This window comes from Apium graveolens, chromosome 4 (assembly GCF_009905375.1).
Source record: "Apium graveolens cultivar Ventura chromosome 4, ASM990537v1, whole genome shotgun sequence".
Classification (NCBI taxonomy): Eukaryota; Viridiplantae; Streptophyta; class Magnoliopsida; order Apiales; family Apiaceae; genus Apium; species Apium graveolens.
In genome coordinates this window covers 173,670,473-173,742,561 of record NC_133650.1, presented here as the reverse complement: position 1 = coordinate 173,742,561, position 72,089 = coordinate 173,670,473, and the positions used below count along the sequence as shown (strand labels likewise).

At 36.6% G+C, this 72,089-nt stretch overlaps 1 protein-coding gene across 8 annotated transcripts; it reads left to right on the top strand.

Moving 5' to 3' along the window:
- Positions 1 to 39,805: 39,805 nt before the first annotated feature.
- On the top strand, positions 39,806 to 53,661 carry LOC141720434 (DNA mismatch repair protein MLH3). 8 transcript variants are annotated; one of them, XM_074522847.1, is made up of 27 exons: positions 39,811 to 40,091; positions 40,382 to 40,513; positions 41,247 to 41,298; positions 41,386 to 41,433; positions 42,311 to 42,468; positions 42,575 to 42,632; positions 43,588 to 43,645; positions 43,779 to 43,871; positions 43,964 to 44,129; positions 44,222 to 44,237; positions 44,362 to 44,582; positions 45,885 to 45,954; positions 46,035 to 46,109; positions 46,283 to 47,986; positions 48,067 to 48,127; positions 48,202 to 48,293; positions 49,672 to 49,808; positions 49,898 to 50,119; positions 50,469 to 50,513; positions 51,001 to 51,054; positions 51,148 to 51,242; positions 51,554 to 51,602; positions 52,252 to 52,311; positions 52,470 to 52,542; positions 52,752 to 52,837; positions 52,939 to 53,224; positions 53,351 to 53,661. In XM_074522847.1, exons 2-26 carry the CDS (start codon positions 40,382 to 40,384, stop codon positions 53,113 to 53,115), a joined length of 4,002 nt encoding a protein of 1,333 aa, XP_074378948.1. In that variant the 5' UTR covers positions 39,811 to 40,091; the 3' UTR covers positions 53,116 to 53,224; positions 53,351 to 53,661. The 8 variants fall into 8 exon arrangements, with proteins under 8 accessions (XP_074378953.1, XP_074378952.1, XP_074378948.1 ...); XM_074522846.1 differs by having other exon boundaries at positions 39,812 to 40,091; positions 42,314 to 42,468; positions 51,148 to 51,254; positions 53,351 to 53,660; XM_074522848.1 differs by having other exon boundaries at positions 39,812 to 40,091; positions 49,687 to 49,808; positions 51,148 to 51,254; positions 53,351 to 53,660.
- Positions 53,662 to 72,089: the final 18,428 nt, after the last annotated feature.

Sequence of the window (72,089 nt, the reverse complement as noted above, 5' to 3'; positions counted from 1 at the left end):
TGAATGAGCTGGTAAAGAAAGAACTGGTAAGAGGCATTCCTCTAGTGGAGTTTTCAAAGGATGGACTGTGTGATGCCTGCCAAAAAGGGAAGCAGATTAAAGCATCATTTAGGAAGAAACTTGATTCAACAATTGAAGAGCCTTTGCAATTGCTTCACATGGATTTGTTTGGACCAGTCAATGTATTGTCCATCTCAAGGAAAAGATTTTGCCTAGTAATTGTAGATGATTTCTCAAAGTTCTCTTGGACATATTTCCTAAAGTCTAAAGATGAGGCTAGTGAAATCATCATCAATCACATAAGGCAAGTCAATAATCATCCTGATTTCAAGGTTAGAAGAATCAGGAGTGACAATGGAACTGAGTTCAAGAATTCTGTCATGAGAGCATTTTATGAGGAAAATGGGATTCTGCATGAGTTTTCAGCAGCAAGGACTCCACAACAGAATGGAGTAGTGGAAAGGAAGAACAGATCACTTATTGAAGCTGCAAGGACAATGCTTGAAGAATCTAAACTGCCAACATATTTCTGGGCTAAAGTTGTAAATACTGCATGCTACACTCAGAATATTTCTCTGGTTAATCAAGCAAGATGCATGACTCCCTATCAATTGTTCAAGAACAAGAAGCCAACTTTAAACTTTCTTCATGTCTTTGGCTGCAAATGCTATATTCTGATAAATCAAACTGATCAAAATGGGAAGTTTGATGCTAAAGCAGATGAAGGAATTTTTTTGGATATGCTGTTGGTAAAGCATATAGAGTCTACAATCTAAGAACCAACATTGTTGTGGAATTAATACATGTTGTGTTTGATGATAAAAAGATTGAAGGACTGAAAGATGGAGATTACCATGAGAGCCTCAAATTTGACAATATGGAGATGGTTAGTGATGACAGTGATGATGAAAGTGATCAAGAGAATGTATCTAAGGATAATGCAGATAAATCTACTGCCAATGAAGAACAAAACTCAACATCTGTCGAGTTGCACAATGCTTCATCCATCGGAAGGCAATCTGCGTTATCCGTCGGGAGACAACCTGCTTCATCCGTCGATACTCAAAATTCATCATTCGTCGGGTTATCAAAAGGAGCAGGAAGTCAAGATAGATCACCTATAAAAAATTCCCCTTTCTCAAATCAAAGATCCACAAACTCAGGGGGAGTTTCAAATAGTCAAAACTCAATCACACATCAAGACAACAATGAGGTTTCTTCATCTAAAGCTTATCTACCTCAACAAAGGAAATGGACAAAAGATCACCCCTTTGAGCTTATCATTGGTGATGTTACTTCTAGAGTTCAAACAAGAAGAGCAACTCAGGAAGAATGTCTCTATAGCAGCTTTCTTTCCAATGAAGAACCAAAGAAGGTAGAAGAAGCTTTGTTGGATCCTGATTGGATCTTAGCTATGCAGGAGGAGCTAAACCAATTTGAAAGGAATAATGTGTGGAAGCTGGTACCCAAGCCTAAAGGAAAGAATCCAATAGACACCAAGTAGGTATTCAGAAACAAGATGGATGAAAATGGTATAGTATTCAGGAACAAAGCTAGATTGGTTGCTAAGGGCTATTGTCAATAAGAAGGAATAGATTTTGATGAAACATTTGCTCATATTGCAAGACTTGAAGCCATCAGAATCTTCTTAGCCTATGCATCACATGCCAATTTCAAGGTCTATCAAATGGATGTCAAAAGTGCCTTTCTGAATGGAGATTTGGAGGAAGAAGTATATGTCAGTCAACCTCCTGGTTTTGAAGATCCAAATTTTCCAGAACATGTCTATTATCTTTTGAAAGCACTTTATGGACTGAAGCAAACACCTAGAGCCTGGTATGACACTTTATCAAAGTTCCTTTTGGAAAATCACTTCACAAGAGGTATTGTAGATAAAACTTTATTTTTCAAGAATGTAAATGGCTCTAGTATACTTGTTCAAATTTATGTAGATGATATTATCTTTGGCTCTACAGATGAGAAACTTTGCAAAAAGTTTGCCAAATTGATGCAAAGTAAGTATGAAATGAGTATGATGGGAGAACTAACTTACTTTCTTGGTTTACAAGTTAAGCAAGTTAGTGATGGAATATTCATTAGTCAAACTAAATATATTTTTGATCTTTTAAGGAAGTTTGATCTAATGGATTGCACATCTGCAAAAACTCCTATGGCCATAACAACTAAGCTTGAATTAAACACTACTGAAAAATCTGTGGATATTTCAAGTTATAGAGGCATGGTTGGCTCACTTCTGTACTTAACAGCTAGTAGGCCAGATATAATGTTTGATACATGTTTATGTGCTAGATTTCAGGCTGATCCTAGAGAATCTCACTTAATAGCTATTAAGAGAATTTTCAGGTATCTCAAGGGAACACCAAACCTTGGCATTTGGTACCCTAGAGATTCTGGTTTTGATCTAACTGGTTATTCAGATGCAGATTATGCAGGTTGTAGAATTGATAGAAAGAGTACTACAGGAACCTGTCAATTTCTAGGAAACAAGCTTGTGACCTGGTTCGGTAAAAAGCAGAACTCAGTTTCTACTTCTACAGCTGAAGCTGAATATATTGCTGCTGGCAGCTGCTGTGCACAGATTTTATGGATAAGAAATCAATTGCTAGACTATGGTTCACAAGTTGATAGGATTCCTATTTTCTGTGATAACACAAGTGCAATTGCCATCACTGAAAATCCAGTGCAACATTCAAGGACAAAGCACATAGATATCAAGTACCACTTCATAAGGGAACATGTAATGAGTAGTACTGTGGAGCTATATTTTGTTCCAAGTGAGAAGCAACTTGCAGGTATCTTTACCAAGCCACTGGATGAATCCCCCTTTTCAAGGTTGGTAAATGAGTTAGGTATGCTTAATTACTCTTAAATCTATCTGAGTTATTTTGCAAGTTGATATGCAGCCAGAAATTTAACTGATTTTTCAGTCTTGGATGAAATTTTGGCTAAGTCAAAATTTACATCTCGACGGATGACTCTTATCCATCGAGTTTGGTCATCCGTAGACATACAATTTGCTAATAAAAATCAATTACTTTTCTGTAATATTTTATGTCTCGACGGATAACTATTTGTCCTCATCCGTCGAATTATCTTAATCTCAGCCGTTAATTCCCTGTACATTATCCATCGAGTATACTTACAGTTTGTAAGCATTACACGACGGATAATGGGTGGAATTTTTACAGTTTATTTTTTAAACGACTATTTTAGACAATTTCTATTGGTTACTCTATTTTACTTTATTATTTTTTTTATCAGTTATTTTTGAGATAGTATAAAAGCTTATTTCATTGCAATTGTTTTCTTTTATCATTCTCAAATTCAACTGCTCTAATTTCATTCTCTCTTAAGCACTTACTCTTCTTCTCTTCAAGCTTTTATTCTCTAACAATGGCACCTGTTGTAAAGATTATGTCTCAAACTGGGTTCATTTATGAGAAGAACAATTTCACTGTATTAGTTAACAAAGGTATTCAACAATCGGATGACTATCACAAGATGATGGACTTTGTGAAGAATTGCAAGCTCAATTATGCCATGCTGGAATCACCCACAATCTTCTGTGAAGTTGTTGAAGAGATGTGGACCACTGCTACCTACAACTATACTGACAAGACCATCACTCTAACCATCAAAGGTAAAGAATTCTGTATCAATAGTGATGTGATAAAAGCATGTTTCAAAATTCCTGATAACAATGTGACTTCACCACACAATGACACTGATATTATAAATATGCTTAATTCCATGCAATATGTGTGGCACCCTCCAAACCCGGGTCAGAAGTTTGGGGTCCACACACACCTTATTAATAACCTGCTTATAACAATAATAAAGATAATAATAATAATAATAATAAGCAGTGACCCTACTTACCAATTATCACGGACCGCAACAGGTTAAAGTATGTACACAAGCCAACCACACTTACTTATATTACAAACGTTCAAATCCCAACTATTCAAACTTAGAACTAAGTAATAAACATTATTACAAACTTTTACAAACTTATATTATCCCAAAAGAAGCCTACTAGCTCAACTCGATCAACCTGAACCCCTAGCTCTCGCGCTGGACTGGGGATCCTCGGTACCAACCGGTTCCTTCTTAACTGGAAAAGAACATAAACAATATCGCATAAATGAGCTAACTAGCTCAGCAAGTCACAACGACAAAACTGAGAACAATGATCATCAAGTGAATATGGTTATGATATCAAGTGAACAATGGATTACAGTTTAGAATTGGATATTATATTTTCATTTTAAAAACTAAGGTTAGGCTGCTGATCAGTCACGCACTAACCCCGAGCAAAGCACACAGCACTGCTCTAACTACTGGATCCAAGGCACACATTGGCCTAACTTGACCATTATATGGTCTGACCACGAATCTGGTCCACAATTTTATAAAAATAATCCAATTCTAACATAATAACAGAATAAACAGTAATAAGCAATAAACAGAATCATTAACAACATTGGACGTTCAATAATGAAAATGGTTTCAATCTGCATAAGGATCATTATGGCATCTTCAAAGCATGGATTCTAGGTAGTGAAAGAATTGGATAACAAAGGAAACAATGTTTCAAGGTTTCAAGGATTTGATTTTTCAAAGCATAGGATACAATGGTTTGAATATGTAAGTAATTCGGGTCAGTGTTTGGTATTTAGTTTGTATGTATTTGTGGAGTAGTATCGTATATTTGTGATTCGTATCTGGGTACTCAACAATCAATGGTCTCGAAAGAATCAGGTTTACGGCTCAAGATCAATAATTGGAATCAGGGTTTAGGGTTCAGTGCTTCAAAGCACTTGCAATATAAAACAAAACTATCAATCACTACAATATCTCGAGAAAGTTCAGAACACTTCCCTAGTACTAACTTACTATACTGCACTCGCTTTCAATCACCACTGTCTTACTCCTCGACTACCTGTTTCCCTTTCCTACGCCTTGCCTCTTCTGCTCACATATCATAAGCATCTATCAATATTTGACTCATACAATTCTATTCGATACATACTTCTATCTACCCTTCGTTTCACCCAAATCCGATTAACGGATTGAAAGTTACGCAATAAACAAGTAAACATCGAATATACAAATAGACGGTTAACCAAAAAGTCATATATAGCACATAACACGTCACATAATTAATGATATAACGTTTATAACGAAGTTTCAGGTCATAAATAGGCTTTGGGATGTTTAAAATGATTTTTAAAACATTTTTCGGAATTAAAACGGGTCGTTGGATTAATATTGGAATAATGAACAGGGTTCGGCTGGCCAATTATGGCTTCAAAACAATTTTATAATAATTATTGAGCCTCGAAAACAATTTAAAATAATATTTTAAAGCTCGAAACTATTTTTCGGAATTTTTAAATCATTTTTAAATAATTAAATCTAATTAAATAATTAATTAAAATCAATTAATAATTAATTAAATCAATTAATCAATTAATTTTCAAATTAATTGACCAATTAATCAATTAAAAATTAACTGAAATTAATTAACTAATTAATTCAGATTTATTTTCGAATTAAAATAATTTTTGGAATTAAAATAATAATTTTTGGAATTTTTAGAAATTAAAATCGAATTTTTATAATAAAAATAAATAGGAAATATGATTTTTGAATATTTTTAAAACAGGAATCCTATTTTTGAAAACTCTGGAAACTTCAGGGACCAAACTTCATCGTCCCCAAAAGTCCAGGTACCAAACTGCAATTTTACACTCCCCGTCGCCGGAAAATACAGGGGTGGCCGGAGAACTCGATTTCGGCACCCTCACCTCACCATCTGCTCCAGATTTACACTACATAACACCAAGAATCTATTCGTGCAATCAAAACACATCAATCATCCCTGTCCTGGCCGGAAATTGGCCAAGAACATCGCCGGTTTCAGGCGAAACATCGAAAACTTAAAAAGACAACTCCCTTCGATTCATTAATCCTCTGTTAAAGAGCTATATACCAATCGATTGCAAATTTCATAAGGAACACAACCCACTACAAATCAACAGCTAATAACCCCTAAATCAAAAGCCCCAAATTTCAATTGAAAACATTCATACGGGTTATAAATCCTAATTTTAAAATTCGAGAATTAAACCCACTTTTGACCATGTTATTGAACTCCAAATCAGACTTATGACATATGAAAATCATTAGAAAAACAAGCTCTACAACATGCAATCATCAAATCATTCAAACAATCATCCGAACAAAAATTCATATTTTTAATAAATATAATTCGAAAATAAATAAATTTTCAGAAAATAAACCTTGATTTCTGCAGTGATATGGAACACAGAATCTGATAGTACTCCTTGAGACCTTCGATTTGGTTACTCCAACTTTTCCAACTGATTTCAATAACACCTTGAAATTGTAGTTTGATTCTCAGAAAGGTTTATGAATTTAGGGTTTTTCTCTGGAAAACTATATAATTAACTGACTGCAAATGATTTTGATACGAAATAAAATACGGTAAAAGGCTATTTATAATTACGGAAAATTAGTATCCCGTTGGATCATTCCGGATATAAAACGGTACGTTTATTTATAAAAACTTATCCAAATGGTATCGGTTTTCGGGTTAATTATCCAAATCAGTACAATTTGTACCGCGGTCTTGGTCTCAGCGCCTGGTTACACGTATTACGAGATGATAATTGTGATAGTTTAATAAAAAGCTCTCGTTTCTCAAAAATACGAGTTTTATTGATTTACCGAAACAAATATTGTATCGAAAATGTTACGCCGGGACCCGCGCAGGATAAACCGTACGCCGGATCGAAAAAGTCGAAACATGGAAAATGCTCGGAATATTACAATTAGGTTAGGAAGGAGTTCTCGGAAGAGTTTCGGGTTCTAAAAATGTAATAACGGATGACGTCGGTTGGTTCCCGTTTTTATAAAATAGATTTTAAATACCCGGAAAAAGATTTTATAAAATCCATATGATTCCTATAAATTCATAAATTAACATAAAAATAATTAGGAAGATATGATAATTATCTATATTTTATTTTGGACATATAAAAATTAAAATACTCAATTAATAATATTTTTAAACATCCAAACATATTTAACACTTAACAAATAATTCACAGAATAGATACGGAACACATATAATAATTATTTATTAGCAAAAATAAGTACACGATATATCCCGGATATTACACTATGCACTTCCTACTTCTAAACTGAGTGATATTAGGAGAATGGGTCTTAAGAAGGAGTGGAGTTTCTTGTGTGATGTAGTTACAAAGGTTTCCTCAGGAAAGATCAGTAATTTTGATTCAGTGAATATTTCCATGCTTAACATGCTATATATGCTAGTTACAGATATATTTTATAATTTCAGTGACCTTGTCTTGTTTGAGTTAGGATTTAAATTAGGTGAGTTAGCTAAAAGAGGTAAGAATGTGTATTATGCTAGTTTTTTATGTTATTGGCTAACCACCTCTGTGAAGAGATTGTGCTTGAGAACCCTAACAACAAACTGGATTGTTGGGTTCAAGAGAGAAGGCTCATTGCAGATTTGAACAGGGCCAATAATCACAAGGATGTGCCAATGTTCTACTTTCCTGTAATGCAGGCACCTCAGGTAAGTGAGGTAAGTTCATCCATCCCTACAACTATTCCAACCTCCATAATTTCTTTGAGCTCAGGAGTAGCTATGGCAACTGTGCCAATGACCAAATAGTTGCCTACCAAAGATGCCAAACCTACTACTATTTCCAAATCCAAATCAAAGAAAACCCCCTCTGGTATCTCTCAAAAGATGCCAGTTGAAAAATCCACAAAAGCCAAGGAGGGGAGTGTGAAGGAGGGAAAGTCAGGTGAGGGAAGGGGTGAACATCAAAGAAACCCCAAGAATAAGGTTGGAGAGTTGAGTGAATCCCAGCCTAGCCACACTGCAGTTTTACAACAAACTGCAGTGCTTACAAAGGATAAAAGCTCACTTCTAGCTGCATCCTCCCAAAAGGATGTAGTTATTGAACAAAGCTCTCAACCAAGAGCACAGGCCAAGAGGGTTAGGGACACAAGCTCACCCAAAACTTATACAAGAAAGAAGAAATCTAAAACCTCTGGGGATTCACAAGATACACACACAGTGCAAACTGGTGCTAAAGACACAGTCACTGCACGTTCTCAAGTTCAGTTTGATGTGGCTCCAATAAATGTCGAGTCACGGCCAAAATCTCTAGTTATAGAAGTACCTCAAACACCATACTCACCAACAAATTCTCTGGATGTGGATATGATAAACACATCAATTCCTGATTCCCCTTCTTTAACTTTGTTGGGGAAGCCAAAATCCAGTGCAAGTGAGCATCATCTTTTAGATGATTTGTTGGCTCACTTGCCAATTCTTTCAGGAACTGTTGTGTCATCTGTGCCTAAAATTTCTTCAATCAACACAGAGTCAACAATAGTTTCTCTTCCCACCTCATTCATTTCTACTCTCTCGACGGATATTGCTCATCCGTCGAGTAGTGATTGTATCCCGACGGATAAGCCTAACAGCAGTTACCCGTCGGTCAGCAAAACCACTCACTCGATGGATATCACTCATCCGTCGAGTATCTCTGCACAACTTCAAACTTCAATTATTTCAAGTGCAGAAGATTTAGTGGTTGTACAGTCACTCTTAGGATTGAGAGAGCAGAGTGTCTTGAGTGAGAGGCTGGGTTGCTCCCAGGCAAAAGGAGAGGAAATGAGTGAAAATCTGCAATCCATTTCTCCAGGATTGGAAAAAGGGAGTGAGAGGAGTCCCACCTTAGTAGGTGATGGTGAGGGTATGAGGGTGGGAAGCCAGGGTGAGACCCTGATACAACAAAAGAGGGAACATGAGAAAAAAGCAGGTACGGTGGGTATAAGGGTGGATCCATCCATTGCTCATGAGTCAATGATTGTGGATGATGCAGAAAAGGAAAGACAATTTTAGCAACATTACAAAGCTGTAATTGATAACATTTCCTTGGATGCTAACACTTTTACTCATCCTGTGTCAGCCTATCAACTGTTGGCTGCTCAGGGCAATGAGGAGGAAGAGAAGACTTTAAATCTAGTACATACTTCAGAATCTCTACAAAGGGATAAAGTTGTTGTTAATTTAATGCCTTCTACAGCTGGTGAGCCATCTGAAGAATTTGGAGTAAATTCTAATGATGATGACTCTATTTCATTTGATGGAAGCATGGACTTAGGGGGGAGATGAAGGCCCAAGTTCTATTCCAGATCTACCTGAATGGGCATTGAAAAAGGAGTCTACACCAGGACAATTCAATGTATCCTTAGTCAAACAAATCATGTCTATCCTAAAGGCCATTCAGAACACCTCAAATGCTGGTACCAAGGCTATTCTTCAAGCCCACCTAGATTCTCTACATCTCATGAAGCTACAACAATTAAGACAGAATCTGAGTGTGGATGAACTCAAAAAGGATATAGCTGACTTGAAGACCTACAATTCTGAGAAGCTGGATTCAATAATGCCCTACGGTACCATGCATGATCTGCTCTTGAGACTGAGAAGAGAATCAGATGCTGAAAAGAAGCTGGCCAAATTAGAGGACAGAGTTCACGTTATTGAAAACTCTGTGGTCACCATTCTTCAAAATCAACAATCTCAGACCATTGTGAGAGGAATTGATGCATACAGAAACCTACCTGAAAGGTTAGTGTTCAAGTACAAAGGAGTAAAGGAGATTCAGTGGCCACTTCATAGGATTCTTCAAGAGAGCCAAGCTGTACTGATTAAAGTTTATTCATCCTTCAAGAAGAACTTTGGGTTCAATATCACTGCAAGAAGACTAGTATTAAAGAAGATTGAAGAACTAAGGAGTGTTAGAGCAAAAGATGCACTCCCAAAGACTCTAATCATCCCATACACAGGGAGAAGAGTGCATCTAAGGCTCTACTGGCTGATGGAGTTCATAGATGACAAAGGTGTGAGAAGATTCTTCAGATTAGAAGACCAATTGAGCATCTCCAGCAATGAGACTCTCTTGGAAATGCAAGGAAAGCTAAATCTCTCAGAATCTGATGAATTGTAATTCCACAGGCAGCTCCAAAATCAGATTGATGAAAACAACCGAAAGCTTGGAAGAAGATCCAGACCTTCAAGAAACTAGAAAAATCTGCTCAGGCTAGAGGAGCATTTTGAAAATGACTGTGAGCTAAACTTTGTACATTTTGTTATTTGAAGCACTTTTCAGTATTATCTACTTTTCTTTAAAGCTGTATGTTTAGAGTGTTTTGTTATCATCAAGTATCTCTTAATTTATGGCTACAATTCCAGTAGACATAAATTGGGGAGATTGTTATGCATATGTTGTGTACTTGATGATTTCATGAACAAAACACCTAGGTAGATTTTACTTAGTGAAATAATGTAGCACTCGACGGATAAGAATTATAGTCCCGACGGATAACTCATTATAGTCCCGACGGATGATGACTTATTATCCATCGAGTGAGTAGCTTATATAATAATAAGTCTGTAGCTCATTTCTGCATACACCTTTGTATAGATTCTGTAGTAGCATATAAGTCATGTTGACTTTAACTAGATATGCAGAATAGGTTGATTAATTGTACATAGATGATGTCTTGTAATTCTGTATAAATGAATTGAAGTCAAGTGCCAAAATAGCTACCGATGGATGATTAACAAAGCCATCGACGGATGATCAAATACCTATCAACGGATGTTTAATATAGCAGTCAACGGATGATCAATGAAGCCATCAACGGATGATCATAAAGTCGACGGATGATCATGTACTCAACGGATAAAGAATTCAAATATCAGTTGACAGTGACAACTGGTCACATGCGTCGAAGTGTATGCAAATGGAATGAGGAAGCCTATTAACTGGGTAATAGAGAACAAAGTAGCAAAGCATTAGACCCGATAGTTTTTATAATGATCATGTCTTTTGACTTTGTAATCTTGGTAATATATGAACCAAGAAGTAGCAAATAGAAAAGAAGAACTGAGATACAAAAAGTGAGAAACATTTGTAAGCAGAATTATTAGTATTTTTCTGTATTCTAAGTAGTTCATATTTGTAAGCAGCTGTGAGTATTCTTGCACACAGAGTTCTCTCGATATAATATATATCTCTGGTGGAATTGTTTAAATCCACCAAAAAGTTTTTAAAGACTCTTGTTTTTAATTACTCGTATTTTGGTTCACTTAAGTTTTTATTCCGTATTGTGCTAATCAATACACTTATATATATATATATATATATTCGAGTTTGAACATTTTTATTTTAAGAAAAATGTTCAAGAATTCCATTCAACCCCCCTTCGGTAATTCTTGTTACGGTTTCCACTCGCGCGGTCTCGGCTCCGACATTTTTATAAAATTGAGAAATCATTAGTTTCACTTGAAATTTTTATGGTAGTTAGGAAACTCAACATGTTAATCTCTGTAAAAATTTCATGATTTATGAACACTTTAAGTCTACCCTTTATATTTTCAAAGTTCGTAATTTGTAGCAGTTTTTGTCGCGTAAATCACTTTTACTAAAACGGTCATAACTTTTGATCCGTAAATCGGAATCAAGAGATTCAAGCGCCTAAACGATCCTTATAACATTGTATATCCTAAAAAAAAGTTATTTTTCAAGAAACTACAGTTTACAACTTCGGTACTTTCTGCAGAAACTTAAAGTTACGATTCGTTGGTTTTAACGGAGTTACGTTTACGATCGGGGTTTCGTTTATGCCCTTACTCTTAACAGAACCACCAAAAATCATCATATCATCATCAACACACAAAATCCTCTCAAGAAAATCATGTTATTGAGGCAACAAAAACCAACCTTAAATCTATTTAACTTAATCATCAAGATTTCACCAATAACACTCATTACACTAGGTTTACTACCACATACTAAATGGATCTTAAAAATGAACCTTAAATAAGGTTGGGCCAAAGATTTTTACCTTTCTTCAAAGCTTGAGATGTGTTCTTGAGGATGGTGGAGGCTTGTAAGTGCTTGGTATGATTTTTAGAACCTAAAACTACTATTGAAATCAAGAAACCAAAGAGAGGTTACTATTCATACTATTCACTAGTGAGTTTCTTAAATTTATTCCACCCATCAAACCTTGATAAAAAGAGATGAAAGAATTTTATTACCTTAGTTTAGTTTCTAGGAGGCTTGAGAATTAATTGGGTGATTTTACAAGAGCTAGAACTTGGATTTTTTGAATTGGATTTCCCATTTTTCTTCAATATTGCCGAATGGAACAAAGTGATGGGGGGTATTTATACTCCTCTTGGTTGCTTCTCTTAGATGCTTTGTTAGGTTCCTTTTAGGAAGATGTGGTGATATCTTTGCAATTGATTGTATTCTCCTAGTATAGCATTCTAGGTTGATTCTTTGTTGCAAATCTTAGGGACAAATCTTAATAGCTTGCTAGGTTACAAGCTAAACTACTTGGTTAGCTTCCTTAGCACACTATTTTGCTAGCTAGCTTGATCATCCTATGGTTAGATCACTATTTGATGAAGTAACCATGGTTACTTCCTTACCATGGTTTAGTTAGTGCATTACATTTATATAATCATTTACGCGTTCGCTTGGTTACTTAAACGTTCTTCGTAATACTCACTCGTAAATGGTTCGCGATGTAATTCCTTTCGTATTTATTCCTTATATTTTTATTTATCCTACTTGAATATAAATCCGTAGGATTTTAATCTCGTAATTAATTTGTGATTCCCAGAATCCTCAATGAGTCGTAAATACGGTCGTTTTTCAAAGTTCGTTTTCTTCGAAAACTAATAGCGTTTACATACACTCATTTGATACGTATACTCGTAATATCAACTCCGAAACTCATTTTCTCATGCACTACATAGTGTGGGCTCAAAAGTTTTTCCCGTCCGTCAGGGTTACTATTCATTAAATGTTTTACAAGGTCTCAAAAATTCGAGTTATTACAGTCTTCCCCTCTAACAAGGATTCCGTCCCGGAATCAATTAGAAAATAAGTGGGGATATCTATTCCTCATTGCGTCTTCCAGTTCCCAATTTGACTCTTCGACATTTTGATTTCTCCATAAGATCCTAGCCAGCTTCACAGTTTTGTTCCTCAGCACTTGTTCTTTCTGGTCCATTATCCTTACTGGCTGCTCGATGTAGGTCAAGTCTGGTTGTAAATCTACCTGCTCGTATTCTATTAAATATCGTGCATCTGCGTGGTACTTCCTTAACATGGACATGTGGAACACGTTGTGTACTTGTTACAAATTAGGAGGTAAGACGAGCTCGTAAGCTAGAGGTCCTATTCTCCTCAAAATTTCAAAGGGTCCTATGAATCTGGGACTCAGCTTTCCTTTCTTTCCAAATCTCATCACTCCTTTCCACGGAGATACCTTCAATAGCACAGAATCTCCTACTTCATATTCCCTATCCTTTCTGGTATGGTCGGCGTACTTCTTTCGTCTGTCCTGGGCTGCTACCAGTCTTTTCCTGATAAGTCCTACCATTTCTCTGGTCTGCTGGACTAACTCTGGTCCTAATATCTTGTGTTCTCCAACTTCGTCCCAACACAGGCGAGAGCGACATCTCCTTCCGTAAAGAGCTTCATACGGGGGCATTCCTCTGCTAGCGTGATAGATATTGTTGTAAGCAGATTCGATCAGGGATAAGTGGTCATCCCAATTTCCTTTGAAATCAATGGCACACATTCATACCATATCTTCTAGGGTCTGAATAGTCCTTTCGCTTTGTCCATCAGTCTGGGGTGGTAAGCGGTACTCATGTTTAGTCTGGTGCCTACGCATTCCTGGAAGCTTCTCCAAAATCGGGAATTAAACCTCGGGTCTCTATCTGATACTATGGCTACCGGAACGCCGTATCTAACTACTATTTCCTTCAAGTAAATATCCACCAACTTGTCTACGATGTATCTTTCATTGATTGGTAGGAAGTGTGCGGACTTGGTCAATCTATCTATGATAACCCATATGGCATCGTGATTGGTCTTTGTCCTTGGTAAGCCTGTCACAAAATCCATGGCTATATGCTTCCATTTCCATTCCGGAATCTCTAGGGTTGTAATAGTCCACTAGGTCGCTAATGTTCAGCCTTCACTCTCTGACATGTCAAGCACTTGCTGACCCACTCTGCTACTTCTCTCTTCATGTTAGGCCACCAATAATATTCCTTAAGGTCATGGTACATTTTCGTACTTCCTGGGTGGACTGAATATCTAGAGCTGTGTCCTTCATACAATAGCTCGTCCTATAACTCTTGCACATTTGGAATCCAAATTCGGGACGCATACCTCATGATCCCTTTCTCATCCTTCTCGCATCTCACTCCTTCACCGGTCAATGTTCCTCTTTCCTCACTCATCTTTTTTTTCTGACATACTCGTATCTTTTCGGTCAGCTCTGGCACTAGCTTAATCTCAAATAATCCTTCCGTTCCTCTACCGGTCATCCTCACGTCAATTTCCATCTTCTCAAATTCCTTAATCAATTCCTCCGATGTCATTATCATCTTGAGTCTTTCCTTCCTACCAAGGGCGTCAGCCACCACATTGACTTTACCCGGGTGATACAAAATTTCACAGTCGTAGTCTTTTATCAACTCTAACCATCTCCTATGTCTCATGTTCAGTTCCTTTTGAGTGAAAATATATTTGAGGCTTTTATGGTCAGTGTAGATCTCGCATTTCTCACCGTATAGGTAGTGTCTCCAAATTTTTAGGGCAAATACTATGGCTGCTAATTCTAGATCATGCGTAGGGTATCTGCTCTCATACTCCTTCAATTATCGAGAGGCATACGCTATAACTTTGTCGTGCTGCATTAGTACACATCCTAATCCTTTAAGCGACGTGTCACTCTATATCACAAACTTTCCCTTTCCATCAAGAAGAGCGAGCACTGGTGCTGACACCAGCCTCCTTTTCAGTTCTTGAAAACTCTCATCACATTTCTCTGTCCATACAAACTTTTCTGCCTTTCGGGTAAGTATAGTCAGTGGACCGACTATCTTAGCAAAGTCTTGCACGAATCTTCGGTAATATCCTGCTAAACCCACAAAGCTCTTAACCTCTGTTGGGGTAGTTGGTCTTTTCCAATTAGATACCGCCTCTATTTTGGTAGGGTCAACTAAAACTCCTTTGATACTCACCACATGTCCTAGAAACTGAACTTCTCTCGACCAAAACTTGCACTTCGAGAACTTGGCATACAATTTCTCATTCCTCAAGATTTCTAAGACTATCCTCAAATGTTCTGCGTGTTCTTGCTCTGTCTTTGAGTAGATCAGAATATCGTCTATAAAAACTATCACACATATATCCAGGTACTTTTTGAACACTCTGTTCATCAAATCCATAAAGGTTGCGGGTGCATTGATTAACCCAAACGACATAACTAAGAACTCATAGTGTCTATACCTAGTGCGAAAAGCAGTCTTCGGTATATCTTCCGGTTTGATTTTCAACTGGTGATATCCTGTTCTCAAATCTATTTTGGAAAAATGTACAGCTCATTTGAGTTGGTCGAATAGGTCATCAAACTTGGGGAGAGGGTACCTATTCTTAATAGTCAGCTTATTCACCTCTCGATAGTCTATGCATAATCTCATACTGCCATCCTTTTTCTTTACGAACAGTACTGGCGCTCCTCATGGTGACACACTGGGTCTTATCATTCCGTTATCTAGTAACTCTTGCAGTTGAGAAGCTAGTTCCTTCATCTCAACTGGGGCTAGCCTATATGGGGCCTTGGATACTGGTGTCGTTCCTGGTGCTAATTCTATAGCGAACTCTATTTCTCGGTCAGGTGGCAATCCTGGTAAGTTTTCTGGAAATACATCCTCGAATTCGTTTACTACAGGTATGTCCTATATATTAGGGACTTCCTTCTTGGTATCCATCACATAATCCAAATAGGCCTCGTTACCTTTCCTTAACAATCTTTTTGCCTGAAGCATGGTTAGAAATTTCTGGTTCTGTCGTTGACCTTTTAGCACTACTTCTTTTTCATTCTGCAATCTTATCTTTACTTTCTTCCGTTCACAATCTATTTGCGCTCCGTTACTGGATAACCAATCCATTCCTAAGATTACATCAAATTCTCCTAACGTGAATGGGATTAGGTCAACCTCGAAGATCTTCCCTTCTAATTTCAACTTGCACTTAAGGTGTATTTGATTTACAGGAATTATTTCTTTGTTTGCTATTTCCACTCGTAATATCTAATGTAAGGGTATGGAATTAAGTTTTAACTTTTTAGCAAAGTGTTGGGATATAAAAGACTTGGTTGCTCCAGAATCAAATAGGACATTTGCATGTTCGGAATTTAACAAAAGGGTACCTGCTATCAAATCAGTGTTTCGAACAGCATCCTGAACAGTCATGTTAAAGGTCCTAGCAGATGGGGGTCGGTTGGATGCAGCTCTGCTCATTCATGAGGCTGGGGGCTTCACTATCGGGCAATCCTTCCTCATGTGTCCTACTTTCCCACACTGGAAACATGTCTTGCTATATTGGGGACAATTTTTGGTAAGGTGTCCGGGTTGGTCGCACCTGTAACATCTCAGAGGGGCTCTAGTCTGGGTACACACTCCAAGGTGTCTTCTCTTACAGGTCAGGCACTCTGGTATTGGGGCACGGGGTTGGCTATGAAATGTTGCCCTAGATTGTCTGTTGCCTTGGCCAACACTCTCGCTCGGGGCCTTTCTGAATTCGGGGCCTCGTGCAGGTTGGGACACCGCTCCCCTGACGAACTTGCTCGGAAGGCTCATGTTCCCGGTTCCTATTCCTTGGCTTCTGATCTTCCTTTTTCTATTTTCCTTTTCCTTGACACTCTGCTCACTGCCAGCTTCAACGATCGAGGCTTTTTGCACCAAGGTGGCATAGTCTGCCAGTTCTAACACCGCCACTCGATTTTATATCCACTGTTTTAGACCAAGCTAAAACCTTCGCGCTTTGTTCTCTTTGGTATTCACAAACTCAGGCACAAATCTCGACAACTCAGTAAACTTGGCCTCATATTCGGCCACAGTCATCTTATCCTGTTTCAACTCCAGAAACTTAATCTTCATCTGGGTCTCCATAAACCTAGGGAAATACTTGTCTAAGAACAATCGGGTAAATCTATCCCATGGAATCACAGCATCAGTTTCTAGGTTTCATTTGGACTCCCAACAGTAGTTAGCTTCTCCTTTCAGCATGTAAGAAGCGAAAATGGTCTTATGTCATTCCTCAACACCTAGTATCTCGAAGGACTTTTTTATCTCTTTGAGTCAGGCCCGTGCTTCAACGGGGTCGGCAGATCCTAGAAACTCTGGGGGTTTGAGAGATTTGAAGACTCTAAAGGCAGTAGTTGCAGTCTGTTGGGCAGCATGTGGCTGTGGTGGAATAGGCTGCTGGTTCATATTTGCTCTTAGCAGCTCCATAAATTCATTCATGTGGTTCCCTCCCTGATGGGTATCCTCAGCCTCTTCTTCTACATATTCTTCCTCATCATATTCATTATAGTCTAGGTCTTCTTCACTTTCCTCATTCACTACAGGGTCAGGTCCACCTCGTTGTTGGTTAACAGATTCTGCGGGCTGTGCCCTGGTTCCTCTTCTACAGGGTGACATTGTTCTGATAATGAAAATTGGTCAACATAGTTGTAATTATAACAGTTGGATTATTTTATTCGTATATAAGCATGTCATTTATTATCTAGCAAGTTTTTATAAAGGGTAATAATATAGACATCATTTTTTAATAACTGCTTAGATATATATTAATAAGATCTCCCACTTATATCTTGGTGATGAAACAACTAGCCGAGTTCATACATGCCTGATTACAATCTATCACTACTAGTTCTGAATACTGAAATGAAAATACATAAGCCGTGTACCCTGAAGGGCTAGAAACACTATCTACTACTAGCTATCCTATCAAAATTGGTGAAAAGTCACCCAGCCTTCTTCAAGGTCCATATCTAGTCACTAGTCTCTCAGTCACTATCACTGCGAGTGAGGTCACGCACCCTCCTCATCACTCCTGCAATCATCAGCTCTACATCAACTACCGGGATGTATCTTCCTACTGTTGTCATCCTCATCTGAACCCTGGTACGGAGCTCGATCCCATCGATCTCTCTGCGGGCTATGGCTGGAGAAGCAGCTCTGAAATATCCTGGGTATCCTAATCGGGTGGCTCTCTCAGCTGTCAGTGCCTGGCGTAACTCCGCAATGCGAGCAGATGCCGCAGTGATCTCAGCATTAAGCTGACCCACTATCCAGTCGTGTATGGCTATATGCATGGTCGCCGGTGGTGGTAGAGGTGAATCTGGGTCGCTAGAGGATATGTCATGAACCTCATGGAACTATGCACGTATCGCCTCCTTATCATCATCATCAGTATAGGGCATAGGGCTCTGGATCCCTGGGGGTGGTGTAGGAGAGCGAATAGCCTGGTGAGGGTACATCTCTACATCCCTCCATATTATGCCATTAGCTATGGGGACATGAAGGTTAGTCTCCTCCTCTAGGACATCCTCAGTAGGGTCATCCTCTGAATCATCAATGGGTGGGCTCTCTGGCTCGGGAATAGGATCATGCTCAGGAATCATGACCATATCAACAGGATCAACCTCCCTCCTAGGCTCCACTAGTACCTGACACAATAGGCAAGGTGTTACTAACTTAGAGTTGGAATTCCCTTGAAGGTAAAACGGTCAAGAATACCCGTATAGCCCAACGACGAACTTGACTTGAGCTCTAATTGATTATTTTATTATTCTTATGTCTACGTATTTTATGTCCTATCGTTTCCAAGATTTGATAACCTAAGGCTCTGATACCATTTCTGTGGCACCCCAAAACCCGGGGTCAGGAGTCTCGGAGGCCACACCATCTAAACTCACACAACTCACACTACAATATATAAATACTCACACTTCACGACCCCACACTTATCACACATGCACACTTACAGGTTATTGTCTTGGAAACGAACCATCATAACTAGAATAATTGTCGACCATCAAGTGATATTTATTACAACCCAAAAGTAATTAATCTTACCGGGGAGTGACCTTTAGGTAAGGCTAGTCCGCCGGCCAAATATATGTTTCTTGTTTATTACCTTACATAAGTCATACTTATAAATAAGCCGAACTATAAACAACTGAAAACTAATCCAGCTTATTCTGACTACCTGTGGTACATCACCAAACAATCTACGGAACAGCTGGCCATTTCCTACCCGTTTCCTGGCTGTGGTTCTCATGGCAGGCATCTTGATTCACTGTTGTGTTGTGTCAATTTAAGAAAATAAGTGTGAGCTATAATGCCCAGCATAATAATGTACAGTATGAAAATGACTGTATGATAACATTATATATGATATTTATGTTTTATTCGAAAATAGTTTTCCTTGGTGATACACACCTTTTTATGAAAACAATTTTTTAAGGGATTTTAATAACCTGCGAATACCTTAATAGTAATCCCAGCACCTAGGCTTGGGTTATGGTATTGCATCATAATTCCAATTGGAAGAGTTGGGACATTCGTTGGAGCCACCGCATACGATGATCAGTCGTACTGCGATAAAAGTAACATTTTCCACTAGTAGAGGGACGACACCTTCACATCTCGGTTATCACCCTTGCCGCATACAAGCTATGTGTCCTCATTTTGGGTATACACACACTTCGCAGGTCCATAGGTACATATTGTACCGTCTCCTATGGTACCAGTAGTCTATCCAATACATGAAGTACTTGGATCATACCCCTCCCTTGTCCTTTAGGAAGTCATATCATATCTCGAGAACTCGAACCACATCGAAGTTCCTCCAAGCGTTTTGCTTGTTGATAGGTATAGCTTTACTGTATATATATATATATATATGTACTTCCGAAAGTTTCGGAGGAAGTACTAAGGATGTGAGTTGACCGTTGTCAACAGATAATTAAATAAGGGGGAAAAGTTTCTCCTTGAAACTATATTCAAAATATTAAATAAGTCGGGATAGTGTTCTCCGATAATATGAAATTATTTGAATGATATTCCGAAATCAGAAAGTATGTTTTAAATCAGGATCTATGATTTTTAAATCAATAGTAAACCCTTTAATAAATAATTAATCGATAGATAATTAAACCTCGAATGAGTTTACTCTTTAAAAGAATATTTAAAATAATATTCCTCAACTAGTTTGTGTCTACATACATAATAATCTAGAATGATTAATCGAGTTTGAAATAAATAAACGTTGGAGTATACTACTCCCATAATAAAGGAATAAGTATATAATATTTATTATTCGAACAATAAAATATAGTTGAGGGAATATGATCGTTGGGAAATCGTTTTAATAAAAGTTCGAGGTGTTTTAATGTTCGTAAGTGAATGTTGAGTCCCTTTAAAACATACTATGGACTTATAATCGTCCTATAATATCACCGGAATGATTTCCGGGTTTTATCTTAAATCCTGACCGACTCTCGGTCTTATATAATATGTCACGCTTAAAGCGGAATAAACATTTCACGATATATACTTATCGTACATCATCTCTATATTATGCGAAAATTCAACAACTACGTATCATGGCAAACATGGTATTTATGCAATGATAGTAAAACAATCCTTTCACAACACAACAGTAAAATGGAGTTGGGTTCGTAAACTTGCCTGGGTATCTCGAGGTGGAGGATGCTCTAGGTTCCGCTCGGAAATCTATAACCATAAACACATTTCATTTCGTTAGTTTCCGTTCTAATTTATGGCAACTCGCACTCATGCGCTACTTATTATGCACCCTATCAACTTATACTACCCTTATCATTCCTTTAAGTCATATTCACATTATGGTCACTTCATTTTCCTAAGTATCTTAGGTTCGTTTTTATTATCGCCGTCGGCTCCGCTTATGGATTCTTACAATTTCTACTAGCGCGGTCTCGGCTCCGATATTTTTATAAAATTGAGAAATCATTATTTTCACTTGAAATTTTTATGGCAGTTAGGAAACTCAACATGTTAATCTCTTTAAAATCTTCATGATTTATGAACACTTTTAAGTCTACCCTTTATATTTTCAAAGTTCGTGATTTGTAGCAGTTTTTGTCGCGTAAATCACTTTTACTAAAATGGTCATAACTTTTGATCCGTAAATCGGAATCAAGAGATTCAAGTGCCTAAACGATCCTTATAACATTATCTATCCTAAAAATATGTTTAATACAGTTTAAAACTTCGGGACTGTTAGGTCACACTTTCACTGTAGAGGGGGTGAATACAGTGTTTATCACAATCAAATCGAACTTCAAGAACTTATGTAACAGAAAACAAACTTTATTTAAACAATAAACTCTGTTACAATCTGAAACTGTTATCTCTCAGTGATGAACAAAATATCACGAGAGCTGCTAGAGTTATACTAAATAATATTCTCGATAATGATAACACATATAGTGTAAACTCTATTTCTGTGTTTATATACTACACAGTTACAAGATATTCGCTAATTGATATGGAATATAATTCTGCTTCCTAAAATATATCAATCAGATATCTTCTATTCCAAGTATTCCATTCTTCACGGAATTCCTTCTTCATGCATATCTCTTCTTATGTTTATCTTGATCTTCTTAACTTTAATCAGCTACTGTCCTTATCTGATCGTCCTTCAGCACTTAAGTTCTGATATCTATCTCCTGATAACATAAGTACTGATATCCCTTAAGTTCTGACTTCCAGTATAAGTACTGATCAGTTAAGTACTGATTTGTTCTGTTCAAATAAGATCTGAAATCTAAACATAAAACATATTAGCCATGACATTATCAAATATATCTAACAATCTCCCCCAACTTGTAAATTAACAAAATATACAAGTTTAACAGATATTTGATGATGTCAAAAACATTAAGTACAAATGCATGAGAAATAGACAAGATAACTACAACTTACAGTCCTTCAAGTTTTTACCAATTCAACTTCTGATAACAACTTCAATCTGTATAAATATCAGAATTTAAGCAGTTGTAGATCTTCGACTTGGCTTCATCATTTTCTGATCTCTCTGATGTCAGGAGTTGTTCTGAGATAATTCTTCAACAAACATTTCTCAGCATATCTGAGTTCATCAATCATTCTCCGTTTGACATCTTTAAGCTCTGCAGTATCTTCACCAGCTTGAAATATTGCAGCTCTGAGATCATTAATCTTTGCTTTTCTCAACTCCCGATCTAGTCTTATGACATAAGCTTTATTAGACTCTAGATTGAATTCAAGCCCCTTAATACCAAGATATGTTCTGATCTGTGCAGTATTAGGCTTCATATCAACAATATCACCATCGTGATTTCTGTACTTTGGAACATATCTGCTGTCAGACTTAACAGAATAAAGTCTTTTCTGTCTCTGAATCTGTTCCTTTAAGTAGTTTGCAGCAGTCTCTGTTATTCTGTCATCCACTTGAAGTAAGAACAATACATGCTCCAATTCTTCAAAATACTTCAACGGAATGGCATTTTGTCTTATATGATAAACCCTACCATCTGTCATGAAATACAACATGATGTATTCTTTCAAGTAGGTATGGTAAACCATCTGTACAGATTCTAGTTGATTCAATCTTTCAGGAGTTGCTCCAATACCTGGTTCACACAAGGAAGTTGGATCATCAGTAGTGTTGTGTACTCTTCTTTCATCAGCACTTCCCAATCCAGTTTTATCTCTAGCTTCCTTTCCAGTAACTACTCTTGCTTCAAAACCACTTGAAGTAGTCTTCAAAGATTGAGTCTGTTTTGCTTTAGTGAATCCTGGTAGGAGTGTTTTAGATTTATTTTCTGATATCAAGTTAACTTGAGCACTGTCAGAGGTTACTTGCTTCTTCTGAATATCAGAACTTACAATTTCTTGACTCTGAACAACTTGAGCCATGTCAGAGGTTGTTTTAAGAACTTTTCTTGAAGTCAGAGCAAGATTATCTTTTCCATCAGTAATTTCTTCTTCCTCAGGAGGTACATAAGGCTTGATAGGTTCACCAACCTTTTCTTTACCCTTGGATCTTGGATCTATCTGTGGTTGTGATCTAGCCAAAGTTTCTTCAGTATGTATCCTTTCTTTGATCACAATGCCTTTAGGTTTTGGAAGTAACTTTTTACCAGAAGCTTCAGATTTAGATGTGACTTTCTCTGATTTAAGTCTGGCTTCTTCTTCCTTTAAACTTTCCAAGTCCATCCCTGGATTTTCTTGAAGAAATAACTGTCTTGACATTTCCTCATCAAGATCTAGAAGTTCATCAGAACTTATCCTTTTACCAGCAGCAGAACTTATTCTTTTCCCAGTATCAGAACTTGTTCTGTGACTAGCTTGTCTTGATGTAAACCTTCTACCTTGACTATGACCACTACCCATTCCAGAGTTTCCTTGGTCATCTTTTCCATCATCCTTTCCTTGCAGTGACGTGTTGGTTTTGCATTTGGACTTAATTACCTTCTCCCCCTTTTTGGCATCAGCAGGTAATAAAAGAGAGATAAGTAGTTCCACTGAGGTCTGGATTTCAGTAAGTTGCGATTGCTGAGAAGCTTGATTTGTCAGAATTTGATCAATCTGAGCTTGTTGCTTCTCTTGAGTTTTCTCAATATAAGCAACCCTGTCAATGGTAGGTTGGAAGAACTTTTTCTTATCAAGTTTCCAAACTTGTTCCTGTTTAATAAAGTTCTCCTGAATCTTGTGTAGCTCTGCATGAGTATTGGAATGAAGACCTTGTAGATGTTTAGTACTCAATGCAGTGACTCTAAGCTGGGTTTTAAAATCATCAGAATTTAACATTTCATCAGCTTTAGTCAAGTGCTCAGCAAGATGTAAAGCATTTGGAACACATGAAACTGAGTTCCATTCCTTAGTCCACTCCTGACCTGCAGGAGTTTCACTCCAAGGTACTGGTGCATCCCTGATAACAAACTCCTTTAGCAGTTCAGACTTAGGAAGAGTCAATGGAGGAGTATGTCCTGAAGGACCTGCTGCATCAGCATCTACAGTTGTAGCAGCTTCACCAGTATCTCCAACATTTGCAGCATCAGAACTTAAAGAATCAGTATCTTCTGATAAGACAACTGTGTGAGTAGCAATGGAGGCTTCAACATCCTCTAATTGCTGATCGGATACTAGGTTCTGATCAACAGCCATATCCTGATGCTCACCTAAAATCTGATCATCATCTTGATGCAGAGAAGGTGATAGTGATAACTCTGGAGTTTGAACAGCATCAGTAACAGGTGTTGTGGAAGGATTATTTGTTGTTGGAGCTTCTAACAAAAGTATTTCAGGCACAACCAAGTTCTGAATATCAATTTCAGCACTTGTGCCTGGATCAACAAGAGATATAGAAGGTGAATTAGCCTTGTCAGATTCAGGTTCCTGAGATTGAGTTGACGGAGAAGAAGTGACTGGAGCAAATTCCTTGTCTTGCGAGATCAGAGATTCCTGATCCCCTTCCTTAGCTGCTTCCTCCTCATCATCTGAAACTGGCCTCTGTGCCCTCTGTTTCTTGTACTTCCTTGTTGATGTGGATTCCTTGGGAGTTGCAGGAACCGTCATACGTCTAAGCCTCTTGAGAAGCCTAGAACCCCCAATTGCAGAATCCTTCTGAGAAGTTGCCTTCTCAGCTTCATAAATCATAGGTTCTGAAGATGGAATCTGATCCTCAGAATCTGATTCATCTCTCAAAGTAATCCTCCGCTTCTTCTGAGATGTTTGAGGAACAGTCTTTGTTCTCTTTGGCTTAGAGGATGTAGGCTTCACAGTAGGTGCTGAAGAAGAAGGTTGAGCATTCTGTGAAGTGGAGAGATAGGATTTGAGATAAGTTCTGAGGGTAGGTTGAGTAGAATGAGAGGTAGGGACTGAGGTTGATGGATTTTGGTTATGGTGAGTTGGTTGAACATTTGAGTAAACAGATTTGTAAGTAGCTGGATCAGCATTTACCAGAATCTGTTTCACAGACTGAGGAATCTGTAATTGTCTCACCATTGATTTCTTTGTGTCAGCATTTATCAGGTCGTTAAAGTACCTTTTTGCAACCTTAAAAGGTGGGGTTTGAGTGCTGACTAACTGGGGTTCAGCAGTACAATACGTATAGATAAGTTGACAGAATCTAGCAAAATAAACAACATCTCGATCCTCTGTCATCCTATCCCCAATAAAACCAATTATTCCAGTTGCAAAATCAAAATGAGTTTGATGGATAATAGCATACCCGATGTGCTGACTTAGAATTGGGATGGCATCAAAATTTGAGCACTTGTTGCCAAAGGCCTTGGTGATGCAATCGAAGAAGAAACTCCATTCTCTTCTGATATTAGCCCGTTTCAATTGTCCAAGTTTTGTCAGACTCTTTTCATATCCCAATTCAGCCATTAACTCCCGAAGGGCTGAGTCCTCTGGAACTGAGAAAGTACAATCCTCTGGAAGATGTAAAGCCCTGCGTACTGTACCAGGAGTGACTACAAAAGATGAATCACCCACTTGGAAAATAATACTGGGAGTTCCACGGTTACCACCATCATCAAAAACGCCAGTCCTCCAGAACCTCAGAACTTGTTGACTTGAAAAGAATTCAGGCTGAGTTAAGGCGTACCCAACCTCACTATGTGCAAGAAGATCTTGCACAAAATGCAATTCAGATGGAGCTTCAGTATGATCAAGAATTGCAGCATAGTTGTTTGGAACGAACTTTGCTCCATCAATGATTAAATCCTTTGGTGCCATGTGAAAAAAAAATATTGAAATTCAAGTATGCCTGTTAGGTGTTTGAGATAATATCTGTATGAAAACAACGGAAATAGTAAAGTGAAAGAGAGTAAAAGTAAGAAGAGAGATAGAAGATGAAGAAATTAAAAAGATTAAAGAAATCTTCTCTCTGCTGTACTTATACAAAAAAAATGTTACCGTTGGACACCTGTCAGACATGCAGTAATAACGGATAGTTACTGGGCTCGAGAAAACAGTAATCATGACTTACCCATTTGCCGAGTTTCAAGAAAAAAAACTGTTCCTTTTATCAAGGGAAACAATTCAAATTTTAACCCGTTATCACTGATTGGATTGTTTTTCACTGCAACATTAATATTCTGAAAATGAATCATGTTAAAAATGACCGAGATAATTTCTATGAATAAGTGCTGACGGAGAATCAGAACTTAAATAAAAACAAAATTTAAATGGTCATCAGAATATCAATCAGGATTTATCAACACAAGATAAAATAACTCAGAGACAAAATCTTGAAGTAAAGACAGTTTTCATTAATATATCAAGTCAATACATATATGAAATAGAAATTACATCAATACAAGATTTTCCCTAAGCTTCTAATCCTAACATCAACAGTTTTAGTCCTAGCTAAGAAGCCTGACAAAGCTGAGGATGAAGAAGAACAGGAAGAAGACGAGATTAAGTCATCTTCCTCTTCCTATCTTCGACAAACAAGATAGCGAGTCGAATGATTCGCTCTTGCTGACGGATAGCTTCCCGCCTTTCCTCCTCCAGGCGCTCCAGATGGCGATGATAATCCATCTCGAAGAATAGAAGGTGAGCCAGCACCTCCTGTGGGACAGAGTCCCAGATCTCCTCAGGAATGGCTGTTATATGCCACTCCTGCCGCCACTCAGCACAACTGAGTTCCATTGTGAAGGTTTGTGTGTTCAAAAACATGTTGAATCGAACCATTTTGTTTTTGACAGAAGAAGGAGGATAAGTGTGTGAGAAGAATGTGATGGAAAGACTGATGTGAAGTGGGTGTATATATAGGCAAGAGAATGCCAAGAGACGCAAAGAAATTGAATGCTGACAGGTAGAAGTAATTCTACCTCGTCTCCCTAGACTTTGAAAAAGAATAACAGTCATTGAAAAAGGAATGTGCACATGTAACAAGAGTGATCTGTTCAAGGACGAGTGCCAATATGTTTTAACCATAGACTATTAATCTTCCACTTCAACATTTCGAAATTAATCTGAGACTGTTACCAAATTTTATTCACAGATAAGTCAAGTAAAGGGTTAGACTGAAAAATCAGAACTTAGACCTATACCAGAACTTAACAGTCATCAGAACATAATGTCTTAACTCGAACAAGGGATATCTATCTTAGTAAATACTCATACAAGTTCTTAGTTATGAACGTCAGAACTTAATCATCAGAACGTGGAACTAGAACTTGTCCTCAGAATTTGTGCAGAAGTGACACAATGACTGTTTATCTAAAATAACATAGACCACCACAGAAATTTCATCATTCATATGGAGTGATGTGTGTGTGCATTAAGCTAAATAACAGACAAAGAGTAAAGTCTGATCTACTTCAGTACATCTTAGAAATAAGTCATAATTAAAATTTTGCTAAAGAGCTGTCATTATCCTGAAACCTACTGATAAATGAGTTCATGCATGAGTCCACCTCTACTGTTTTTGTGCTAATTTTATGCATCTTTTGAAATTCTATTTTACAGAGGCTTCTCAGTGTAAGTGAGTCACGACTGTTTATTAGAATTTATGCTATTATCAGAGTATTTCTCCAGTAATCATAGAGTGTGAAAAGTCACCAAGAAAAATATTTTGCTTTTCTAATGCATATTTACTTAATACCAGCAATGCACTTGGGTCGTCCCATTCACATTTTTACTCTAGATCTCAAAGGAGTACCTGATATTATTCTTTGATTCTTTTTCTTTTTCTTTTGATAAGTGAGGTTTATCAGCACTTAGTACATTCAGCAGTTTTACTAGAATCAGAACTTAAACAGATGAGTAGCATTATTCTAATTTGTGACTTAGTAATAAGATATACAAAGTAAACTTAACTAAGCTCAGTTATCAGAATTTGCTTGTGTCATAAGATTTCCACAGAAATAATTACTTCTTTCATGGGATCATTTGTTTATTGAAGACTAGTAGGTCAGTATCTAGCACAGTTATCCTCATGGGATTAAATAGTTACTGAAACAGACATATCACTTATCAGAGTTTAGAAACATATATCAGACAACAGTCAGTACTTAAAGACATTTATCAATTAATGCACAGAATATACAAAGAGATTAATTCTGTAAATACTGATCATAAAGTCTGATAACATAGAACAAGTTTAAGCAGATTTAGAGAAAGAACCTGAAATCATTCCAAGTTCATTTACCAATTTTGAAAAGGTAGCTTCACACAGTGGTTTTGTGAAGATATCTGCTACTTGTTGATCTGTGGGAACAAAATGCAATTCCACTGTACCTTCATCCACATGTTCCCTGATGAAATGGTATCTGATGCTGATGTGCTTTGTCATAGAGTGTTGAACTGGATTACCTGTCATAGCAATAGCACTTTGATTATCACAGTAAATAGGGATTTTGAAATATGTTAACCCATAATCCAGTAACTGATTCTTCATCCAGAGAATCTGTGCACAGCAGCTTCCTGCAGCAATATACTCTGCTTCTGCAGTTGATGTGGAAATTGACTTTTGTTTCTTGCTATACCAAGAAACCAACCTGCCTCCAAGAAATTGGCAGCTTCCACTTGTGCTTTCCCTGTCAATTTTGCAACCTGCAAAATCTGCATCTGAGTAACCTATTAATTTAAAATCTGATTCTCTAGGATACCATAATCCTAGATCAGCTGTTCCTTTAAGATACTTAAAGATTCTTTTTACAGCTGTTAAGTGAGGTTCTCTTGGATCTGCTTGAAATCTTGCACAAAGACAGGTAGCAAACATGATATCTGGTCTACTAGCAGTTAGATAGAGAAGTGAGCCAATCATACCTCTGTAATCAGTAATATCTACTGAATTACCAGTATCCTTATCCAGTTTTGTTGCAGTGGCCATGGGAGTGGATGCACTTGAACAGTCTTGCATTCCAAATTTCTTCAGCAAGTTTCTGGTATACTTAGATTGACAAATAAAAGTTCCTTCTTCAGTCTGCTTGACTTGAAGGCCCAGAAAATAACTAAGTTCTCCCATCATACTCATCTGATATCTTGACTGCATTAGGTTGGCAAACTTTTTGCAAAGTTTGTCATTTGGAGACCCAAAAATAATATCATCAACATAAATCTGGATCAGAAGTAAGTCCTTGCCATGATTGAGATAGAACAATGTTTTGTCAATAGTTCCTCTGTTGAATCCACTTTCCAGAAGAAACTGAGCTAAAGTCTCATACCATGCTCTTGGAGCTTGCTTAAGTCCATAAAGTGCTTTATCAAGCCTGTAGACATAATCTGGATGTTTGGAATCTACAAAGCCTGGAGGTTGTTCAACATATACTTCCTCTTCCAATTCTCCATTGAGAAAAGCACTTTTCACATCCATTTGAAAGACAGTAAACTTTTTGTGAGCAGCATAAGCCATGAATATCCTTATGGCTTCTAACCTAGCAACTGGAGCAAATGTTTCATCATAGTCAATTCCCTCCTGTTGTGAATATCCTTTTGCAACCAGCCTTGCCTTGTTCCTTACAATTATGCCATCACTGTCAGTTTTGTTTCTGAATACCCACTTTGTACCAACAACCGATCTATTCTTGGGTCTTGGCACTAAGGTCCAGACTTTGTTTCTTTCAAATTCATTCAACTCTTCCTGTATTGCTTGCACCCAATCAGCATCTTGAAGAGCTTCTTCCACTTTCTTTGGCTCAGACTGAGAGAGAAAAGAATTGTAAAGACATTCATTCGAAGTACCTGTTCTAGTTCTGACACCTGCCTCAGGATTTCCAATTATTAAATCAGGTGTATGTGATTTTGTCCACTTCCTTGCAGATGGAAGATTTTCTCTAGAACTGGATGCTCCCCCATGATTCATGCTGTCTTCGGTTTCATTTTCTGATGCTCCCCCTGAAATTATGCTCTCTGAGTTGGATCCTTCAGTATTTAGATTTTCAGCACTGTCAGTACTTGGCTTATCAGAACTTGACGAATCAGAATTTGAAGAGCCAGATGTATGTTCTGATGCTTCTTGAGATGTGATAATATCTTGAGTATGCTCCCCCTGCATTGGTGCATCTTCCTTTGACGTAGTCACCACAGTTTCAATAACATCAGAGTTTAATCCATCAGAATTTACAGTATCAGGACTTAGACTGTCAGGACTTGAGATATCAGAATATGAATCTTCATTTTCAAATCTCAGCTTATCATGATCAATGCAATCTTCAAGTCCAGTGATCTTCTTGTCATCAAAAGAGACATTGATAGATTCCATGACCACTTTTGTTCTCAAATTATAGACTCTGAAGGCTTTTGTAGAAAGTGGATATCCTACAAAGATTCCCTCATCAGCTTTTAGATCAAACTTGGATAGCTGTTCAGGATGAGTCTTGAGAACAAAACATTTACATCCAAATACATGAAAGTATATGAGATTTGGCTTCTTGTTCTTCACCATCTCATATGGTGTTTTTCCATGCTTGTTAATGAGTGTTGCATTTTGAGTAAAACAAGCAGTCTGCACAGCTTCAGCCCAGAAATAGGTTGGAAGCTTTGCTTCTTCAAGCATTGTTCGTGCAGCTTCAATTAGAGTTCTATTCTTCCTTTCAACAACTCCATTTTGCTGTGGAGTTCCAGGAGCAGAAAATTCTTGCTTTATTCCATGATTGTTGCAGAACTCTTCCATTATCAAATTCTTGAATTCAGTGCCATTATCACTCCTCAAAATTTTCACAGAATCTTTGATCAATTTATCCAGATGTTTGACATGATCAATCAGGATAGATGCAGTTTCACTTTTTGTGTGCAAGAAATACACCCATGTGTATCTGGTGAACTCATCTACTATGACCAACGCATATTTCTTCTTTGCAATAGACATGACATTCACTGGACCAAATAGATCAACATGAAGTAGATAATAAGGCTCAAGAATTGATGATTCAGTCTTGCTCTTGAATGAAGATTTTCTTTGTTTAGCCTTCTGACATGAGTCACAAAGACCATCAGGAACAAACACTGATTTTGGCAGTCCTCTCACAAGATCTTTCTTGATCAGTTCATTTATCTTGTTGAAGTTTAAATGAGAGAGTTTCTTGTGCCAATTCCAGCTTTCTTCAGTTGAGGCTCTACTCACTAAACAGATTGCAGAACCATCAGAACTTGTTGAAAGCTTAGCTTCATAAATGTTACCACGCCTGAATCCCTTCAGAACAATTTTTCCTTTAGATTTACTAACTATTTCACAATGTTCTGCAAAGAAATCAACATGATAACCTCTGTCACAGATTTGACTTATACTCAGTAAGTTGTGTTTAAGTCCTGAGACTAGAGCTACATCTTTAATGATGACATTCCCAAGATTGATATTGCCATATCCCAAAGTTTTTCCAATGTTGCCATCTCCATAAGAAACACTTGGGCCAGCTTTCTCCACAAAGTCTGATAGCAGGGCCTTATTTCCAGTCATGTGTCCTGAACATCCACTGTCCAGAACTAAAATATTTTTCCTGTTGCCCTTTGTTTCAGCAGTTTCAGAACTGCTCTCAGAACTTGATTTTTCAGCATTTGCCATCAATGCATAGTTCTCCTCACTTTCAGAGTCTGAGGTGTCTGTCCAGCTTTTCTGCTTTGTGACAAGAGCTTTGCCTTTGTCATTCTTGGTCTTCTTGCATTCAGGAGATATGTGGCCTTTCTCACCACAATTATAACATTTAACATTAGCATAATCTCCTTTGTCAGACTTTCCTCCTTTTCCTTCAGATCTTCTGAAATTCTTCTTATCAGAACTTATGCCTTTCCTGGAAAACTTCTTTCCCTTCCTGAACTTCCTGTATGCAATCTTTGTGATTCCTTTCACCATAAGAGCACACAGCTTCATCATCTCCTCATCAGCATCAGTTTCAGGCAAGCTTTCAGAATCTGAGTCATCATCACTCTCAGAACTTGATGACTCAGTATCAGATTTTATGATAAGAGCTTTACCCTTATCTTTCTTTGAGGAAGATGGTTTGGGGGATTCCTCTTCAACCTTGAGAGCAACTGTCCTTGACTTTCCTCCTTTTCTCTTGCTTCTTTGTTCCATCTCAAGTTCATGAGTCTTGAGCATTCCATAGATTTCATCAAGAGTTGTTTCATCAAGATTGTAGTTGTCTCTTATTGTTGTTGCCTTCAAATCCCAACATTCAGGAAGAGCTAACAGGAATTTGAGATTTGTATCTTCAAGATCATACTCCTTATTAACCAATGACAAGTCATTCAAGAGTTTGACAAATCTTTCATACACATCAGTCAATGACTCATTAGTCCTAGAGTCAAAGTGTTCATACTCTTGAGTGAGTATTGTCTTCCTGTTCTTCTTAACTGTTTCAGTTCCTTGACACCTTGTCTCCAGTGCATCCCATATCTCCTTAGCAGTCTTGCAGTTGATTACCCTGTTTGACATTACATTATCAATGGCACTATGCAATAAGTGACGTACCTTGGCATCCTTAGCAATAGATGCTATATCTTCAGCAGTGTAATCATTCTTTTCCTTTGGTACGGTCATTGCTGCTTCACCTGGAACTACAACAGCGAGCTTGGTAGGTTTGTGAGGCCCTTCCCTGATTCTATCAAGGTATTCTGGATCTGTTGCTTCCAGAAACATGGTCATCCTTACCTTCCATATGGGATATTCAGATGGTCTCAATATGGGAACTCTGATAGTCTCATATCGACTCTGAATTGATGTCTTTGATGATTCCTCAGTTTTGGTAGGCTTAGTTGCAGTTTCTGTGTCAGACATGACTGTGTTTGGATCTTTAACTGTATGTGTGTTAACAGATAGCTCTGATACCACTTGTTAGGTCACACTTTCACTGTAGAGGGGGTGAATACAGTGTTTATCACAATCAAATCGAACTTCAAGAACTTATGTAACAGAAAACAAACTTTATTTAAACAATAAACTCTGTTACAATCTGAAACTGTTATCTCTCAGTGATGAACAAAATATCACGAGAGCTGCTAGAGTTATACTAAATAATATTCTCGATAATGATAACACATATAGTGTAAACTCTATTTCTGTGTTTATATACTACACAGTTACAAGATATTCGCTAATTGATATGGAATATAATTCTGCTTCCTAAAATATATCAATCAGATATCTTCTATTCCAAGTATTCCATTCTTCACGGAATTCCTTCTTCATGCATATCTCTTCTTATGTTTATCTTGATCTTCTTAACTTTAATCAGCTACTGTCCTTATCTGATCGTCCTTCAGCACTTAAGTTCTGATATCTATCTCCTGATAACATAAGTACTGATATCCCTTAAGTTCTGACTTCCAGTATAAGTACTGATCAGTTAAGTACTGATTTGTTCTGTTCAAATAAGATCTGAAATCTAAACATAAAATATATTAGCCATGACATTATCAAATATATCTAACAGGGACTTTCTGCAAAAACTTAAAGTTACGATTCGTTAGTTTTAACGGAGTTACGTTTACGATCGGGGTTTCGTTTACGTCCTAACTCTTAACACAACCACCAACAATCATCATATCATCATCAACACACAAACTTCTCTCAATAACATCATGTTCTTGAGGCAACAACAACCAACCTTAAATCTATTTAACTTAATCATCAAGATTTCACCAATAACACTCATTACACTAGGTTTACTACCACATACTAAATGGATCTTAAAAATGAACCTTAAATAAAGTTGGGACAAAGATTTTTACCTTTCTTGAAAGCTTGAGATGTTTTATTGAGAATGGTGGAGGCTTGGAAGTGCTTGATATGATTTTTAGAACCTAAAACCACCATTGAAATCAAGAAACCAAAGAGAGGTTACTATTCATACTATTCACTAGTGAGTTTCTAGAATTTATTCCACCCATCAAACCTTGATAAAAAGAGATGAAAGAATTTTCTTACCTTAGTTTAGTTTCTAGGAGGCTTGAGAATTAATTGGGTGATTTTACAAGAGCTAGAACTTGGAGTTTTTGAATTGGATTTCCCCTTTTTCTTCAATATTGCCGAATGGAACAAAGTGATGGGGGGGGTATTTATACTCCTCTTGGTTGCTTCTCTTGGATGCATTGTTAGTTTGCTTCTAGGAAGATGATATGATATATTTGCAATTGATTTTATTCTCCTAGTAAAGCATTCTAGGTTGATTCTTGGTTGCAAATCTTAGGGACAAATCTTAATAGCTTTCTAGGTTACAAGCTAAACTACTTGGTTAGCTTCCTTAGCACACTATTTTGCTAGCTAGATTAATCATCCTATGGTTAGCTCACTATTTGATGAAGTAACCGTGGTTACTTCCTTACCATGGTTTAGTTAGTGCGTTACGTTTATTTAATCGTTTACGCGTTCGCTTGGTTACTTAAACGTTCTTCGTAATACTCACTCGTAAATGGTTCGCGATGTAATTCCTTTCGTATTTATTCCTTATATTTTTTTTATCCTACTTGAATATAAATCCGTAGGATTTTAGTCTCGTAATTATTTTGTGATTCCCGTAATCCTCAATAAGTCGTAAATACGGTCGTTTTTCAAAGTTCGTTTTCTTCAAAAACTAATAGCGTTTACATACACTCATTTGATACGTATACTCGTAATATCAACTCCGAAACTCATTTTCTCATGCACTACATAGTGTGGGCTCAAAAAATTTTCCCATCCGTCAGGGTTACTATCCATTAAACGTTTTACAAGGTCTCAAAAATTCGAGTTATTACATGTCATGTCTAATATGATTCATGTTTAGTTTTCAGATCTTAACAAACAAGATATATCAGGACTTACTGAAATCAGGATTTACTGGAAGTCAGAATTTAATATCAGAACTTAAGGTCATATCAGAACTTAAGTGCGGGAAGACTTTCATATAAGGAAGGAAGCTGATTTACAGTAGAAGATCGAGACTAAAACAAAAGAAGATATGCATGGAAAGAGTTAGAAGACTGGAAGACTTGTAGAAGATATCTGATTGATATATTTTAGGAGACAAAATTGTATTCCATATCAATTAGAAGCTATCTTGTAACTGTGTACTATATAAACACATACTTAGGGTTTACACTATATGTGTTATCATTATCAAGAAGATTATACATTGTAACCTAGCAACTCTTAGTGATATTTGTTCATCACTGAGAGAGAACAACAGTTCTTATTGTAACCGAGTTTATTTAATGTTAGGTCCCAATTTGTTTGTAGAAGGGGGGTTGAATGCAAACAATACCGTTTAATCGAATAAAATGCGGAATAAAATTGTGAAACAAAATTCAAGTTAAATAAAACTTTTATTAAACTTGAAAGGTGTTACAACTACGGTATCGGTTACAAGGGATTAATCTCAAATCAATTATTACAAATCTAGAATAAATTCGACATGAACTTTTTCTATTTTTGTAATTAAAAGATCAAATGCTAAATGCGATTTGAGATTAAGTTCTAGGGATTTTAATCCGCTAGATTGATACACAAGAACAAGATAAATATTTCTAGTTGATTGGATTTAACTTTACAATCTAGAAATTTAATCTTGAAGAAAAGCAGATGAAAAATAAAATGTTATGCTTTTGTTTTCTGCTCCTTTTTCTCTTGTGTGTTCTGTTTGATTGGATTCTGTAAGTGTTGATCAACAAAAGTCTTCTGCTGCTTTTATCAAACACCGAACTGAAAAATGTACTGGCATGACAATCTCTTTGGCCAGCAAGACTTTCGGTATGACAATATTTACAACTAGCAAGACAATCAAAATGAACTAGCAAGACTTTCGGTATGACTATTGATTGTCATACCGATTGTCATATTAGTTCAAATAAATTGTCTTGCTGAATTAATAACAGATTTTAATCTAAACAGAAATTCTAATAAGACAATTAAATGTATTGGCATGACTTTCGGTATGACTATCAATTGTCATACCGATTGTCATACTAGTTCAAATGAATTGTCTTGTTTTGAATTTAAGCAGATTTTAAACCAATTAAAATCTTGTAAATCCTCAATATTAATTCTAAATTAATTAATCAATTTAATTCAATTAATCAATAAATTAATCTTTTCAGATATAATTTATTTTCTTAATTAAATTATATGACTTAATTAATTAATAGAGAATTAATACTAACCCTGAGCAGCATCCATTCTTCTGACAATCTTCTGAAAATCACTGAGACTTATGAATCAATTCCGCCACTTCAATGCTGACACTCGATGTACTGTCTGGTTCATGAGTGACTAACTTCCGTGACGTTTCTTCATGTCTTGACTTTGATACTCTGATTAAATCCTTGTAATAAATGATACCCTGACGAGATCTCTGTCACTTGATTAAATCCACGATCTTGATTTATATCACTGAGGCATGATCAAATTCTTGAACTTCTTCCAGTGAATCTTCAAGTCTTCAGATGAACAATGTTTCTTTATCCTTTGACAGATGTTACTTTGTGAGATCTCTCTGATGATAGATCCACTATTTACTTATTACAATCTTATTTGAGTTGAGTTAAATCCTCGAATAAACGAATAGGCTATGACATATGCCTTTCATTTAATATACTTGATCTTTGTTACATACTTGTGTTAAATCAATTTGATTGTGAAAACACTGTATTCAACCCCCTTCTACAGTGTTGTGTGACCTAACAGGCTCCAGTGCGGAGAGTGGAAGGTTTGTGTTGCCGGTTGCGAGAAGAAAAGGAAGACCGAGAAGTCCTTGAGATAACCTACTTTCTCCAAATTTGCATTTTTAAACCTTCGGGGAAATATGGTATTAGATAGAAGGTCTTGGATATGTCGAATTAGAGTGGTTGATTGACTTATGTGATATATGGATCTTGTATTTTAAGGTGTTAATAGCATATAGTGTCAGTTTATTCCTTTGTTTTCATTTTATTAATGTGCTTAATTTCGTCATTATTTTGTTATGGGTTTCATACATTATTGACACTAATCATTTTTTGGTAGATCAGATGTCCAGTCTTTGACTTTTTTTTTGAACAAGAAGTCATTTGATTTACAAAGCAGAAGTACTATGAATGTATGGCAAAAGTGCTTTTATGTGCAATAAAAGTGACTTCAAACAGTCATTATTCGTTATCGTGTATTGCATCATATTTTTAGTTATATTCCGTATTTACACATGTTCACACACAAGTCGGGGGTCTTTCAGAAAATAACATCTTCATTCTTTTGAATGAAGAGAAGGCTGTGCACATCATACCCTCCCCAGACCCTAATTTTGCGGGATATACTAGGTATGTTTGGTTTGGTTTTGGTTTATAACGAAATTTTAAATAATTTAAAGTAAAATGAGTTACTTCTAAATTAACCGGGCACATAATAAACCATGTCTGAGTTGCTAGGGGTGTTAACTGGATAACCCACAGCGCACAAACTCCTACACTATAAAATGCGATTTTTAATTTTTATGGTGCGACTACAGGTTAGAATTCTTACAAAGCGCGCGTTACGGGTTGTAGTTTCATATATAATTAGTGTAGTCCAAACCGCACCGCACCACATATTTTATAATATTAAATTTATTTATTACATATATATAAGGCGGCTGTTCAAATAGAAACAGTCTTAAAATAAAAATTAGAAACCAACTAATTCACATATACAAAACCAGCCCAAATTACACATACATGCAAACCATCATCACCAAAATTTTCATCTTCGATCTTTCATTATAATAAACCACTTGTCAAATCATCTCAATCATTTTCGATCAATCGCTACTATCATGGCCGATCTACCTCTAATTAATATTAGTAACACTAGATTGTATTACGAAAATCACTAATTTATGTAACGAAAATCACCAATTATGTTATAATAATCACTGACTTACATTACAGTGAGGTGACGTGATTCATTTAATTTATTGCTTATAGGGGATGATGTATATCTTAATCTTCTAAATTCTTTGGGATTTATTACAGAGTAGTGTAATTCACTGAATATAATTCTCTTAGGTAGTGATGTTTATGTATAAATATACATGTTGTATGTATATATGTATCTATATAGGCGGTGAGGAGGTTGGATAAAAAGGTAGGTTAAAAGTAGATTGAGTGGTTGTTTGTGGGTGTGGTTTGAACATTACTCGGTGATGATTTGAACATTACTCCGTGGAGATGAGATATCTTAGTGAAATATAAAATCTTTAAACATGTGGTGGAGTGGGGATTTGGGAAGGATCGGGGGCACGATATCGGGTGAAGTATAAGTGGGTGGGTAGGTAATGTAAAATATGAGATTTCTAGTTTTTATTTTAAGGCTAGCTTTTATTTGACCATGAGTATATATATATATATATATTTATTTATTTAAAACAGTTAATTGATATACAAAATATAGAAATAATTTTTGTGTTAGGATAAATTTATTGCTAATACTAGATTAACAATGTTAGATAACATATACCACATATACCGCATCGCACCATATCATACCACAATTATTTAGTATAGTTTATGCAGTTTTTGAGTCATGCGGTGCTGTTGCGGTTCAAAAATTTAACTAAACATCATATGTTAGTTGGAAATTTTAGTCGCGGTTCAAAAATTTAAATAAACAACATATGCTGGTCGGAGATTTTAAAGAAAACCACATCCATTACATGAGAAAAAAGGCCTCAAATGATGTCACTTTATTGAGTCAAATGACCATTAATGTCACTTTCTAAAAAGTTGGGCCCAAATGTCACTCTATAACCAAGTTTCATATCATGTTTTTGTTAAAAAGAGGAATACGAAACCTCGTTCCACGTTTTCAAATTTTTATTTTTTATTTTTTAATTACATCACGTTAAACCACGTTTGGAGACCCTAAACAACACTTGATGTTACGTTTTTAATAATAAAATAGAACCTAAAAATAATTTTTCATTTATTTTTAATTAATATATTATATTTTCATACTTTTTTTATTGAGTTTCAAAATATTAAAATTTTAAACTAAATTTTTAAATGTAAGCGTGAGCCCTAATTTAACAATTTTTAATTTTTTAGGGTTCAATAATCCGCTTTTAGGTTATAGAAATATTAAAAAATTAAATAAAAATATGTCTAATTTAGCAATTTTAATATTTTAGGGTTCATCAATCCCCTTTTGAATTTTAGAAATATTAAAAAATAAATTAATAAAACATACACTGACTTAGGGTTTAAGGCCCCAAACCCTAATCCTAAACCCTAATTTATTCTAGGCCCTAAACCCTAGGAATCAAACTCTAATTATTAACTGTTTTTAATATTTTCAATTCTCAATTTTGATTTTAAAAATATTAAATTATTTATATATATGAATAAAGTACGAACAAAACACCCTTTCAAATAATGTTTTAAACTTGAAAATATAATATTATCTAGTATTTTGGGTAAAAAAAGTAATGAAGAAAAATAATATTAAATCAAATTTCAAATTGCGTTTTTTGAGAAAACAAAATTTGAAGTTGCGTTATTATTAATTCAAAAAATAAAAAAAATAAAAAACGAGAATTGAGATTATGTTTTTACCCATCAAAACTATATTTGAAGCTCCGTTGGGGCTTTTTAAAAAAATAAAGAGAAAAACGTTAGTCAAAGTAGAGTTTTGAATCCAACAAATCATTATTTCAAGTAGCGGTTTTCGATTTAAAAAAAAAACATAACACACATTAATGTTTTTGAGTAATACTAACAAATAACAACATCCGCTTCTCGGTTTTGAAATGATATTACGAACCATCTGATTCTCGGTTTCGAAATGACATTAGGAGCCATCTGATTCTCGGTTTCGAAATGACATTAGAAGCCATCTTTACATTGAATAATGAATACCATTCTCAATTTCTCACCATTTGGACAACACCGGGAAGGGTATAAGAGTAATTTGATAATTACACTGCAGACTGCAGGTGGAGGGAGTCTCCAATTTCGAAACTTCTGCTAAATTTTGTCGTAGTACCACACCGCCTCATAAAATACACTCACCGAGTCAACTCAGTTTACACCGCTAAACCCACCGGCGAGTCTCCAAAATCGTTTCGATGTTCGGGTACGATATATCACAATTACATAACCCCTAAATCTCTTTCACATATGTACTTTACAATTTCCATATATCATAATCGTAACTAATTCTAGGGTTTTGTTTTGTTAAAATACTGTGGTATCACCATTAATAGACACGATTTCATTGAAGAAATTTCTAATTTACTATTAACGTTTATAGTTTCTGTTACTGTAAACTTTTAATTGCGATTTGTTTGTTGAATTGAGCATTTTTCACTTAATCAATTGTTGTTTAGTTATAAATGGTTTGATTGTGATATATATTTGAATTAGATGGATAGGGGCATAATTAGGCCATTGCCGGAAACTGTTAAGAGTTCGGTTCGTTCTGGTTTTTTGGTGTTTGATTTCACAAGGGTTGTGGAAGAGCTCATCTACAACAGTCTCGATGCTGGCGCCACAAAGGTATAAACAAATTGTATATGTGGCGGGGTTGTGTCATTTGTAAACCTTGTTTTTACACTTTCTGTTTTGTCAAGTTATTAGTATAAACTGTTCATTAATTGTATCCCTTTGTTGGATGATAAGCAATAAATTTCGAGAAAGCTGTGTGGCTGTTGATGGCCCTTCAATCATATTTTAAAAAAGAATGTTCCAAAATACTACATTTTCAAATCATTGGCCTTGCACACAATTAGAGAATACGTCACCTGATTTTTCTCATGATGCAGCTATTTAAAATGAGTGCTGACGTTTTAAATAATTGTATATTTTACCATTTTATGCCGCTTCTTATGCATGCTTAATATGCGTGTCACCCTAAAACTGATTCAAGTTTTGCATATTGACTCATGCATAACACTGCCTTCTCCTGTTATTTTGATACATGTGCTTGACTGCTTGTTAAAAGGGCCCCATCCCCTATATTATGGAATTTTGGTCCAAATTCCTTCGTGATATGGTAATTTCATCAAATTTTTGCCATGTTATCATATAGAGTAACAATGTCTTAATTTTTTGTGAGATATTACAAATTGATTTTTTAGTAGAAACAGTCACCTGCGTTAAATAACCTTGTCTCACCATGTCGGCTTAATCAAATGCATGATATCCTGTTTTATATCTTGCAGAGGTACAGCGAAGTTGATTTATAGTCAATCCATTAATTGTCAAATTTAACTCTTAGTTCTTTTGTCAGGTATCTGTTGCAGTGTCTGTTGGGACAGGCTACATCAAAGTGACAGACAATGGTCAATCTCTAATTTTGCTATAGTAATCTATTCAAGAACTCCTTTTTAAATATCCAGACTTCCCAAACTTTTACTATTTCCCTGCAGGTTCCGGTATTACTCGAGATGGATTGGTGCTTTTTGGTGAAAGATACGGTAAATAATTGTACCTTAGTTGTGAATTTTGTTAGAGATACAGACGGATCAACTAATTTTGTCATGGATATACTAAAATTCTAATGAGAGTACCCCGAGCTTCTTTTCTTATGTTCTGCTATACCATAAATCTATTTAGCAAACTGGGTTTGTTAATATCAGGATGATAAATTATATATGTTTGTACACACTGTTTGGAGATTCTAGGTTCTGGAGATAATATACTTGTAAAAGTTTTCCCTAATAAGAATGTATTGATGCATGCTATCCTATTAAATTATTGATATTCCAAAAGATCCCAGCTAGTCACATTCTTTAATTGATATTGATCACCTATCGCCATTATTATTGTTTTATATATGTGTGTGTGTGTGTGTGTTGATCTATAGCTAATCTAGAACATTTTATGCTCACATTTACTCGCATTTTAGTCAATATGCTTCTAATTAAATCAGTATGTTTCTGTAAACAAATAATCGGAGTCATAGAATAATAGAAAATTATTATCTAAATGAGCACTGCTTTATGATGACTTTCTTCTAGCATCTTGTTTCCAAACTCTTAACCTGAACCTTTGAAATTGTCTTCCCTCCATGTTCCAGCTAAGCCTGCCAATTTGTTGTTGAAACTAAATGAGTATATTTTTAAAAGTCTGTTTTTGTAATGTTAAGTGATAGCTTACCTGTGTTTTTATCATTTAGGATATGTTTCTGCTTTACATTTTAATATGAGGCAAGTAGTGACAACGTGGCATGAAGTTTTGATTTTAGAGGTCCAAATTAGGAAAGAATTGGAAGCTAAACAATTCTTATGTAAAATGATGGGGATCTTATTTATTTTTACACATGTTATGCAACATTTCATTTTCGTGTATCAGCAGCAACATCAAAATCTGACCAGATGGGTGATATGGACCCTACTACCGGAAGTTTTGGGTCTCGTGGGGAGGCACTGGGATCTATTTCAGATGTATCACTATTAGAAGTTGTTACAAAAGCTCCTGGGAGACCCAATGGCTATCGCAAGGTCATGAAGGTAGGAATATTTATATTTATGAATGCATATGGCTAATTAGAACTCTTTGTAATGCTAGTATCTCTTTTTCAATCTCATCACGTTTATTTTTTTTTCATATTTCCAGGGGTGCAAGTGTTTATATCTAGGAATTGATGATAATAGACATGATGTGGGCACAACAGGTAAATGTCTTCCCAGTTGTTTATAACTGCCTTCTAACAAGCAACTTTTTGTTAGACCTGGAAAGCCTAATATCAAGGAACATGGTTAAAAATTAAATGGGTACTCATATTGGAAAAATTATTAGTTCCCTATATATTTTGTTTAATTGGGGAGGGTGACCTAGGGATCTAGTTCTAGCTAGATGCACACCAGTCCTATATTGCCAAAGAAAGTGAATAGCTTACCTAGTGGTTTGGTCCACAACTAGAAGACATATCAATGTGTTTTGGGCTCAAATATGAACGACTTGGTTGGTTTTGTTCAATAAGTGATATCTCTCTTTGTCTGAAAGTATCCTATGTTAACTGGACTCGGCTGGAAGTATTCAAAACATGCCTGTCTAAGTGTTGGGCTCTGCAATATTTGAGTTATTTGCATGCTTTTGGTCCAAAATAAAGTGTCTAGTGTCTATACCCATGCCTGAGTGTCAAGTTAAAATATAGAGTCGCGATAACATTGTAGATATCTGCATGGTACAATGAATGTCTTTTTAAGTCAAATAGAAGTTTGTATTCCTCTTAGGCATGTGCAGTGGGAGGGTAGCAATTGGGTAGTGTAGCATTGTATCTAATCTGGGAATTGAACTTTGAAGGTTTACGACATTTTTAGTTTCTAGAATGTGGGGGGAAAATGAATGTGGGGACTCATGAGGTGCAGTTTGACAACCTCTAGGTTTGTACATTTCTGCACCTTTGCTTTAGTCTAGTGTATTTTTCTGCTTTAGTCTAGTGTATTTTTCTTGCAAACTGGGCAGATGTAAACTTTGTGATTGACTTTGATAGTTTAAAGTGTCCATTCCCACATGTATGCTGTTGCTGCTTTATTGATGAATCTAATAGGATCCAGCACCTTTGCTGGTTAAAAGATACATTAATATATCCGGTTTAACGCGGGGCTTTTTGTGGCTTCTTTCAGTCATAGTTCACGATTTATTTTACAACCAACCAGTTCGGAGAAAACAATTGCAGTCCAGGTTTCTCCTTGTTCTACTCGTAGTAATTCAAAATTAATATTTGTAGGCTTTTAAACAAATTAAGTAAATGATTTGTTCTGACAATTTCATGCACTGACTAAATCCACATGTCCACTATAAAATACAACTCAAGTCCGAGAAAGGTTCTGCACATACTTACAGAATGTGTGCTTAAGATTGCCATTGTCCATCTAAAGGTCAACATCAACGTTTTCGATATTGAGAGGTACTTTTTCACAATGTGCTAGAATTAGCTAATATATATGCAAATTGCCTCTCTGGATTGATAATTTCACATTTCTTCTTTTTCAAGTATAGTGAAGACGAATTGTTCTGTGCGCATCCTTCATCTTCTCCTCTGCCATTATTGAGGAGTGGCCTTGGCCTCGATCCTTCCGTTACTCTACATGAATTTGATGTATCTGATGGCATATTAAATATTTCTGGATACATATCTGGTCCTTGTGAAACATTCGCTGGAAAGGTATACTGGCTCAAACTGATTTCGTGCTGCTTTTCATTCTCAGATTCATTTGTTTGCTTTTTCCTAAGGGAAAGTATTTTTTTTTTCTGCAGGCTGTTCAATATGTCTGTATCCTTCTCTTTTGCATCTCTCTAATGATCTGCACAACAGGCAATCAGTGACGGGATTGTCTGATAATGAATAAGAGAACCATTATTCTTGCTTCTTTGTTTTCGTTAACGCCTACATGCAGATATTAATTCGAGGTTCATTTGGAAAGGGCCCATTCACAAATTGCTGTGTCAATTAGCAGCCAAGTTTGATGATATAGGTCTGGGTAATGATATTAATGGTTCTGGTAATGGAAAGAGATGCAAGATTCAATCTAATCCATCATACATCTTGAACTTGGGTTGCCCAACATCCCTTTATGATTTGACTTTTGAACCATCAAAGACTTTTGCCGAATTCAAGGTATCATTTCCGATTTTATGATTGAACATGGAATTATGTGCAGCATAATTAATTTGCATCATATATTTGATTATATTTATTGGTTGCATATGATGTTTGCATTGTGTTTATCAAATTAAATTACGTTCAGTGCCTTTTCATTTCTAGTCTCTCTAGCAATTGTTGAGTCCATTAATATTATCTGTAATATCGATTAGACCGAATATCGTGTCAATTGATCATTTATAGTTCAATCGCCATTAAGTAGTCTGTTTTCATTATGTTATTGTTTGTCTTGGTAATGATATATTTATATAAAGTTTGTATTCTATAGGATTATAACAATATGATGGTTTGGTTTCTGGACGTTTGTGATTTTTTGAAATATTTGGGCAGCAATGATATAGCTGCAAAAAAAGAGAAATGTGAAGTCTTAATTAATTAGCTTAGAATTAATGATCCTAAATTGTGTTAATCAACCTATGCACTTAAATGATTTGTGTTGTCCCATCGAGGATTTGCTTCACAGGTCTCTGTTGAGCTTAGTTCTCCCTTTCCATTTTCTGTGTCTCTTCTACCTTGTGTGTAGACCCTGCCTTCTACACGCATTTAACTTCTTTGTAAATGAACCTGTGTTCTCTGGAGAAGTCTTGTTCGTAGAGATATCCAGTCTTTTTGTACTTACCAAAATATATGATCCTTTTTGCTCCATGATTTCCCCCCTTAACCCCCTTTCCCAAAGAGAACGGTGGATGTTTCAATTACAAGGAACAGCAGTGCCAAATGGAACTTCCTGGCTCCCGCCAACATAGAGGCATCGAAATTAACTCTGAACTGAAATAAGAAACGACAAAGTATTGTTAAGATAAAGTATGAACTTTGTTTATATGCACATTCTAGTATATATATTACTGGTAAAGGCAACATACCACTTTAAAATGATAAAATGTTTATGGTCATGGTAATTTTTGTATTCTGCAGATACACATTAGTGGGAGCGTAGGCCCTATGCATATATGTGTAAGATATTAGTTTTGACTTCCTCGGGGAGAAATTTTAGCGATCCTTCTCTCTCTCTCTCTAACTCTAACTCTTTCTCATCGTATTTGGTTTAATATAATTACAATGAAAAAATGATTAAAGATAAAACATTGTCATTCGCTTCGGTTACTACACATTATTATCTCCGGGAAAGATTCATTTAATTAGTTTTTATTTGTTTTCTATCATTTTTTTTAATGATCCGCGTTATCAAATTACCATGAGACATATTGATTTAATCGATCTAGCAGTTACCTTCATTATATTTTGGTTCTTGTTCAGGACTGGGATCACATACTTACGTTCCTCGAAAAGGCAATAACAAAAATCTGGAATAAATACATGTCTTATGGTAATACCGGAACTCAAAAACAGTATATCTGTATTGCCTTATATGTCTTGAACTTGTGGTTACTGATCATATTTCACCAGGACATTGCACCAACGATGATGCTTTGCGAAATGATAATACATGGAAGGAAGGTGATAATTCTGTTGCAAGAGAAGGTAGTATTGTTTTCTTTAGTAATCATCCATATTCAATCTTTTAATTGATATTCTAATTTGGTCAGTCAATTCATGTTTGCCAATTGAGGACTATAAGTTCTCTGTTCAATGGAATAATTCCTATAAACCTTATGTAAGAAACAATATCAAGTTTTATTTACCCTGCATAACAGACATGGAAACACAGAATGAAAAGAAAAGAAAGAGGTGCCAAACTCGATTTTCTCAGGCTGCTCTGGACGTTCCTCTCCCCCAGCGCAAGAAGATGCTAATAGAGTCGTCCAGTCACATGTCTCCCTGTAGTAGCAACATATTTTCTGGTCTGAAGTTGAGCAGAAGTACTAGTGAAACTGAGAACCAAGCGAAGACAGCATCTTCTTGTCAAACTAAGTATTCCGCTCAGTTGTGTGATGACCTAGTGTCTTGCGGAGAGGCAATTGACCAAGAGAATGGATGCCATCTGGAGGCACCTGCTGGTAAAGTGTACTTCGCTGAAGATTATCTCTTTGAGAATAAGTTTTCGACAGAAAGATCCAATGAGCATCTGGATCCTTTAAATGATGCAAAATGTAACAATTTGTCACTTATAGTTGATGCTGGCAAAAATGACACGCCAACAGTGAGCGAGTCTGCTCATTGTTTTGAAGTCAGTGATGATGTAGGGGTGATCAGTGATACTCTTAATGAAGGTAAATACTTTTTAAGGGGTTGCTCTTTAAGGCGAGGCCTCTCACCTGTTAGAGCATTTCCTCTTAGTAAAAGAGTCGAGTATAAATATAATGCATCTGGAAACCAGGAATCGTGTAGTGACCATGCTAGTAAAGTTGACTACACGTCAACAGTGCGCGAGTCTGCTCATTGTTTTGAAGTCAGCAATGATGTAGGGGTGATCAGTGATACTCTTAATGAAGGTAAATACTTTTTAAGGGGTTGCTCTTCACGGCGAGGCCTTTCACCTGTTAGAGTATTTCCTTTAAGTGAAAGAGTTGATTATAAATATAATGCATCTGGAAACCAGAAACTGTGTAGTGACCATGCTAGTACAGTTGACTTCCGAGTAGTAGACGATAGCAACCCGATACTTGAATCATGGAAAGATGAAAGAGCTAGTATGTGGTGCTCTCCAGGGTTTACAAATGAAGATGACATATTTATGGGTCCAGATATCACAGAAAGAGATCCAGTGCAATTATTTCAGACCGGCACTTCTTTTGACGAAGATAGTGATCTTTCACTTGACTTGGGTACTCAATTTCTTAAGTATGGCTCAAGACCATTAGCTTCAAAATTTGGAAGGTCGTGTGTGGCACTAGAAAGTTCTGCAGAGACCAAATTAATGGAAGCTGATCATTTTAGTTATGAAGCTGTGCATGAGAACTGTAAAATGGCTACTTACCGCTATTTAGGAGATAAAGAAGACAAAGACTGCTTTTCTGGTTTTGATAATATGGGAATTAACTTTGGCCACTTAAACTGCTTTGCTTCAAGTCATGTGGAAGATTCAGGAATTAGTGATTATCCTAGCTCCCAGAAAGATATATGTAACTTTGATAATGATGATGTAGACTATAATTTGCTACCAAATGTTTTTGATGATGAAGTGAAGAGATTATGTCCAAAACCTTTTGGTAGAGATAAAGGTAGTAGTGCCGCCGCATTGTCGAATCGTGTTGTATCAAGGATTAATATAGATGCAGATTACGATGGAAGATCTGAAATGAGAGCTGGTGAGAAGGCATATGGAAATCGGCCAAGAAGCCAATCTGCCCCACCTTATTATAAAGGAAAGAAGAAATTCTCAATTTTGAACAGTTTCTCATATACGGGGGTGCTAAGCACAGAGGTAGTGAGCACCCATGATGCGTCAATTATAAATGGTACTGCTTCAATAGAAGTTTCCTTGACAAGTTGAAATTTGAATAACTGCCTGCTAGCTGACATAGATCTATGTTTTCAGACATGGATGTTCTGGAGCACAACAGACAATTATCTGCTAATCATTCATTAAATGATAAGAGGTATATAATTTCGTCAGCATCTACCTCAAATGTGATGTTGAGAAACATTGATTATACTTCTGTATTATCTTCAGGCCAGATACAAAGAAAGCAGACTTCAATGAAGTTCAAGATTCTGAAATGCTGGCAGAGTTTCAGAACCTTCATGCCAACATGCATCCAAAAGGTACTTCCCATATGATGTTAACATTAAGATTGAATAGATTATTAAGTTATTATTATGTCATTAGAAAAGTATATTTTAAGATAATACATCTGATGTCTTTATATGCCACAACCATTAGCTTGCAAGGTTTTGCATAAACTATGGCATTATAATGGGAGATTTAATCTACATGACTCAATGTGTTGATCTTAGCACGTATTGTATCAATTATGCTAGTCTAGTTAACGAAGTACACAATTCTATTTGGTCTTTGGGGCTTGAAGGTACATAAGCTTCTTGCTTTTTTATCTCATGAATAAAATGGAAGTCAACTTGTTATGTGTTCATATAGATAAGGAAATGCCGGAATAGATGCAATGTCTAGTGTTTGTAGGTTATCACGCCATGACATTACATGCACCAGCTTTTGGAAACTAACTTCAGTCAGAAATTGTGTTGACAATATTAATTTACGTGAACTCTTAGCTATAACCTTATATTTAGACCCTGGTTTAATCTGGATCATCATGCTTCATATTCTTGCGAGCATTATAATGACCAACTATAATCACACAATATGCCGCAGTTTACAGGTTAGACTTCATTATTCGACTCACCACATCCAAATATGTGGTTGTTGGAAAGAAGATATATCGACTAGCCACACTCATCGGCAAAGTATATTCTGATTAATGGTAACAGTAAGATTTTCACCACTTTATATGCATATAAGCCAGAATACAAAGAGACAGTAAGATTTTCACCCCTTTATATGCATATAAGCCAGAATACAGAGAGACGAGGAAGAGATATAATGAGATACTGAACATAAAAGGTGCAGTGAACTGTGTGTATTTCTTATACTACAACTTCTGCCGCATTCTGTCTTATTGTTTATATTACAAGAAGGAAGATTAAGCCTCTTTATATAAGACAAACATAGCTTCCTCCCAACGCTTGCTACAGTAGTTACCTGGTGGCTCCTCTTGCTACAGTAACTATGATGTTACTGCAGCGATATCATCTTCCTTGCGTCATTAACTTGTTGATATTTAACGAAGATGATCGATTTTTCCTTTTAATCTCTATATCATTTAGAATTCTATAAGTAACATACTTTCCCGGACATAAAATAATGCGCCATGAACATGCTACTTCCATACCTAAATAATACTGGAATTGCGCAAATCTATATAATGTGCTGCTTTTTCTTAAGTAAAACCATAATTATTGTTGCAAGTTTATGAAGGTTGAGTATCCCATCATTGTTTTCTCTTCAAAGTATAACAGTCTTATTAATAAATATATTAAATGATTGTGGAAAATTCAAGTGCTGTGAGTTCATGTATTTTAAGTCCTTGTTCCTCTCATAACTCTTTTACTTGCTTCCTCTTACTAGTGTCATCTTACATAGGATTAATACATAGTTCATCTGTGCTATGTAATCCTTCAGATTCCACATCAGGGAAAAGCCTAGAGACTAAAGATTTACCAGCTTCTGAAATAAAATGGCGGAGCAGCAGTGAATTAAGTACAGTTGAGTTCTTTAACAATTTCATTGTAATATTTTCATATTTTTCTTTACATATGATTGGATTTATTGAATGTAAGTCTGAAATATAAAGAGTCATCTGTTGATCAATTGGTGCGGAGAGAATTCAAATAATATTCACAACACGGATGCAAAAATACTTGACATTTCTTCTGGGATATTGCACCTTGCTGGTGATGCGTTAGTTCCTAAATCCATAAAGAAGGATTTTCTCAAGGGTTGCAAAGTTCTTCAGCAGGTTGACAGGAAATATATCCCTGTTGTGGGTGGTGGTGTACTTTCTTTTATTGACCAGGTACATGTATTACCTATACCTTTAAACTCGTCAAAAGAATAGTCTTCTTTTATCCATCTCAGCTTAAAGAATAAATTTAATGTAATGACAATCCTTTACTTGAAATCGTCTAAAAAATCACTTACTGGCTCAGTCAAACGAGAATAGTAGTTGAGAATAGGAGCCTAATAATGTTTATGAAAGCATGAATATAATGCAGGTAATGGCTCATACCATTTTTCATTCACTGGTTGCGGTGATATTCGGAGATGCTGGGGTTGGGGTGTTTGGCGGCTGTGCCATCTCTTCTTTACTCTAGTATGTGTTTTTAACTATTTTCTGATATGAAATCTATCATTGCTATTTTCAGCATGCGGCAGATGAGAGAATACGGCTAGAAGAGCTGCGTTCCAAGGTAAAGACTTCTGAGGTGTTTGTTCTTTTAACAGTACCAGCCGACAACTGCGTCTCATCCCTTGATCTCTTTTCTGAAATTAATTTTAAATTAATATTAATATTGTTTTATTTGTTGTACAAGATCTCTATGTATTATATATATGGACTATGTCATATATTATATAGCAAAGTATCATATATCTTTTGTACTTATTGAGAAAGGTTATAGGAATAGTTATATTCACATTAGAAATGGTCAATAAGGATAAATGGCGCAACTATATGTCTAAGTTGTTCACTGGTGGTTTATAGTTATTGATCCAATTATAATTCGTGCACTTCAAGCTTAATCAATTATAAATTTATAACAAAAGCTTGCATATTACTTCAATTTGATCAACTTTTGTTAAATGAGCAGAAAATTTATGGCCGAGAACTTGAACTTTGTGCATTATATGTGTAAGTATGCGTATTGAACTTGTCTCAGAAACTCGTCAACATCGTAGGTGCTCGCTGGAGAAATGAAGACAATAACCTACTTGGATGTAGAGCAAGAGTTGGTATGTGCAGTTCTACACTTATGTGGTATCTTATGCATAAGCTCCTATTCTCTTTATATGTGAACTTTTAACTGCTTATGTTTGAAACAACAGGTTTTACCTGAATTTGGTCATCAGTTGCTGCAGAACTATGCTGAACTGATACGGAATTGGGGTTGGATCTGCAGCATTAATACTGAAAGTTCAAGGTCTTTCAAAAAGTAAATTCTAGGTGTCCTTTCTTTTTAAAAAGAAACAGAAAAGAAAGAAAAGATTTTTTAATCAGGTTTAGTAGGGGTAATATTAAATTTCTATAAGGCCCTACAATTGGGACAGTTATTTGCGATAATAGTGCCTCCACTTGAAATCATACTGATATCAACAAAAGCATGATATTAACATTTTTTCGAGACCTTTCTGTCTTTTCCCCGGTTATGTACGCATCATGAAATTAATAAAGATAATTTTTTAATGTTTAAGCATCCATCTGTTATCTGACGCGCTCCTTTCTTTAATGCAGGAACTTGAAACTTCTACACAGTCAATCATCTGCGGCTACATTGATTGCGGTAATGTAACTGTTACTGCTTTCACCCTTACCTTTACCAGTCAATTTCTGTAGTGCAAGTTGTTTTCCTTTTTTTTTTCCTTGGATCAATTTTTTCAGCCATCCACTGATATAGTTTGTGTTGAATAATCATGTAAATAAGTAAGTCAATGCTAATAGTGAAGAAGTTTTGTTGCTCTAGAGTTAGTCAAGTAAGAGTTGGCCACTAAAATGGTTCGAGTAGGCTCTACGACAAATTCTAATAATGAAGAAGTTTTGTTTCTCAAGAGTTTGTCAAAGCAAAAAGTGGCAACTAAAATGTATTGGTATCTTGATAAGTATTCAGTTTCCAATAATTTCCTTTGCTAGCTTGACATCAAATTCAGTATAAAAGTGTGGGCAGAAAGTTGAGATTTCTTGCTTCCTTACTTAAAGTAAGAACTCTTCTTGCATGAGAACTTTCTTAATGAAAATGGAAGTTGTTAACATATTGAAGTTAACCACATTAAAAATTATTGATATTTCAGAAAAGCACATCTCGGATAATTTTATTTGTACATCATTGTGCATATACAATGAAGATTTTTTATTTATATGAATATAATACATGGAAACTTGTTATTAATTTGATTCTTCTGCAAACATAACTCATATAGTTAGGAAATATACAGGTGCCATGCATATTGGGGGTCAGTTTAACATATGGAGATCTACTGGAGTTCCTTCAGCAGGTAATTAGTAATCATAATTCGTACATGTCCTATATGGCCATTATATTTTACTTTGAGGGATTATAGTTTACTAACTGAAATTGTATAAAGAATCTGATTCCTCTCTCTCTTTTTTTTCTTATTATTTTTTTTTAATTTTTTATTTTAAACATAAATAGCTATCCGACACTGATGGATCATCAGCAGTACCTCCAGCAGTTCTTCGTGTGCTGAACTTTAAGGCATGCAGAGGTACATATATATACTTCCTAGAATCTGTCAGCACTTTGTGTTATGTATGCACATAATGCGGCTTACATGGTAGACCCACGCACAAAGGGAAATATTGTTCACCTAAAGGGCAGTGGTTGGGTTTCATAGATAAGGATTAAAGGAACTTCACATAAAGAGAACATTGTTACCTTCATTGGGCTTGATGTACCGTGCTTGCTGTTATACAGGAGCAATCATGTTCGGTGATGTACTGCTACCTTCAGAATGTTCTCTAATAGTGGAAGAACTAAAGCAGACTTCATTGTGTTTTCAAGTGAGTTGATTTTAGTAAAATTAGCAAGTGAATTGTGGAAACTGAAGTTTTAACTACTGTTTTATGGCACTGTTATTAATAATGCAAGTGTGTGTTTTCAGTGTGCTCATGGGAGACCAACAACTGTACCTCTTGTCAACTTGGAACTGTTGCGTAAACAGATTCTTAAGCTTGGACTAAGGAGTAGCTCTAATGAGTTGTGGCAAGGGTTACGTCGACATGAAGTCAGTCTTCAACGTGCTGCCCAGCGACTGGATGCAGCAAGAGGCCATTCATAAAGAATCCGATTCCTGCATATAGCCGGGCAACCTTGGCAGGTGGCTTGGTGTTTATGTGTTGTGTAACCTACATACAAACTCGTGTATGTATAGCAGCACAAATTTTTCAGTAAGTTTTTATGTTTGTATATATCATTGTATTAACACGTTTAAACATGGTAAATATATCAGTTAAAATTCCTTTTTCCCTTATAAAAATATGAGAAATTAGTAATAGAAATTACATTTTTTGCAGGGGTGTATGTTAAGGTTATATATATAAGACTCAAGTGATAAGGGCAATGGTGCCTTCATAAGCACCACCAATTCCTTCGAATTTGAAGTTACCTCAAAAAACCATCTCCAATGACGTCTTCTCTAACTTTACATTTAGAGTAATGAACAGTTTGACTTCAAATATGAAGTAAAACTATAGAAATAAAGCGGTCACCTTTATACAGAAGATGAGAGAAGGCTGTAATATTAAATAGAGTTAAATGCATTTTACACCCTTAAACACAGTTGAAAAAATAATTTTGTACCATTCGGAAATACAACTTGTACCCCTCAACTTCAACTTACTAATTCAGTATGTACCCTTTTGCAGATTATAATTAAAATAATAAGGGTAAAACAGGAACTTTATTTTAAAATATAAATAAATTTTAGTTAGAATTTCAAAAATAAGTTAAAATATTTATAAAAATGATTTCTTGAATATTAAATATTAATATTGATCAGAATATTTTCATTAAATGCACTTTAAAATCATAACGACGTCAAAGAATTTAAAATGAAATAATTACATTAAATTAGGTATATAATTAAAAAATATATAAAAAAATATTTTGAATTTAATTTTGGTAGAATTATATAATTTTTGGCATTAATAATATAACTAAAATTCAAAACATAATTATATAATATTATTCAAAAAATTTAAAGTTATTATTTTATAGCTATAATAATAAATTCAGTTTTTAATATAATCTAGAAAATAAAAAATTTAGTTTAATTAATATTTTACTGAAATTCCCATTCTACCCCTTACTTTATTAATAATAATCGTTGAAGGGTGTTTTCTGAATTGGCGGGTTAAAGTTGAGGGGTGCAAGCTGAGTTTCCAATTCTCTTGATACACATTTGTTTTTGAAACAAAATAAGAGGGTGTAAAGTACATTTAACCCTATTAAATAATAAAACAACAGATGTCTCGCGATGCGTATGGAGTGACTTTTTTCATTATATGTAATTAAACATATAATAATGTTTGACGTAAATTTGAAGTCATATTTAAAGTCATTGAAGATAAAATAGTGATGTGAAGTAAAAAAGATAAAAATTGAAGATAAAATAAATTATAAAATAAAGTTATGATTGGAAGTAGCCTCACTTCAATTCAATTTGGAAGGAAAACCTGAATCATTCACAACTTTAATTATAACGAGAGCATTCCCTGTGTCAAGACCTAACCACTTTTATATGGGGTTATATTTTTACCACCTAAGTATTAGATGGTTGTTATGGATTAAAACTAATATATATAATTGCTGTATCTAATAATAAGGAACGTGAGCTTCGAGTCTCGATTCGACTACTCTTGTGTTTCGTGACTCAATCTGCCTTAACAAGATGCCTACGTACCTTGCTGATTGCCAAGGATCAAGTCAAAAACGTAGTTCGTAGTTCTTGGTCTGTGGGGTGAGGCCCCTTATATAGATGTGAGAGTCCTTGAATTGGACTTGGTATAGGAGACTTGGTGGACAAGTCTCATAATTAGAATGGACTTTGGAGTCCTAGATAGTAGGAAACTGATTCCTTATCCTTTTAGGTCCCCTTGAGGCCAATCTACAGGGATTTATATTCCCATTAGGACTTATCTTAATAGCTGTTTTTCCCCCTTATTTATTAATTACGAATTTAATAAATAATCAGGGTTTTTGGGCCTTCTTTGTTCCATCAGGCCTGATCTGGTCCATAGGCCTGATCAACATGTTAACCTTTCCGGTCTGAATGTCATACATCTTCTTATTGGGCCTAGCAGCCCATACCTTGTATAATTAATGCAATATTTAATTATACAATCAGGATTTATTTATCCCTATCATTTGCCCCCCAACTTTTGGGAAACATTGATTAGGTTTCGCAGAAGTTAAGTCTGCTCATTCCCTTGTAGGGTTTCGTTTTTGCGTAAAGTGTGGAGCGACCTACACGTTTACAACGATTGTTCCTTTTATCCAGGAATTATCTTAATTTCCAGGAACTTTTCCCTTAATTCCGGGATTTTTCCCTAATTTTCTGGATTTTTCCATAATTTCTGGATTTTTCCCTAATTTTCTGGGATTTATCCTTAATTTCTGGATTTTTCCCTAATTTCTGGATTTTTCCCTAATTTTCTGAGATTTATCCTTAATTTCTGGATTTTTCCCTAATTTTCTGGGATTCATCCTTAATTTCTGAATTTTTCCCTAATTTTCAGGGATTTATCCTTAATTTCTGGATTTTTCCCTAATTTTCAGGGATTTATCCTTAATTTCTGGATTTATCCTAATTTTCTGGGATTTTTCAGATTTCCAGCCCTTTTTCGACTAGGATCCTAGTCGAAATTTCGACCTGGATCCTAGTTGAAGTAAGGGGCAGCCTTGCAATCCTGGTCGAAGGAGTTCGACTAGGATCCACGACCTGGAATTCGACCAGGATCCTAGTCGAACTTTCGACCTGGATCTAGGTCGAATACTCACCCCCTTTTTTTATTCCTGGACTTGAGTCTATCGACTAGGATTTCGACTAGAATTCTAGTCGATACTTCGACCTGGATCCTGTTCGAGAATTCTTTGATTCTTATGCTTCCTGGTCGAAGGATTTCGACTAGGATCCACGACCTGGTTTTCGACCAGGATCCTAGTCGATCTTCGACCAGGGTTTTTATCTGTGTTTTTTAATCCCCATTTTTAAAAAAAATGCTTGATTCCTTCGACCTCGTTCCTGGTCGAGGTTTCGTCCTCAATTCAGTCCTGCTATTCCAGTTATTTTCGGGTGTCTGCTCGAAAAATTTCGGGCAGGATTCACGACATGAATTTCGACCTGGATTCTGGTCTTTTTTACCCGTTATTTTGGGTGTCTGCTCGAATGATTTCGGGCAGGATTCACGACCTGAATTTTGACCTGGATTCTGGTCTTTTTTACCCGTTATTTTCGGGTGTCTGCTCGAATGATTTCGGGCAGGATTCACGACCTGGATTTTGACCTGGGTTCTGGTCTTCCACTAGCCTTCTTCATTGGGCTTTACATCTTTTAGGGCTTTAATTTAGGGTATTGTATTTTCCAAATCCTAATTGGATTTAGGCCTGGCCTTCTTTACTGGGCCTCATTAAATTTTACTGGGCCTCTTTTATTGGGTTTTTCCAAATCTTACTGGGCCTCTTTTATTGGGCTTTTCCAAATCTTACTGGACCTCTTTTACTGGGCTTTTCCAAATCTTACTGGGCTTAACATTGATCTGGGCTTAATATACCCTGTTTAGAATCCTCTAGAATTCCTAGGAATATTCTGGAATATTCCTTTTTCTGGGCTTTTTCCTATGGGCCTTTGTCCTTAATGGGCTTTTGTCCCTTCAACTTCCCTTTTCCTCTTATATAAAGGACTGAGGAGAGGCTACTACTCCTCACCTTCTCATTTCTAAGTTTTCTTTTTTCTCCTCCTGCTAAGATTCTCAGAGCAATAACAGCAAGTCGGAGCTCAAGGCCTTTTTTAGGAGCGCTTCTTCAGGTAAAATCCCTCCCTTTACTTTTCGTGTCTATTTTTCCATTGTGTGCCCTTTTAAGATAGCCTGTCTACGTGCCCCTTTTTTTTCCAGATGGCTGACAAGAAAATCACTCGCTTGGCCAAGATGAACGTGGCTAGAAAGTCCAATGAATTTCCTATTCGATCGAGGTACACTTCCTTGATCGACATGATCAACACTCGAGGGGACGAGTACCCGTCTGATGCGCATCTAGACGCGCACGATCATATTAGTGCTTTACGGGATCCCAAGGAGCTGGAAAAGTTGAGCAGCTGCTTCAAAATCAAGGAACCTTTTAAGCTGGTTCTTGCGGGTCCGGCCGACAGGGCCTGCCAGTGGAAAAAGGACGCACTATGCGTCTATAGGGATACTCTAAGGGCAGGTATCAGACTCCCTTTTCATCCATTCATTCCCTTGTTACTGGCTGATGTGGGCTGATGCCAACTCCCCCCAATTCTTGGAGGCTTATTCTGTGCTACCTGTCACAATGTGTCAAGCACAATGTCCCCACCTCCGTTGTTGTTTTCAGAAAGATTTTCCAGTTCAAAAATAGCCCTGATAAAAGTCCGGGTTGGGTTTCTCTAAACCAGCGCCCTACTATTCCCCACATTGTGAACGGGAAGTCCATCCCTGACAACAACTTGGGGTGGAAGAAAGATTTTTTGTTCGTCGTTTGGGAGGGTGGCGATTGGGGCACCCTGTTTCGATCGTCCTTTGGGCTTGCTGTCGATGGGAGCCCAAATGACATAACTTTGTCTGAGGAGGAGGCTAGAGCTTTCAACCTCCTCACACAAGATAATGGGACTTCCCATTCTTGGGATCTTATCCGGGAGACCGTTCTTGTAGAACGCGGCCTCTCTCCCGTCCCTAAAAAAAGTAAGTTTCCTTCCTTATATCTCTTTTTTATTTACTTCATTTTCTATTCCGCTGATTCTTCAACTTATCTCACTTGTTTGCAGTGGCTGAGAAGATTGAGGAGGCTACCAAGCCTAAAGACCAGGAGACAACCAGGATGAAGAGGGCTGGAAAGGTCTTTAAAGACCCACGCCTCGGTGACCGCTTCCCTGAGTTCCTCCTCCAAGCAACGGAACCAGGCGAGGAAGGCCCCAGCCAAGTTTTGCGCACCAAGCAGAGGCCAAGGGCCTATTATCAACCTGCTTGGGGGATCCGGGGCAAGGATTCAATCGTGGGCAGCACGGCGCTGTCCAAGGAATGGTCTAAGCATTCCATCTCCCCGGTGGACTATCAAGATTTTGTCCTTCAACAGGACTTAGAGGGGAATGAGCTTTTCGGAGCCCAGGCTTTAGCGACGGTACGTCCTTTTCCTATTGCCCTTTATACTTGCCTTTTCACGTTTCTTTTCTCATACTTTTGCTGCTTCTCTTGCAGGCTAACGCCCATTTCCAAGGGACGATTCACCAAGCTAAGGCTTGGAAGGTTGGCCTGGAGGATGCTAACAAGAAGTTGGAGGAGGCCAACTAGAGAATAGAGGCCCTTGAAGCTCAACTGGCCTCTTCCACTTCTGACCTGGAAACGGCCCGGGCTGAAAATGTTATCTTGAAGGCGCAGAAGGATAAAGCCTTTGACGGCTGGTTGGACACCCAGGAGTTCAAGGACTTGATGGTGGAGCACGATGCCCTCCTACACCCAGTTAGCTATAAAGAAGGCTGGGATGCTGCTGTGGAGGCCATACAAGATGAATTTCCTGAAGTCCTCTAGCAGTCCTCCTTTCCTTGCCCTGTGCGAGTTCCAGAGCTTGGGGGTGTTACTGAGAAGCTTGCTGATATGATCAAGGATGGCCCTTCAGGGAGCCAAGGTCACAAGAGAAAAGAGCTTGGGTCCAGCTCCGGAGAGGAGGAAGATTCTTCTGAAGAGGAGTTTGAGCCTGCCACTAAGAAGGTCAGGGTGGAAGAGCTTCCAAGAGCAGCGCCTCAGCAACCAACATCTCCCGCAGAGGGAACCTCTACAGGGACTTCGAAGGGGACGACCGAGACGTCCGAAGGGACGACTGAGACATCCGAGGAGACTTCGGATAGTGGTTCCGAGGAATCCCAGCCTTCCAAGGCCTAAGTTTTTTTTATGTATATCTTCTTTTTGAACTTTATTCATATCAGAACTTGTTACCCTTCGGGGTTATATTTCATATGCTGCTTTTCTTACTCGCCTTTCTTTCCAATACTTAATACGCGTTTAGGCATGAATTTTTGTTATACCCACACAAGGTATTATCATAACTTAAACATTCAAAGGTTGAAATAATTTCAAACAAGTCTGGTTTTTCAAAACCTTACATGGTATGGGTTCGACCCTTAAGAATAATAACTCGATAATGTAAATTTTACTGGAATATAAAATCTTACACAAGCAAAGCTTCAAGGTGCTTTTAAACCTACTTGTCATACTAACAAGTGAGAATCGTACTTCAACTATCCTACAAATAGTAAACCTTCAGGTTTTGCGCATGCCAAGTTCTCGGGACTTCAAAACCATCCATACTCTCTAGCTTGTAGGTTCCTCTACCCTGAACACTCCTGACTCTGTACGGCCCTTCCCAATTCGGGGAAAGTTTCCCTTTTTGTCCTACACCAGATGCTTCTATCTTCCTCAAGACTAGATCGCCTTGTTTGAAAAACCTTTCTTTAACCCTTAGATTGTAGTAGAATGAAGCCTTTTTCTGATATTCTACTATCTTTGCATGTGCCTTATCTCGCACTTCATCGATTAAATCCAGGGCTAACCTTTCTTCTATCTCAATCGAAGCAAACTTTGATAGCGCATCTGCCTTAGCATTTTCTTCCCTTGTAATGTGTTCAATAAGGCATTCATTAACTTGGGTCATCACAGCCCTTACTAGGCGGACGTACTTAGCCATCGTATCATCCCTTGCCTCAAATTCTTCCTTTACCTGGGATATGATCAGCTTCGAGTCTCCACGGACCTTTAAGTTTTTGACTCTAAGTGTCCCAGCTAGACCAAGGCAGCGATCAGGGCTTCATATTCTGCCTCATTGTTTATGGTTGGGAAGTCTAACTTCATAGCATACTCAATTAAGAACCCATCAGGGCTTTGCAAAACCAATCCTGCTCCACTGGAGTTTGTTTTTGATGCTCCATCAAAATAGAGAACCCAATATTCTTTATCTTTATTATCCTTCTCTTTGCCCCCATTATCGACTCCCTTGTCTTGAGGTATGGTATCTTCCTGCCCCCCGACTTCTTGGTTGGGTATGGTACATTCCACCACGAAGTCAGCTAGTGCCTGGGCTTTTATTGCCGTACGTGGCTTATACTTGAGATCGAACTCTCCCAGCTCTATTGCCCACTTAATCAATCTCCCACTTGCCTTGGGACTGTGAATGATATTTCTCAGTGGCTGATTCGTTAGCACCTCAATTTGATGAGCCTGAAAGTAAGGACGCAGTTTTCTCGAAGCCATTACCAAGGCTAGAGCAAATTTCTCAATAGTTGAATAATTCAATTCAGCACCATGCAGAATTTTGCTGACATAGTATACGGGTTTCTGGACTTTCAGTTCCTCCTTAACCAATACTGCGCTCAAGGCACTTTCTGAAACAGCCAAGTACAAGAATAAAACTTCACTCAGAACTGGCTTGTCCAACAACGGGGCCTGGGCCATATACTTCTTTAACTCTTCAAATGCCTTCTGGTTTTCCTCACTCCATACAAAGTCTTTGTCTCCCGACTTGGAGATGAATCGTCCTAGCGCAGCAACCCTTCCTGTGAGCTTCTGAACATCCTTGACAGTTTTTGGTGGTTCCATGTCCAGGATCGCCTTTATTTTATCGGGGTTAGCCTCAATTCCCCTCTTTGAGACCATCAATCCCAAGAATTTTCCAGATCCTACTCTGAAAGCACACTTCGTAGGATTCAACATCATCTTGTGGTACCTCAGGACCTCAAAAGCTTCCCTCAAATGGGTTATATGATCAGTCTTTACTAGACTCTTGACTAACATGTCATCAACATAGACTTCCATAGTCTTACCAATAAGATCCTTAAAAATTTTATTCACCAACCTTTGATAGGTGGCTCCTGCATTCTTGAGACCAAACGCCATAACAAGATAACAATAAACACCAAAGTCAGTGATGAATGATACCTTTGGAATGTCATCCTTATGCATTTTGATCTGGTTGTATCTGCTAAATCCACCCATGAAACTCAGCATCTCATGTCCAGCAGTGGCATCAATCAAAGTATCAATTCTTGGCAGCGGAAAACAGTCTTTAGGGCATGCATCATTCAGATCAGTAAAGTCTATACACATCCTCCACTTTCCATTAGCCTTCCTCACCATTACAGGATTTGCTAACCACTCCGGAAATTGGATCTCCTCAATGAAACCAGCCTCTAAGAGCTTTTCTACTTCCTGTTTTATAGCCTCTTGTCTTTCTGGGGCAAAATTTCTTTTCTTTTGTTTTACTGTCTTCCGGCTTGGATCCACATTTAACCTGTGAGTAATCAATTCCGGGTCTATGCCTGGCATATCAGCTGCTGACCATGCAAACACATCACTATTTTCTTGCAAAAATTTCACCAACTGCCCTCTAAGGGGCTCCTCTAATGTGGCTCCAATGAAAGTCATCCTCTCAGGATTTTCGGGGTCTAAAGGAACGGAAACCAAGTCTTCTGCTGGCCTTCCTCTATTCTCGTCATTTTCTCGGACATCCATATCTTCAATAGGAAGAACCTGCCCCCGACTCCATCTGCTCTCAAAGAGGCCACATAACAGCTTCTAGCCATTTTTTGATCTCCTCTCTCTTCTCCAATCCCGTTTCGGGTGGGAAACTTCATGACTGAATGGTAGGAAGAGGGGACTGCCTTGAAGGCATATATCCCTGTTCTCCCCATGATAGCATTATAAGTTGAACTAGCCTTTACCACCACGAAATCCAGCATCTGCGTTGCTTGCCTTGGTTTCGTACCTATGGTGGTTGGCAATTTGATTATCCCTTCCATAGGACATTCTACTCCAGCAAATCCATATATCGGCATGTCGGTTGGTGTCAACTGGGAGTCGTTATACCCCATCCTTAGAAAGGTGTCGTGGAGCAAGATATCCACAGAAGCACCATTATCCACAAGGACCCTCTTAACCGGGCTATTTTCTATTATCGGTGTTATGACCAGCGGGTCGTCATGAGGGAACTTCACACCCTCTAGGTCGGAATCATCAAAAGCCAATGTTACTTCTATCCTGGCCCTCTTCGGGGCTTCTCCAACAATATGCATAACCTCCCTAGTATATGCCTTTCTGGAATTTTTGGACAATCCAGCAGCAGTTGGACCTCCAAAGATCGTGTTTATCACAGGTCCTCGAGGGCGTCGCGGTCCTCCAAAAATTGCATTTATAACCGGCCCTCTAGGTTGGGGATTCCGCCCATGATCGTCTTGGTCCCTCCTACGATCTTCAAAGTTCTTCCTTCCATTATTATTTCTGTCCCCTCCATCTCCAGTATACTTGTTCAATCTTCCATTTCGAATCAAAAACTCAATTTCGTCTTTCAACTGCCTACACTCATCGGTGTCATGGCCAACATCCTTGTGAAACCTGCAATACTTGCTCTTATCTAGCTTGGCGGGATCAGCCTTCAAGGGCTTAGGCCAGCGAATATCTCTATCTTTCTCAATCTCCATCAAAATCTGACTTCTAGGAGCATTCAGCTTAGCGTATTCAGTGAACTTTTGTCCAGGTCCTCCCTTCTTGGGGGTTGAATCAGGGTTTTGTTCGGTTCTAGGATATTTGTCCTTTGCAATATATTCTAAATCAGTTTTCCGCTTCTTGCCTCCAGTGGGCTCATTACTTACTACGGTCTTCCTCATACTTTCTTCAACCTTGATATACTTCCCTGCCCTCTCTTGGAGCTGCAACATGCTTTCAGGGGGGCGTTTGGCCAAGGACATCTTGAAAAACTCGTCCCTAGTTCCTTGTTGCAGTGCTATCATGGCTACCTTATCATCAAGGTCCGGGACTTTTAAAGCCTCCTTTGTGAAACGATTCAGGTAATCTCTCAAGGATTCCTTAGCTCCCTGCACAAGACTCATAAGAGATGCTGAACTTTTCTCATGGACTCTTCCACTGATGAATTGCTTAATAAAAGTCTTACTTAATTCTCTGAACGATCCAATAGAGTTTGGGGGCAAGCAACTGTACCATCTTTGAGCCATACCCGACAGGGTTTAAGGGAAGGCCCGACACTTTATAGCATCATTCACGGGTTGCAGCATCAGTGCATTAGAGAATGTCCTAACATGATTAGCGGGGTCTCCCGTGCCATCATAGGCTTTGATAGTGGGCATCTTGAATTTTCTTGAGATATGGACATTCATTATCTCTTCTGTGAAGGGTGGAGTTGGATCATCAGGATCTCCAAGAGGAAGGAGATTGCTTGGATCAGTTCTTGGGACGACAGCCCTTCTTCGTACCGGACCATCCAGGTCTATGACAGGAGGAGGATTTCTCCCCCTAGGAGGTATCTGGGGTCTGGTGACCTGGTGAACCTCCAAATCACGCCTCAGCCTTTGGATCTCAGCCTCATGAGCCCTGATTCTTTCCTGCACTTCTTGGGGATTCGCCCCTGGGGTGCTTTGAGGGCGTTGCCTTCCAGCGGCCATTGGCTCTTTGCCAGGACGCCTCCTTCTCGGGGCCACTTCATCATCCGAAGATTCGGAATCTCTCTCAGTGTAAGGACCAGAAAATTCCCGATCCTCGGGGATAGGAGCCAAACCTCGTATATAAGGGGGCGATTGCCCTCGTGCTTCACTTCGCCCAGCATATCCACTTCCTCCAACCTCGGGGTAAAGGGGCATCCCATAAGGGGGGTTAATAGTAACAACAGTTGAATATTCATACCCGACGGGTCGAGAATTCACAGGTATATGTATTTGTTGAACTTGAGGATTCGTACCTTGAATAGTCGGGGGAGTCGTCCCTTGTGGCTGAGGTTGAGTTGCCCCTATCTGGGTTTCCTCTTGAGTAGATGCATAAGTTGAGTGGGGAGGAATCTCCACGGTTGACGAAATCACCTGAGTTGTCCCTGATGGTGTTCCCTCCTCCAGAGCGCTAGTTGTTCTCCGTGTTCTCGCCATGGTTGTTGTTCGTTTCCCACAGACGGCGCCAAATGTTATGGATTAAAACTAATATATATAATTGTTGTATCTAATAATATGGAACGTGAGCTTCGAGGCTCGATTTGACTGCTCTTGTGTTTCGTGACTCAATCTGCCTTAACAAGATGCCTACGTACCTTGCTGATTGCCAAGGATCAAGTCAAAAACGTAGTTCGTAGTTCTTGGTCTGTGGGGTGAGGCCCCTTATATAGATGTGGGAGTCCTTGAATTGGACTTGGTATAGGAGACTTGGTGGACAAGTCTCATAATTAGAATGGACTTTGGAGTCCTAGATAGTAGGAAACTGATTCCTTATCCTTTTAGGTCCCCTTGAGGCCAATCTACAGGGATTTATATTCCCATTAGGACTTATCTTAATAGCTGTTTTCCCCCTTATTTATTTATTATGAATTTAATAAATAATCAGGGTTTTTGGGCCTTCTTTGTTCCATCAGGCCTGATCTGGTCCATAGGCCTGATCAACATGTTAACCTTTCCGGTCTGAATGTCATACATCTTCTTATTGGGCCTAGCAGCCCATACCTTGTATACTTAATGCAATATTTAATTATACAATCAGGATTTATTTATCCCTATCAATGGTCTTTTAAAAACAAGTGGTCACTCTCCTCCAATGTCCAAGTCCAATTCTATTTACACATAGATCCCTTTTAACTTTATCTTATTTTTTCTTTCACAATATTTTTTATAAAATTAAAATTTAAACCGACTACGACCTGACCTAGTTTATAGAAGCATAGTACCGACCAATCTCTATACCTAAGAGTTGTTACAACCTTAACAAAGTCTCTGTCACAATCATTAATAGAAAGATTACAACTCATCTTACGATATTTTATTTAATTAATTAGATAAATAATTATAATTATATTTGCGGTAAAAAACATTGAAAAACACCACAGGATAAAGCATTAAATTAAAAAGATTGCAAAATGGAAAAAAATTAATGATTATTATGCAACCGGAAGATTACCGTTTTTAAGTTTACGTTATAAATATATACGTTAATGTTAACGATACTAAAGCAAAGTAATAAAATCAGTACAAAGCTAAAAGAAACACGTGCCTCCTCTATTTATTTCGACAAAAAGTAACCAAAAAAATTATAAAATAATGAAATGGGATGGAAGTGGTCCAGCCCACCACGGTGGGACTGACCACTTTTGTAAGCTTTCGTCCGATGCATTTTTTGTTCAAATAACCTGTCCAGCTCCATTTTTGCTAGTCTTTAGAGCATCTCCAATAGAGGTTGAGAAGAGGTTGACAAATTTTATGTAACATGGCACCTTTGTTTGCCAACCTATTGGAATTGTATGGTTACCAAAAGGTTGCCTACTAAGAGCATCTTCAATAAGGGTTGCCAAGGAGGTTGCCAAACTTATGTGGCATGACACCCTTGGTTGCCTACCTATTGGAGTTGGGAGGTTGCCTACCAAGGTTGCCAAAACTTGGCAACCCCTTGGCACCTTCCTAAATTAGCAAAAAGTGATAAAAAAACTCAACTCACTTTTATATTGAACTAAATATAAAATTAATATAGAGGGACCACATGTGCAACCTTTAAAGTTGTTTAACTATTGGAGCAAAATTTTAATAAATGTTGTCAAGAGTGACATGAATGTGGAGATAATTAAAAAATAATATATTTAATGATTTGTCATAGTTAGACAACTTTGTTAGTAATCTCTATTGGAGATGCCCTAAGGTTGCCAAAACTTGGCAATTTCTTAAAATGGTTAAAGTTATATATAAATGCAAAAAATTTATATGAATAATGTTTTTTTTAATTTATGAATCATTTTACAATTTAATTTAAAGGATCATATAGACAACAATTAAAGATTGCTAACTATTGGGGTACAATGTTGGCAAGTTGATATAAAATTGAGTGAAAATAAAATATTAATATATACGATGATTTGGCAAAGTTGACAAATAATTTAACAACCTCTTATTGGAGATGCTCTTAGGTGGGAAATGACCTCATTGGGGGTGGTCTGAGACCGGAGAAGTTGGTGCGTGTGAGCACATTAGAATTTTATATTTTATACAAAAATGCTGAATATATTGTTAGGGAATGCATTATTGGCAGGATGAGGAGATGAGATGATGAGTAAGGATTAAAGAGAGGCTAAAGAGCGTCTCCCAGTAAAATTAGTGATATTTTTAACAACAGATGGTGACATACATATAGAACGATATTTTACCTCGTTCTATATGTATGTCGATAGATAATCTATTTTAAGCCCATGTTTGATTGAAAGAAAATAGAGGGGGAGGAGAGAGTTCCTATAATAAAAAATGTGTTTGATTCATATTTCTAGAGGGGAGGGGAGGGAAATGAAGGGCCCAAAATGTCTTATGGGTCTTATTTTGTTTCTTTCCAATTTGGGGTTTTTTGGAAGGGAGAAATTTTATTGATAAAAATGATCTTATACCTTCTTAACACTTACACATATTCTAAAGGACTTATAATTATAAACCCCTCCCTTCCCCTCCTCTACTAAACATAAGTTAATTCCCCTCCCCTCCCCTCCCTTCCTTCAACCAAATATAATTAATATTATATCATTTTCTTCCTCTCCCCTTCCCTTTATTAAAATTCCTCACCTTCCCTCCCCTCTCTTGAACCAAACACAACGTAAGGGGTAAAATCTAATGCTCGAGCCAGGAGGAAAAACACAAGTTCAATTGAGGGTTTGTGCTTCAGTGAAGCTTAAAAACCTCCGCTTCCATTTGGTTTACAAAGTCAAGTTGGCAATTCCGCAATAAAGTTCAACAAATTTCATACTCCATATAGTAGGTAACATACTGTGCTTCCAAGATGCAATACTAAGGTTACGGCAGCAAAAGAGCGTCGGTAACTATTGGCTGTGTTCACTTGTGGAGAAATGGGGAAGGAATGAAATGAAAATATTAAGCAAAATATATGAAAAAATTGAGTATGTATAATAGTATAGTGAATGAAAATGAGTTAGTAATTTTTTTTTATGATAAAGATTGTCTGAAAAATAATGTGAAAGGAGAAAGGATCACTCCCTCAAAACACATAAGTTAGAGATTTAGTTTAAATTATTTGAAAAAAAATGAATTGAAGAATGAAAATTATAAACACTCTAGGATTAAATATTAAATTAAACATTTAACTGACGTCAAAATTAATGGGGTATTATTTAATCATTAAAGTCATAATAAATATCAAATATATACCTCAAATATGTGCTCGATAATTAAAATATATTTTTTTGGAGTTTTAAACATTTTTTTTAATTTTATTACAACTAAATGAAATATTATGAATTTATAGTATTTTAGATGATTTTGTGAGATTTTTAAAAATTTATCTACTAATTATTTTTATTTAAATAAAGAAAATGACTACAAAATCAAAAATAAATAGTAGATAAATTTTTAAAAATCTTACTATATTATATAAATACTAGAATTCATATATTTTCATTTGGTTGTAATAGGATTTAAAAAAAATATATAAAACTCTATAAAATAATTTTTAATTCTCGAACACATATTTTGAGTTATCTATTTAATATTTATTATGATTTTAGTAATTTAAATTATATCCCGTTAAGTTTGATGTTTAAACTGATATATTAAAAAATAATTTTAATATATAATTAAAAAATAATTTAAAAATATTAATCGGATTTTAAAAAATAGATCGACTAAATATTTTTTAAGGATTAATGGGGTATTAATCGGAGATTTTTAAAACACTGTTTAATACAAACACTTCATCCAATTTTCTCAAAAATAGTATACATTTTATTTCATTTCTCCCCCATTTCATTCCATAAAAGTGAATAGGCAGGCTTTCGACTAATACTACCAGTTGCTCATTTCTCATACTAATAAACTATGTCAGTTTCAGTTTTGCTGATCTATAATTTCACAGAATAACATGAAAACATGCTTGTACTTTTATTCCAAGAAAGACAATGGCTTTCAGTACGGTGGCTCCCATGATTTTGATCTTCCTGCATCTGATAAACAAATTTTAAAATTTTACCAAGCCGTAATATATTTCCTAGTTTTGCTATAATATTACACCCATGATTTTTCAGACAAGCTTAGGAATCAAACTTGTCAACGACCTGCAACACAGGCCATAGCACATTAGTCAACAGTCCCCTCCCCATCAACTTTATATTTTTCTTTTCAAATTTATATTAAATTCCTTTTAAAATTTGTTTTAGAAATGATTCAAAAAATCAAAAATACTTTAGCAAAAAAATAATAATTAAAAATACAACTCTATCATTTTATTTAGACAATGCAACACCTACACACAAGCTTCGCATTCTATTTAGACATAGATCTTCTTTACGAGAATCTAATTAAATCTTAATTCGTAGAGATAGTTTGGTATTTAGCTTTATATTAAATTCTCGTATGATTATTTTCCAATTATGTATGTGTATATATACCAAAATTTTGTGAAGATCTCCTTTTTCTTTTGAAAAAGTTGGAGATCAAATCTTTACCGTCAATTTTATATATATATATATATATAACAAGGTTTAGTGGAGGTCTCTTTTTTTTAGAGATGTTTAAGACCAAATTTTTACGATCAATATCCTTTTAATCAATATCCTTTTAATCTAATAATTTAATGTTAATGGTTCGTTACAGAACCGTTGAAGTGTATATATTATCCGAGACACTAGTAACTAACAACACTTTCTTCCAAACATAGGGCCTTCAGTTACATCTTCTATCAATATGATTTCACAATTTTTATTTCATGAGACAATCATATTATAGTTTACTCGTTTCATTCCCTTAAAAAAAACCTGCACTTGTTGATCTTATTTTCTTTGTTATAATTAACTAGTAGAAAAGTGACCGTGATGGTCATATTTGAAGATGCATCAGCTATTAGATTTGTAGTACTTTTTTTATTATGGCAAATATTTAAAAGAAAGTCCGTGTAGAACCTTGATTCTAATATAAAATTTATCACAAATTATAAAAAATTATTTTAAAAATATTAAATTCAACGTTAATGTAGAATAATAATAATTTTTTAATTTATAAAAAGTTTAGCACTTCAAATTCGGAAAAAATTATAAAACCACTTTGAATTATTTCATTAATGTATAATAAATTCTAAATAAAAAATTGCGCGATTTTATTTTTTGATTTGATAATTAAAATTTGTAATTATATGTGATGAAAAATAAATAAATATGTGTATCATATATATTTATTTATGTAACGCTCTTCTACTTGTATAAGTGTTGGAGGCCCATCTACCTTAGGCCCGTTATGTTGGTATGGGCCGATAAAGGCTGAAAGCATTGATGGGTCAAAATCATAAATCTATGAAACAAAGAGTTAGATCTGGAGGAGAAGGCGCTACAGGTTTCATTAGAAGAAATTGAAGAATTCGAGAGTTCTTGGAAAGAGAAACGGGTCCATGTTGTGGAAGATGAGGACATAGACTCTGACTCTCACCAAGGCGAAATGAGGACGGAAGTTGCACTGAATTCGGGTTCCGAACTGGAGGAAGATGATGACATCTCATGAACAAGAATATCTAGGTTGGAGAAAGTCATGTTTGGAGATAGAAAAGTTAGCCGTGAACCGGTGGTAACCGAAGAGATCGAAGCTTATCGACCCCCACCAGGTGAAGAAAATCAGTTTCCGAAGATGCGCGAGTTCAGTGGGACGGGGATCCCGAAAACTATTGTGACAAATATGAGTTGTTGATGACAGGCATGGGTCATAGCTAGACGATACTATGTGTTAGATATATTTGATAATGTCATGTCTAATATGATTTGTATTTAGTTTTTAGATTTTACTTAAACAGGACATGTTAGGTCACACTTTCACTGTAGAGGGGGTGAATACAGTGTTTATTACAATCAAATCAAACTTCAAGAACTTATGTAACAGAAAACAAACTTTATTTAAACAATAAACTCTGTTACAATCTGGAACTGTTATCTCTCAGTGATGAACAAAATATCACGAGAGCTGCTAGGGTTATATTAAATAATATTCTCGATAATGATAACACTTATAGTGTAAACCCTATGTCTGTGTTTATATACTACACAGTTACAAGATAATCGCTAATTGATATGGAATATAATTCTGCTTCCTAAAATATATCAATCAGATATCTTCTATTCCAAGTATTCCATTCTTCACGGAATTCCTTCTTCATGCATATCTCTTCTTATGTTTATCTTGATCTTCTTAACTTTAATCAGCTACTGTCCTTATCTTATCGTCCTTCAGCACTTAAGTTCTGATATCTATCTCCTGATAACATAAGTACTGATATCCCTTAAGTTCTGACTTCCAGTATAAGTACTGATCAGTTAAGTACTGATTTGTTCTGTTCAAATAAGATCTGAAATCAATTCATAAAACATATTAGCCATGACATTATCAAATATATCTAACAATCTCCCCCAACTTGTAAATTAACAAAATATACAAGTTTAACAGATATTTGATGATGTCAAAAACATTAAGTACAAATGCATGAGAAATAGACAAGATAACTACAACTTACAGTCCTTAAAGTTTTTACCAATTCAACTTCTGATAACAACTTCAATCTGTATAAATATCAGAATTTAAGCAGTTGTAGATCTTCAACTTGGCTTCATCATTTTCTGATCTCTCTGATGTCAGGAGTTGTTCTGAGATAATTCTTCAACAAACATTTCTCAGCATATCTGAGTTCATCAATCATTCTCCGTTTGACATCTTTAAGCTCTGCAGTATCTTCACCAGTTTGAAATATTGCAGCTCTGAGATCATTAATCTTTGCTTTTCTCAACTCCCGATCTAGTCTTATGACATAAGCTTTATTAGACTCTAGATTGAATTCAAGCCCCTTAATATCAAGATATGTTCTGATCTGTGCAGTATTAGGCTTCATATCAACAATATCACCATTGTGATTTCTGTACTTTGGAACATATCTGCTGTCAGACTTAACAGAATAAAGTCTTTTCTGTCTCTGAATCTGTTCCTTTAAGTAGTTTGCAGCAGTCTCTGTTATTCTGTCATCCACTTGAAGTAAGAATAATACATGCTCCAATTCTTCAAAATACTTCAATGGAATGGCATTTTGTCTTATATGATAAACCCTACCATCTGTCATGAAATACAACATGATGTATTCTTTCAAGAAGGTATGGTAAACCATCTGTACAGATTCTAGTTGATTTAATCTCTCAGGAGTTGCTCCAATACCTGGTTCACTCAAGGAAGTTTGATCATCGGTAGTGTTGTGTACTCTTCTTTCATCAGCACTTCCCAATCCAGTTTTATCTCTAGCTTCCTTTCCAGTAACTACTCTTGCTTCAAAACCACTTGAAGTAGTCTTCAAAGATTGAGTCTGTTTTGCTTTAGTGAATCCTGGTAGGAGTGTTTTAGATTTATTTTCTGATATCAAGTTAACTTGAGCACTGTCAGAGGTTACTTGCTTCTTCTGAATATCAGAACTTACAATTTCTTGACTCTGAACAACTTGAGCCATGTCAGAGGTTGTTTTAAGAACTTTTCTTGAAGTCAGAGCAAGATTATCTTTTCCATCAGTAATTTCTTCTTCCTCAGGAGGTACATAAGGCTTGATAGGTTCACCAACCTTTTCTTTACCCTTGGATCTTGGATCTATCTGTGGTTGTGATCTAGCCAAAGTTTCTTCAGTATGTATCCTTTCTTTGATCACAATGCCTTTAGGTTTTGGAAGTAACTTTTTACCAGAAGCTTCAGATTTAGATGTGACTTTCTCTGATTTAAGTCTGGCTTCTTCTTCCTTTAAACTTTCCAAGTCCATCCCTGGATTTTCTTGAAGAAATAACTGTCTTGACATTTCCTCATCAAGATCTAGAAGTTCATCAGAACTTATCCTTTTACCAGCAGCAGAACTTATTCTTTTCCCAGTATCAGAACTTGTTCTGTGACTAGCTTGTCTTGATGTAAACCTTCTACCTTGACTATGACCACCACCCATTCCAGAGTTTCCTTGGTCATCTTTTCCATCATCCTTTCCTTGCAGTGACTTGTTGGTTTTG

Coding starts and splice junctions, on each gene's coding strand:
- LOC141720434 (XM_074522844.1), top strand. CDS start 40,382: ATGGATAGGGGCATAATTAGGCCATTGCCGGAAACTGTTAAGAGTTCG. Junction 43,646..43,778: donor AGAAAACAATTGCAGTCCAG/GTTTCTCCTTGT, acceptor ATACAACTCAAG/TCCGAGAAAGGTTCTGCACA. Junction 43,872..43,963: donor AACGTTTTCGATATTGAGAG/GTACTTTTTCAC, acceptor TTTCAAGTATAG/TGAAGACGAATTGTTCTGTG.